General features: G+C 37.3%; 2 protein-coding genes across 5 annotated transcripts; one reads left to right on the top strand and one right to left on the bottom strand.

Moving 5' to 3' along the window:
* The first annotated feature begins 39,705 nt into the window (after positions 1-39,705).
* On the top strand, positions 39,706-47,643 carry LOC120079380 (JmjC domain protein JMJ24). Of its 4 annotated transcripts, none has more exons than XM_039033544.2 (14): positions 39,769-40,328; positions 40,404-40,508; positions 40,862-41,004; positions 41,112-41,211; positions 41,339-41,471; positions 41,570-41,624; positions 41,832-42,510; positions 42,648-42,977; positions 44,552-44,971; positions 45,057-45,129; positions 45,482-45,567; positions 46,731-46,850; positions 47,053-47,123; positions 47,323-47,643. In XM_039033544.2, the coding sequence occupies exons 1-14, from the start codon at positions 40,005-40,007 to the stop codon at positions 47,420-47,422; spliced, it is 2,739 nt and encodes a 912-aa protein (XP_038889472.1). In that variant the 5' UTR covers positions 39,769-40,004; the 3' UTR covers positions 47,423-47,643. The 4 variants fall into 4 exon arrangements, with proteins under 4 accessions (XP_038889471.1, XP_090170758.1, XP_038889472.1 ...); XM_090314631.1 differs by having other exon boundaries at positions 39,793-40,328; positions 44,390-44,971; XM_039033543.2 differs by having other exon boundaries at positions 39,706-40,508.
* Positions 47,586-51,778, bottom strand: LOC120079381 (Photosystem II reaction center PsbP family protein). Its single transcript, XM_039033545.2, has 3 exons — positions 51,246-51,778; positions 48,716-48,941; positions 47,586-48,014 (listed from the first exon to the last, which is right to left on the bottom strand). The coding sequence occupies exons 1-3, from the start codon at positions 51,556-51,558 to the stop codon at positions 47,708-47,710; spliced, it is 846 nt and encodes a 281-aa protein (XP_038889473.1). The 5' UTR covers positions 51,559-51,778; the 3' UTR covers positions 47,586-47,707.
* Between the last annotated feature and the right edge of the window lie 20,311 nt (positions 51,779-72,089).

The following is a 72,089-nucleotide window of genomic DNA, read 5'->3' as shown; positions in this document are numbered from 1 at the left end:
TCACTGGTAGGGGTAATTTGAAAATTGCGTCGATTTTTGCTTGATCAACTTCCAATCCTGCCTTGGAGATTTTATGACCCAGAACTATTCCTTCCTCCACCATGAAGTGGCATTTTTCCCAATTCAGTACAAGATTTGTTTTCTACGCATCTTTTCAAGACTTTTTTAAGGTTGGTCAAACAGGAGTTATAGTTACTTCCGAAAACTGAGAAATCATCCATGAAAACTTTGACTGACTCCTCAAAGTAATCCGAAAATATTGCCATCATGCATCGTTGAAAAGTGCCTGGTACATTACAGAGTCCAAATGGCATGCGTTGGAATGTGAACGTACCAAATGGGCATGTGAAGGTTGTCTTGTCCTGATCCTTCGGTGCAATTACTATTTGGTTATACCCTGAATAGCCATCAAGAAAGCAGAAAAATTTGTTCCCCGCAAGTCTGTCCAACATTTGGTCAATGAATGGGAGTGGAAAGTGGTCCTTTTTAGTGGCCAAATTTAGCTTGCGATAGTCCATGCATATTCTCCACCCTGTAGTTGTCCTTGTGGGAACTAATTCATTCTTGTCATTGGTGATGACTGTCATCCCCCCTTCTCTGGAACACAATGCACTGGGCTTACCCAGCTGCTATCGGATATTGGGTAGATGACACTGGCGTCCAGCCACTTCACTATTTCTTTCTTTACAACCTCCTTCATGGCAGGGTTTAAGCGACACTGCCTTTCTACTGATCCATTCTTTCCTTCCTTCAGACGAATCTTATGAATGCGATACGAGGGGTTGATTCCTCTAATATCTGCCAAGGACCATCCTAAGGCTTTTGCGTTGTTTCTCAGGATCCGTATGAGAGCATTTTCTTTCTCCTTACTTAGTGATGCAGAGATGATAACAGGTAACGTGTCGTTACTTCCTAAGTAAGCATACTTTAAATGTATTGGCAACGGCTTTAACTTTAACACAGAAGGCTCTTCTAATGATGGCTTAATACACTGCGAAGTCCGTTCAGATAACTTGAATGGTTTGAAATTAGATTTAGCATGAATTATGGCGCAATCTTCCTCCACTAATGTGCCGTCTTCAAAATCTTCCTCCTCTATTTCTTTAAGGGTTTCGTTTAGTTGTTCTCCCTGGAGTTCCTCGATGTATTGGTAGTTTTCTATAGCTCTTGGATATTTCAACGCATTGAGTACGTTGAACTTTACCTCTTGATCATCAACCCGGATGGTCAATTCTCCCTTCTGTACATCAATCAATGCTTACCCTGTGGCGAGAAATGGGCGTCCCAGAATGATAGGGATTTTTCTATCTGCTTCATAGTCCAATATAAAGAAATCTGCTGGGAAGATAAACTTGTCTACCTGCACGAGAACATCTTCTATCTTGCCCTCTGGAAGCTTTATTGATCTATCGGCTAACTGTAAAGTAATCGTGGTTGGTTTGGCTTCGCAGATGTCTAGCTTCTTAAAGATTGACAAGGGCATCAAATTTATGCTCGTCTCCAAATCACACAATGCGTTCCCGACCATCTTCCCTCCTATGGTGCAAGGTAATGTAAAAGTCTCAGGATCCTTCATTTTAGCGGGGAGATTATTTTGAAACAAAGTGCTACACTCGTATGTTTGTGCAACTATTTCATTTTCTCCGATCTTTCTCTTGTTGGCTAGAATGTCATTGAGGAATTTTGCATAACTCGGCATCTGTTCTAATGCTTCTATTAAGGGAATATTAATATGTAGCTATCGAAGAACGTCCAGGAACCTCTGAAATTGCTTACTATCTTCTTTCTTTTTAAGCCTAGACAGGAAAGGTGGAGGATCCCGGTGTGTTTCCTGCTCACTTTGCTGCTTAGTGAGGTCCTGTGCTTGTTGTGCGTTGTTGGTTAGAGGTTGCGTTGATTGAGAATTTAAGTCTTGAGAAGCTTCATCTTTTGTAAATAATCTTGCTTCTGAATTGGGTTGCTTTCGTTATTTTGTACTTGGTCATCATCAATAGTTAACTTAGCAGGTACTGATACCGCATCTGGTACCTTTGGCGCAATTGGGGCTGTTGTTCTGCCGCTCCGTAATGTCACGACATGACATTGTTCTTTACCTTTTGACCCCAATATTCCTGAACTTCCTTGTGATGTACCAGGCGTTTTCTTCTTTAATTCTCTTGTAAGCTGATCTATTTGGTCTTCTAATTCTTTGAGAGATCCAGCTTGCGACTGTCTCATTGCCTCGCTCTGTTCAATGTAATGCTTCAGTGATGTTTCCAGAGACAAGGTACTGCAAGAGATATTATATGCAAACAGTTGGTCGCATGGCTGTGTACCCTGAAAATCACTTGGACTACAGTCCGGGGTAGTAAAGACTGGAGGGTTGCCTCGATCCTCTTAATAACTAAATTGATAGAAACTATGGTCTTCGTGATAGAGATTCTCATCCAAACCAAAGGGTGATTCCCCCAATCATGGTTATGGTTGTTGCCCCATGATTTATCATAAATAGCATATACGGGTTGTTGATCCCATGGGCAAACGTCTGCTGGATGTACTTCTCCCCATTGAGTGTAATCTATAACAGTCATATGAGTCACCGCATTAACTTGCGCTACTCCCTGGGAGAGAGTTTTCCACTGATTAGCCACCGTCTGGAGGAGCGATGTCATCGTGGTCATTTGCTCGATCAATGCGCTCATTGTGTCTGTTGGCACATTGGCCCTCTCTACTCTTTCTGGTTCTAGACATCTTACCTCAAGCCCATTATCAATCCATTCATCAGAATGTCGCGATATATAATCCAATATGCCCTTTGCTTCTGTATATGACTTATTCATTCATCCTCCCTCTGCAGAGGAGTCGACAGCTGCACTTGTTGATGGGTCTAGGCCATTGTAAAAGGTTTCCATCAAGATATTATCAGGAATCCCAATATGCAGACAGTTCTTTACTAACTTCCAGAATCGCATCCAAGCGGTGCTCAGGGTTTCATAACTCTTTTGCTCAAAATTCAACACCTCTCTTCGCCTCCTTATGTTGACAGATGGAGGGAAGAATATATTCATGAACCTATCAACCAACTGTCCCCATTCATGAATTTCGCCTGGCTCTAATGCTTGAGCCCACATCTTTGCTTTATCCCTCAATGTGTACAGGAATAGATACAGTTTAAGATTTTCTTGAGTTACACCAAGCAGAGAGAATGCGCTACATATGTCTGCGAAGTTTTTTAAATGAGCGTGTGGGTCTTCTCCCTGTAATCCTCCAAATTGTCCCGTATTCTGAATCATTTGCAGCATGATCGGTTTTATCTCGAAGCTTGCATTCCCCCTCAACTACTGGTTTTGAAATTCCTAGTGAAAAATTGTATAGATTTGGTGCTGTATATTTCCTCACAGGGATGTTCTGATCAGCGACAAGAAAAACAGGATCTTGCACTGGAAAATCTCCCCTCATGTTTCCAGCAGGAGCCATATTCTCTTCAGCCATACTTCTTTACCAGTTAATTCAACCCTGATGAACTCTATACGAAGAATATACTTGATCTCTGGGTCCAAAAAGTTACCAGACCACCCCTAGTACTCCTAAATCGTCAGACTGCTCTCCACGTTGAACAATCAGTACAAAAAGATATGTTCTGCAAAATACCAAAAACCACTCAAACAATAAGCCGTTGACCAAGTTCCCCGGCAACGGCGCCATAAACTTATAACGCGATTTGTATGTATGATATTCAATGCTCATGATGATGCAATACTACTACTATTTATGTGTTAATTAGAGATGTTCAAGTAGTATACCCTGCGTGTCACAAGTTTCCTTACGATGGAACCAAGTGTAATTCCACCTCAAGTTTCTCGATGTGATCCGAGGTCGAACACAGGGAAGTAGTGCCGGTTATTGCAGTATATTCATGGTATATGCAACAGGGTTTTTCAATTCTTTATAAAAGTGTGTATAATATGTAAATTACAGTAAAATAAAGGAAAGCAGTAAGATGCGATAAAACATGAAAATATAATAAACCTAAACTAGATGTTACAAGATACAGGGATTATATGCAAGATACTAGGATTAAGACTGTTGTGAAGGTTGTGCAGAGACGTGGAATGCGACGACAAGTCTTGTGAACAGATTAGAAAGAGAAAGATAAGTATTACAAACAACGAAGTTCTTAATCGAATCGAAGGTACAAATACTGTTCTGCTCTTCTCTTGGCGTACATCTCTCAGTGATCGACCGCGTTTCCCACTTGTCTGTGGTGAAACAGAGTCTAACGTAATTAATGTAAGGTTGCTTTCATGTCTGGAAGCACTACTTGCTTTAGTTAACGCACTCTTATGACCTTCTCTCGATAGATCAGAATGACATCTTCACTTCTGCTCTCACAGGTAAAGATGTCGTCTAGCATGCTTTAGCTAAACGTATTTTATAACTTTAATACATATTAAGTTCTTGGTGATTCATATTACTCATCAAGAGATTAAGAAAACATCATGAATAAAGTGACTAATGGGTGAATGGAAATAGACAGAAAATGTTAAACGAAATCTATCGAAACATTTAATATTTCTACTAAGTGTTTGATACATGATGTGTGAATGAAGAGATAAAGAAAATATGGAATACAATGAAAGATATAGAACAGATACAATCCGGTGCCAATGTCTTGGCACAGATTCGATGGAGATCTGCTTGCCGGATCAGATGGTTTCAATGGCAGGAAGAGCTTCCCTCTCAGGCTTGCTCCACCAATAGCAGGGGTCTCTGCACAGAGCTTCGATCGGGTATACAGCTGGTCGAATCTGAGACTTACCTCTCGGCCTTATCTCTTTCTCTTCCCGGATTTCTTTTTTTCAGCACTCATCTCAGCCTTTTTCTCTCTAAAATCTTATAGCACTTAGCCCAATATCAAATAGCATATTTTTCTCTGAATTCGCTGAGGTATTTATAGGAGCAGATCCTTTGACTTCGGCCATGTGGTCCCCATTTGATGGTTATGGTAATTCCGTAGATGGAGGGATATTATTCCTTCTGTTATAAAATTAGACCATCGATTCTGCACAACCGTTAGTTGTACATGTGTCTCAATCCTCCACCTTCGTGTTGCTCAGTTGCGTCTTTCGATCATAGGTTCGCATGTGGTGTTTATTTTTATTACTGCATGTGATCGAAGCATAGCTCTGGACCGATTATCGTATTGCACCATTACTTCGGAAATTGTCTCTTCAAGGTTGATCGACGGGCGCAATGTGATAGAGATGCGTTGATTAGTTTCTCATGAGCCTTGAGCGCAAGCGGTGACTCGGTCTCCTGCAAAACAGAGTAAAGTTTGGTTTGTCCTCCATCTTTTTGGCGTTAGTAGGTGTAATTGCAAACATTTATAATTATTGTCATATTAAGTTAATTTTCATACAATTGACGCATAATTACTAAATTTTGGCCGCAATATCTACATAAGATGGCATAAATAACTTGTATTTCTACAAGTTATCACTCCCCCATTTTAAGAACATAGAAACCAGCAGGAAAAATTAATTCATTTACCTGAACTAGGACATCATTTATGACTCCTAATGGGTGTATGAAAGACCTATAAGCTAATTGAATGACAACTCTAGTTTCAGTTAGGTCCTTTAATTTTAATTCTTGATAAATTGAATAAGGCATGACATTTACTGATACACCCAAATCTAGCATGACCCTATCAATTTTCTTTATACCTATAATGCAAGGGAGAGAAAAAATACCTGGATCCTTTTGTTTTTCTGGCAAATTTTTCTGAAGGATCGTAGACACAGATTGACTTACTACTATCCTCTCCCTTTCCTTGGTCTGTCTCTTCCTCATGCAAAGCTCATTCAGGAATTTGGCATATTTAGGAATTTGCTTGACTGCATCGAGGAGAGGAATATTTATCTCCACCCTTCTAAACATCTCCAAAAGCTCCTTGCACTTGTCTACAGCTGGTTCCTTTGGCCTTGTAATCCTGGAAGGAAAAGGTGTTTTAGGCACATACGCATCCAAAGAAGGATAAAGGTGAGAAGATACTCTTTGTTTGTTTTATGGTGGCAAGACGGTTGGATCTGAGGAAGAAATTCTTGGATTCTCCAATTCTGTCTCTTTCACTGACTCAATAGGTGGTTCCAACTCCTTGCCACTCCTCAATGTGATTACACTAACATTTTCTCTAAGAATTGACTCGGGCTAGGATGGGAGTTTGTAAGACTGTCTTTCCAACCTGCTCATAGAGGTAGCTAGCTATGAGACTTGGGTCCCCAAAGCCTCAATGGCTTTCTTCGTATCCCGTTGAAAATTCTGTGTGTCCTGTTGAAATTAAAAAGAGTTGTTAGCAAAACTTTTAACAATTTCTTCTAAGGACATACTTGAACCAGACAAAGCTCCATGATGAGGTTGAGCCTACTTATTTTGCCCTCCTCATTTGAAGTTTGGGTGGTCTCTCCATCGAGGATTGTAAGTCTGAATTAATGGATCTCATCTCCTATTTTTCCCATTGTAATTGTAGCCTCCAATGGCATTTACCTTAGGAATTGCTTCTTGCGGAGAACTCGGGTAAACATCAGCTGAATGGCCAGTCCCATGACATACTTGACAAACAGAAGCGAGCTATCCAATCTCCACTTTGGCCAACTACTTAACAAAAGAAACGAAGTCAGATATTTCTTTCTTATTCACTTACTACCTCATTGGTAGATTTAACACTAACTGTAGCTCTAGTTCCAAATTATTGAGAATTTGCAGGCATGGTGGCTATTAGGTTCATGGTCTCAGTTGGGGTTTTTTCTCCTGCAGCTGCATCTATACTTCTTTTATCGGTTTGTATCAGTCCTTTGTAAAAGTATTGAATCAAGAGTTGGTCTGAGATCTAATGATGGGAGAATTTGGCACATGTCTTTTTTAATCGTTCCCAATACTCATGAAAGGTCTCCCCATCGAACTGCATGATGCTATAAATTTCCTTTCTAACACTAGCAGCTCAGGATACTAGGAAAAACCTCTCCAAGAACTGCCTCTACATTTCTCCCAGGACATGATGCTTCCTGGTGGAAGAATGTAGAGCCATTCATTGGCATCTCCCTTCAATGAAAAGGGGAATGCTCTTATGTTAATTTGCTCCTTGGTCACCCAATTAGGTCTCATCCCTTGCACACCACATAGAATTCCTTCAAGTGTTTGTGCGAATCCTTGCCCTGTAGGCCAGAAAATGCAGGAAGTAAGTGAATTAAGCCAGATTTAAGCTCAAAGCTACCTGTCATCTCAGGATAGACAATGCACAAGGGCTGCTGAGTGAAGTAAGATGTTACAAGCTCCTTGAGGGTCTTTTCTTGTTCAACCATCACTGGAAAATCTTCAAGAATTCATTTCTCTCCTGACGTGTCTTCAACACGAATATCTCTGTCAAGCGTAGCTTGCTGTCTTCTTTCTCTTATGATTCTCCACTCCTCCCTGGAAATCTCTACAAAATACAATTGTCTAGCACCTTTGGGAGTGTGGGTCATGCACCAAAAAGGAAAATTGATTAGCAAGGATAAACACTATAAGTTTAAAAAAATCAAGGATTCCGTTGGCTTCCCGGCAATCATGCCAATTTGGCCGTCAACAAATTCACCATCGTTCGTAAACCTGCGCCGAACGCAAATAAAAAATTGTATGCATGAAACTAACCTCTTATACTAATTAGTAGTACAAGTAGTAAGTTCGAGATCGAACCACAGAGAGCCGAGTATGGATTCCTCAAGGATTGAAACTTGTAGGAAGTAACAAAAAAAATGGGGGGTTTGTGAGAATTTCTAAAATAAAATTGCTAGAGAACAAAAGTGCGCAAATAAATGAATGTGATCATTTATCAATCGAAAAAATACTTAGCTTGGGTAGTTATAGTTTAGTTCATTTTTCGTCAATTCTATCACATACTATTCAAAAGATGCATAAGAATATTCGAATTGAAACTTAGCCTACTCAATTAGAATCCTAACTGGTAGTCCATAAAATCAAGTTAATTAACGGAAAAGCGAGAATCCTCAACCAATTAATCAATATACTGAAGGAACTCTTAAACAAAAGTATCCATGAGTGCGTTCTGTTCTTTCCTATTTCAATGTGACCGAATTACCACACACACATTCTAACAAACAGATATGCATTTTAACACCAATTATAGGCATGCTTTGACAAATAAAATACAACAGATTGAGTAAATGTACCAGTTGAAGACAATCTTCACTCGCACTCAACCCAGCGGAAGCGACTCCTCTACGGTCCAAATCACCCAGCCATCAGTCGGCTACCAGCACCATGTTCTTCTACACGAACAGCAGCACGCGAACAAGCAGCAACCGGGGATGACACCACCACTCGAAGCCTTTGGTTTTCTTGGAGTGGGAATCCAAATAGTGGACTTTGATGGAATTGGTAGAGGGAGAAGGAAAGGGCGATCGTGTAGAACGACAAACAAGTGGGAGATAGTAGGTGACTAATGTATAGTCGGGTGCTCATCACTTAGAGAAAGGTACACGATCGTGTAGGTTTTACTAAGCGGTCGTTTAGTAAAGAGAAAGTGATCGTTTAGAAAACTTGCCGTGCTAAGCGATCATTTAGTGAAGGTGAGCAATCATTTAGAGAACGCGTGTGATTGTTGAGTATGCTGGTGTGCGATCGTTTAGGCAATAGGCGCTATCATATAGGCTCTCAACTAAGCGATCCTGACGTTTCCACACCTTGAGCGATTTTTTTGAACTCTTTGCAAAATGAAACCAATTTTCGTCTTATTCTTCAGTTACAATAACCGAAATTGATCTTCCCACTATCGCACGATTTAGAATAAATTTCCGGTCAATTATCACATAACCCACCAATTAATTAATAAATGATTATATTCTTAACCTATAGTTTGATATCATATATCTACTATAGTAATTTCTCCTCTATTTGATATAAATCATATTTATATCTAATTTCCTCCAACATAATGTATCTCATATATTTAGTCAATTATATCATATACACCAGTTCAATTACATCATATATAATCGAACTCCCTCTTGTCAACTTGAACATTTGAAACTGACCCAAAAACTGATTCTCGACTTTATCCAAGCTACCTAAGGGACCTTATAGATCTGTGGCTCGAAGCTCCAACGGTACATGAATAACTGACTAAACTCTTTAGCCACGAGATCCACCATCCATTAACTGCCAGACATTCCACTAAAGACCAACAGCTGAGCTCTTCTTACCATAGATATATTTAAGTGTCCATTGGATATAACCAATCATGAGTACGATGACCCTTCACAAATGTTCGTAAGTACAGCTAGGCCAATTTACTGTTTTGCCTCTGTAGTTACATCTCACTCCTTAAGTACCACTAATTCCTCTAACGAACAATACAACATAGTCCAACTATGTGTGAACACCTCTAGATCCAAGAGAAGGTGTGTGGTGCCACATCGTTCAAGCCCTGGAATCAGCCTTTAAGGGAGCTATCTATCTACTTACCCTTGCTTTGGGGAAGGAGTGAATTCTATCTTGTGTAGCTGAGTTCCCAGCTCCCAAATCATAAGAATCCCTAAAATGGTAGGTTTGAGTCGGCGACCTTGCCACTCGCACCCATACAAATCAAAGGATCACCCTCAATGGCATGAGTTCTCAACTCACTCAAGATTGAGGTCATGTTACCTATGGTCATCCTAGTGAAGTGAAGTCTCTGTCATGAACGATATTATATAATGAGACGTTAACAATTCGTGGTCTTGTTTAGAGAACGTGTGTGATCGTTTAGTACACTGGTGTGCAATCTTTTAGGCGACGAGCGCTATTGTATAGGCTCTCAACTAAAGGATCGTGACGTTTCCACACCTTAGTGACGTTTTCGAACTCTTTGCAAAATTAAACCAAATTTCATTTTATTTTTCAGCTACAATAACCGAATTTGTTCTTTCCACTATCGCACAATTTAGGAGAAATTTTCGGTCAATAATCACATAACCGACCAATTAATTAATAAATGAATATAATCATATTATATTCTTAACCTATAGGTTGATATCATATATCTACTATAGTAATTTCTCCTCTACTTGATATAATTCTTATTTATATCTAATTTTTTCCAACATAATGTATCTCATACATTTAGTCAATTATATCATATATAATTAACCAGTTCAATTATATCATATAATTGAATGATATAATTGAACTGACCCAAAAACTGATTCTCGCCTTTATCCAAGCTACCTAGGGAACTTATGGACCTGTGGCTTGAAGCTCCAACGGTACGTGAATAGCTGACTAAACTCTTTAGCCATGAGATCCACCATCCGTTAACTGCCAGACATTCCACTAAAGACCAATAGTTGAACTTTTCTTACCACTGATATATTTCTGTGTCCATTGGATATAACTAATCATGAGTATGATGACCCTTCACAGATGCTTGTAGATACAGCTGGGCCAATTTACCATTTTGCCTCTGTAGTTATATCTCATACCTTAAGTACCACTGATTCCTTTAAGGAACAATACAACGTAGTCCAACTATGTGTGAACACCTCTCGGGCCAAGAGTGGTGCCACATCATTCAAGTCTTGGAATCAGTCCTTAAGAGAGCTATCTATCTACTAGCCCTTGCTTCGGGGAATAAATGAATTTCATCTTGTGTAGCTGAGTTTCCAGCTCTCAAATCAGACAAATCCCCAAAATGGTAGGTTTGAGTCGGCGACCTGGCCACTCGCACCCATACAAATAAAAGGACCGCCCTCAATGGTAGGATTTCCTAACTCACTCAGGATTAAGGTCATGTTACCTATAGTCATCCTAGTGAAGTAAAGTCTCTAGCATGAACGGTGTTATATAACGAGACGTTAACACTTCGTGGTCAGGTCTTATACAAACTCTTTGTATAGGACGCCCCCGCTCGCATGTCCCCTACACGAATGATTAGGATCAAACCATCTGTGACCAGTCACAACACTTGTGACCATTCCTCAAGGCGGGCCACATCCATAGCGTTACCAGGATAAGGTTTCCCTCCTATATCCATATACTACAAACCATTTTGTTTATCACTTAAGACATGATTCACTTGTATGTCACCACATACATGCTTAAGTTACATACAGATAACCAAGGATTTTAGGTTTATTGGTTTGTGGTAAAGCAAATAAAACAAACAACTGAGCAAAATCAAGAAGTGAAGTAAAATATCATATATTATACATCACAAGCGTTCGTACAAACTATTTACAAACTACAGGACACAAAACTTTAGGGCATCAACCCCAACATATACAGGCATTAAGATTAAGGGCAAAGCTAAGGCAATTAATTGATTTCCATCATCTAACTAATTACTTGAGCGAGATTTATCTAAGAAAGTAAATGCTTGCTAATTGGAATCCCAAATTAACACAACAAACTAACTTAACCTATGCTTCTAGGTGACGACTACCTAACGATTACAAATTAGGGCCAATAAAAGCAATCAATTAAACATGTACAACTAATTTGACAGATTATCCCGTACACGAAAATTCAAGAATAAACTCCAGATAAATTCACATAAATTCATAATAAAAACTCACAGAATTACAATACGAGTCTCAAGAATTGAATTGGAACCAAACTAAACTAACAAACCCAAGCTAAGTTCTTACCCTTTAGCCTCTGATCATGCTCAAATTCATTACAATTGGCAAAGGGGAAAACTATTTACAGAATTTTGGTGAAAAGAAAGCTAAAACTATGCTGGACAGAGCGACGACATTTAAGAATTGGTGTACTATGGGATGATGTAATCGGTTGACCTAAATTATTCTTTTATAAAATTGCCATAGTGTCGCAACGCTAGGAAGAGCATTGCAACGCTGCGGCACATAATGGCCGAGCGTCAAGCACGTGTTGCAGCACTAGCTCGACACTGTGCTCGCGCGCACTGGGGCTATACGTCCATCAAACCACGTAGCGTTGCAACGCTGCCTATTCTGTCTTAGAGCGTTGGAGGGAAACATTGGGGAGCGGTGCGACGGTGGCATTGAGGCTTCTCTGGAGCATTGCAACACTGCCCTGCATTCGAGCATTTTTCCTTCCAGCGTTGAACTTAAGCTTATTGGGAGCGTTGCAATACTTGACAGGGCAGCATTCTTCACTCCTTCGCCATCTGATAAATTTAGCTCATAACTTCTTCATTTTAGCACTCTTTTGTCACGAACTCTTAATCTGACTACTTGTACACTCGAATCTTACAAAATGATTAATTTAACCAAATTAAGTAGCTAAACAACCCGAAGTTAAATGGAAGAAGATAGCACATTTCAAGTGCTATCAGTTGGCTTTTTTACCCTTACTCTAAAATTTAATTAATTTTAATTATTTAACTAATTAATGTTTTGATGATAATGAACTTGCTTTTAATTATTAACAATTTGATTGTTTTAAAGTGTCCATTGTGTAAAACTTGGAACAACAATTTCAATGGAATTTGAACCACTCAAATAAGAGTTTAAACGAAGAAGATATGCCCAAAACAGGAATAATGAAAAAATTACAAGCTTGTGGCATGGTAGATTTTTTCTTCTAAGTGGACCAATTAAAAGGTACCACTTGAAGCAATGGAGGAGTGACACATGGTAGACTTTTGGTTTTTGTTGGGTTTTTAAAGAATATGTTTTTTAAAAATATATATTATTATATTATTTTATGTTTGTGTCTAACGACTAGTTGGACAGATGGTGGGCTTTTGACTTTTGTTGGGTTTTAAAAGAAATAATTTTAAAAATATATATATTATTATTTTACTTTTTCTTTGTCAAATGGCTAGTTGATTCAAAAGAAGAAAATCTCTATCATTGATTTCTTTTTTTCAATATTTAATGGTCCAAATTAAATGTGATTTTCACCAATTCCTCCTCTTTTTATACTCTTTATATTCTCCAAATTTTTACAACAATTGCACAATCCTCCATAATTCATCAAGCCTCTATTGTTTGCTCTCTTCAAGCTTCACTTTTATTCTTTTCATCTTATTTTTTTAGAAAGATTTATGTATTGTGAGAATAGATTTATTGTGAGCTTAACATTTGTAAAGCCACTCTATTCAAAGAGTTGTAAGAGTGTTCTTTAATTTTTTCAAACTTTTGTGAGGATTGCTCTTGATCTAAAAAAAAAGTTGTTATAAAGGTTTGATCCTCAACCGAAGGGTCAGGTTTGTTCTTACATATGAAAAAATAACGTTATAGCGGTTTGACTCTAAGTCGTGAAAAGAGTCAAAGACTTCTAGTGAAGTACGCAAGATGAGCTTGGGAAGTGGATGTAGGCTAGTTGTGCCAAACCACTATAAAATTACGGGTGTCAATTTCTTTGTTTCTCTCCTATTTAACTTTGCAATTAATTTGTTAATATATTTCATTGCATAAAATTATTTACTACAATTTGTTCTTGAATTTGTTTATGTCAATTTATGGATCTTTTTTAAGTGAATATATTTGTATGGAATTCTTTTTTAAATTACTTATTAGCTAAAAGTGTATTAATTTCTTCATTGGGCATGCATTTGAAAAATGTTTTCATTACTTGAATAAGACCCCATTCATCCCCCTCCAAGGTTGTCATACCAATCTTACAGGGATCGGGTCAGGGTGGACCCTCCCATTCCCTGATTGGAGACCTGAAAAAATCTTCGGTTTGACCTCTATCCCTGGTCAAACCAAGGATTTCTCGACCCGATTGGATAGGGGTCCCCTAGGGACCCATCTCAGCGATTTTTTTTGTCAACCTTAAGTGTGAGGAGAGAGGATAAATATTTATATAACATGACAACGAATGTATGTAAGTTAAATATTAATTTGTTTTTATTTTAAGTGATTATATATATAATGTAAACATGTAGATTTTGTCACACCCCGCCCCCAGACCACCTTCTCAGCCTGGAAGAGGGATGCGACTGCAGTAGTTATCAACCTTTGAGCGGACACTTACTACCTAATGATTCTTGCGGAATAACTCTGATACCATACTATAACTTATACACAGTAAAATGATTAAGTCAAGGAGATAAACTATAACAAATTAAGTAGGCCCATCTTTTATTATGACAGTGATATACAACTTAAAGACTTAACAACAAAGTTTACAACGACAACCGTAAAGACCCTCCACAAGTGTAATTGGGGCACGTGGCAGACCTTGACCTTAGCAGCACTCTGGAACTCCTCATCTTCCACTACCTGGGGGGGAGGGATTAAGAAAATATTTTGAAGAGTGTAAGCTACTAAGCCTAGTGAGTGGTTCTTTTAAGATGAAATTCACTTTGAAAATCATCATTTTTGGGAAATCAATCACATGCCAACACTCGTAAATACAGTTGGGCCAAATTACCATTTTTGTGTCCATTGGATATAAGCAATCAACAGTACGATGACCCTTCACAAATTGTTCGTAAATACAGTGGGCCAAATTACCATTTTTCCCTTGTAGTTACATCTAACTCCTTAAGTACCACTAGTTCCTCTAATGAACAATAGATCATAGTTCTATTATGACTAAAACCCTCTTGGACTAGGAGAGGGTGTGGCGCCACATTGTTCAAGACCCAAAATCACCTTTTAAGTGAGCAACCTATCTACTTACCCTTGCCTCAGGGAAGGAGTGAATTCCATCTTTTGTAGTTGTGTTACCAGCTCCCCAATCAGACGAATCTCCAAAATGGTAAGCTTGTTGAGTTGGCGATCTGGCCACTCTCACCCATACAAATCAAAGAACCGCCCTCATAGGCTCGTTCACAACTCATTCAAGATTCAGGTCACGTTATCTATGGTCTTCTTGATGAAATGTAAGTCTCTGTTATGAACGGTGTTATATAATGAGATTAATCATTTCGTGGTTCGATCTTATACAAAGTCCTTCATATAGAATATCCCCACTCGCATGTCTAATATATGAATGATCAAGATAAGATCATTTGTAGCACTTTACAACAATTGTAACACCTACAAAGCGGGTGATGACATGCAGAAATGTATATCATCTTAGGCCTTTTATTTAGAATTATGAGGGCTGTTAAGCAGAATATGCAGCAATTATGTTAGGAATTCATGAGAAAATGAGCTTGCATCGTCCAACATGATGAATCTCGGCTAACCCATTATTATGCGTTATTATGCGGTCAATGTTCTATTCTTGTAGCTAAAGCAGGAAGTGGACGTAAACGTGGAAGCCAGACTACTGCATAGACGACCGCATGTGGAGAAACTCTCCATCGCAAAGGCGAAAGCGTTCGATCAATGCATGGGTGTTACGATAATCACCCGCATGCGTCTATCACATGGGAGTTATACTCGTCAAGCGATTGCGGTCATCGTCTCGAAGTTGCGGTATTAAGCGAATGTGATCACTGAACGATTGCGGCTACGCGATAACGCATAATAGAGGGATCAACACAAGGTTGGTGGAATGAACACATCAACGTACATCTCGAGAAAATCAAAAGCTGATGTTGACATTTCACCTACCACAATGTTAGCCGCAGAGATTCCGAAAGGACTAACACGCTGCGAATGTCAAAATCAGAGCAGTCCATTAATCCTGTCGGCGATCCAAGCTCTATATAAAGAAGCCGATGAGCAGAATTTCAACTTATCCAAGGTTTTCGCCTGAGGTTCGCCTAGGGCGGATCCTTGTGAACTAAACAAATGCATGAGAAGAAGCTTGAGAGTTATTCACCTCCTTCATCCATTCCGAGTGACGACCGGAGCTAGATCTCGAGAGAGTCAGCTCCACCGCCCTTCCATGGCACCACTGGCAGCCTTGACGCACATCCGCTGGAAGCAAGTCATTGCTTCCAACTGGTTTTTTCATTCTCTTCTTTTCTTATATTGTATTGTATTACATTTTGTGATTAAGGAATTAATACATTATGTGTTCAATGCATTTCAGTGTTTCCTTCGATTCCATCTCCATCTTTCTTTTCTTAGCATCATTAACTTTCATTGCATCACTTAGTGAGATTGCTAGAGTATTGCATACTTAGTCATGTGGATTAGGGATATGAAGCATGTAGCAAACCACCGAGAGGTGTGCATTGCGTGAGTGTGTGAGTAAACCTTATTTGCTTAGTGTGAAGCTAACGCATCACTTGTTTATGAGTAAAGTTAGCAACAACTAATTGTCTGGGAGGGTAAGTGGTTGGTCGCATTAAGCAATGTAAGCTATTGTTCACTAGAGATAGGAATAATCTTATGTCAGCAAAGTTCATGCAGTTACCTTGTCTTATGAGTGCATCATTCATCATTTAGGCATACTTGAGAGAGTAGTCTAAAATCCAAATCTAAGACTCGAGAGATCGGATTGGAATGCAGAAGCAAGAATGAGGAACTTGAAGATAAGCTTCGTTTTCTTTTACACAGCATATGCACCCTACGGATAGGATATTGCATGCGTCCAGGAAGTAGGATACGGTGGTATGCAGCTATCACGCTCATGTAGCGAGAGCACGTGAGCGGGTTTAGAGGTTTAGGCAAGCATAGGCTTCCCGGCACTATCGCATATACATCGCATACGTCCTAAAGTTAGGCTCAAGTGTGTGTAGCACGATTGCATGGCTTGCGTTGACTAAGGTTGCCCCTGCGGTCACTCTCAAGGGTTGCCATGAAGAATCTCTGCGTTTTATCTATTTTTCCATCCATTTACTTCCTGTCAATAGTTGTTGTGTCTCTACCTCTCTCATCCACACTCTCATTGCATTGTCTGTTACTTAGGAGTAGGCGTAGTGTTAATATAGAAACCTCCCATCCATTCTTTTATTCAACCGCCGCATGCACATTACTGCATTCATCTAGCTAAAAGTCCCTGAGTTTGACCTCAGATCACCCGAGAAACTTGTGTTCGTGTTATACTTGGCGTGAGCGCAAGAAAACTTGTTACAGGGCGCATGGTCATCGCATACATTTGTTAACACAAAGTCATTCCAACGCATGACCACAACACATGATAATCAATGCATACATTAAGAACATGCATCGCATATTGCGTCCACGAAATTTTAGTTGTTGAGTAATTGACATCTAATTTCCCGTCATCAAGTTTTTGCCATACTCGTAGTGTCACCAAGATAAGAAACCTAGCCTTATCCATCTACTACAAACCATTTAGGTTATCATTTAAATATGATCCACCCGTATGTCTCCGTATACATGTTTAAGTTACAAAGATAACCATGGATGTTAATTTATTGGTTTTTGGTTAATGCAACTAAAATATCACATAATTTATAGACAATGAATAAAATATCATATATTTTATTAAGTACAAAATGAGTTTGTTCATACAAACTATAGGACCCTACGAGATTTCGGGCACCAACTCCAACAACTCGAACCTGATAAACTCTTATGTCTCCACATAAAGTTCAAGTACTCATGTAATAGCCATGGATCTTGTTGATTGGATTTATTTTTTAAAAAAATGACTCATTCGTATGTTTAATACTACTTTGTTGAATCAAACTTCAATTGTTAGGTTTTATGTCATAAAACTCGTGGATTGTAAACGATAAATTTATTCTGAAATTCAGTAAAGTTGTTGAATATATGAATTGCTTATTTCGTTTTAGAAATAAATCCAATAAACTAAAAGATCCATGACTATTACATGAGTACTTGACTTTATGTGGAAATATAAAAGTGGATCAAGTTCGAGTAAATAGTCAAAATGGTCTATAGTATATGAATAAGGTTGGGTGCCTTATTTTGGTAACACTATCAGATGCGACCCTCTGTAGTTGTTACAGGAGTTGTAAAGTGCTACAGACGAAGTGATCCTAATGAGGAGTAATATAACATGCAACAGAAGACTTCATAATCAATAAGCACTTAAACTACATTTAATTTGAGTAATAAACATGTTATTCATATAACATTCATAAGAGGGTTTGAAACACATATTACCTTTGAAGATTTTTTCCACAAATTCAGCAGAATTTCACCAAGATTGAGCTTGAATCTTCAAGATGACTACCACCAAGATCTCCTCCACTATGCTCAAGAAGGAATGTGTGGTGGAAACACTTAAATCAAGCTGAATTGAGGATGAACTAGTGAGGGTTGAGTAGGGTTTTCAGATTTTTCACTTCAGCAAGTAAACTCAGATGAATCAATAATCTTTCTGCATGGAGCTTCTATATATAGATAGAAATCATGCAAACCAATAGGGTTGCATGGATGACACCACCTACTTGGTGATTATTACATAATTCAATTGGATTTTGGTGAATATCCATTAAAATGAAGTTAGTGGATTTTTCCCAAAATTTGAAAAAAATCCACTAACATGATTTCAAATAAATCATTTCATTTTATTTTAAAATTAGTTTTATATAATTAATTCAAAAATAATTAATTAAATAAAACTATTTTTAATTTTTAATTTATTAATTAAAAGAAAATTAATTTAATATCCCAATATTAAATTAATAAAACACCAATTTCACCAATATAAATAACTTTCATATTTAAATCATAATTTAAATATTAATTGATTTTCTAATTTCGTTTAATTTCAATTAAATTAAACGTTTTTAATTGTATCATATACAATCAATTGAAAACCCTAAAATTGAATTTGAACATTTCAAATTCATAACCTTAATTTCATACATCTATTGGGGTTGATGCTCTAAAGTCTTGTCCTGTAGTTTATAAATAGTTTGTACGAACGCTTGTGATGTATAATATATGATATTTTACTTCACTTCTTGATTTTGCTCAGTTGTTTGTTTTATTTGCTTTACCACAAACCAATAAATCTAAAATTCTTGGTTATCTGTATGTAACTTAAGCATGTATATGGTGACATAAAAGTGGATTGTGTCTTAAGTGATAAACAAAATGGTCTGTAGTATATGGATATAGGAGGGATACCTTATCCTGGTAACACTATAGATGTGGCCTACCTTGTGGAATGGTCACGTGTTGTGACTTGTTACAGATGGTCTGATCCTGATCATTCGTGTAGGGGACATGCAAGCTGGGGCGTCCTATACAAAGAGTTTGTATAAGACCTAACCACGAAGTGTTAATGTCTCGTTATATAACACCGTTCATACCAGAGACTTCACTTCACTAAGATGACTATAGGTAACATGACCCCAATCCTGAGTGAGTTGGGAACTCTTGCCATTGAGGGCGGTTCTTTGATTTGGATGGGTGCGATGGCCAAGTCGCCGACTCAAACCTACCATTTTGGGGGATTCGTCTAATTTAGGAGCTGGGAACTCAGCTACACAAGATGGAATTCACTTCTTCCTCGAAGCAGGGGCTAGTAGATAAATAGCTCCCTTAAGAGCTGATTTCAAGGCTTGAACAATGTGGCACCACACACCTTCTCTTGGCCCGAGAGGTGTTCACACATAGTTGGATTATGTTGTATTGTTCCTTAGAAGAATTAGTGGTACTTAAGGAGTGAGATGTAACTACAGGGGCAAAACGGTAAATTGACCCGAGATACATTATTTTGGAGGAAATTAGATATAAATATGTTTTATATCAAGTAGAGGAGAAATTACTATAGTAGATATATGATATCAAACTATAGGTTAAGAATATAATATGATTATATTCATTTATTAATTAATTGGTTGGTTATGTGATAATTGACCGGAAATTTCTCCTAAATCGTGCATTAGTGGGAAAATTAATTTTAGTTATTGTAACTAAAGAATAAAATGAAAATTGGTTTCATTTTGCAAAGAGTTCAAAAAAACGCTCAAGGTGTGAAAACATCACGATTCCTTAGTTGAGAGCCTATACAATAGCACCTTATCGCCTAAACGATCGCACACCAGCGTACTAAACGATCACACGCATTTTCTAAATGATCGCTCAGTTTCTATAAACGATCGCTTAGCGCGTCGAGTTTTCTAAACGATATTTTACTAAATACTAGACGATCGGTTAGTAAAACCTACACGATCGTGTACCTTTCTCTCAGTGACAAGCACCCGCTATATGATAGCTCTCTCCCACTTTCTTGTCATTCTACACGATCGTCCCTTTCCTCCTTCCTTTACCAATTCCATCAAAGTCCACTATTTGGATTCTCACTCCGAGAATACCAAGGGCTTCAAGTGGTGGTTTCGTCCCCGGTTGCTGCTTGTTCGTGTGCTACCGTTCATGTAGATGATCGTGTTGCTGATAGTCGTCTGATTGCTGGGCGATTTGACCGTAGATGAGTAGCTTTTGCTTGATTGAGTTTGTGTGAATACAGTCTTCAACTAGTACGTTTACTCAATCTATTGTATTTTACTTGTTAAAGCATGCCTATAATTAGTGTTAAAATCCGTACCTGTATGTTAGAATGTGCGTGTGGTAATTCGATCACAATGAAATAGGAAAGATCTGAATGCGCTCATGGATACTATTGTTTGATAGTTCCTTCAACACCAATACTCAATTTATTATTCCAATTTAAGAGCTAGTAGAGAGACCTAATGGACCTACAGATCATGAGCTCCAACGATTTTTAATTAATTCGTTAAACTCTTTAATCGAATTAATTACTATTCGTTAACTATTAAGACACACCACTATAGCTCTATAGTTGCACTATTCTCACTGTAGATATATTTCTGTCCATATAAACCATAATCAATAAGTCGATCCTTCACAGGTCGTTCGTAATTACAGCTGGGTCAAAATTACCGTTTTACCCCTGTAAATACATCTTGTTCCTTAAGTTCTCAATGACCCTCTAATGAATAATTGATTCATAGTACTATTTATAAATCATGTCCCTCTCTATTATGAGAAGGCAGGGTCCCGATTGTTCAAAACCTGGAATCAGCACTTAAGAGAACAACCTATCTACTAACCCTAAAATGGGTAGGAGTGAATTCCATCTTGCAGGGCTATGACCCCAGCTATCTGTCAGGTCTTACCCCCAAAATGGAAGGCTTATTGAGCAGTGTTGTTGGACTACTCTCACCGATGCAGATCAAATGATAATCCCGAAAAAACAAGAGTTCATAGCGAGCTCAGATTAAGATCGAGTTATCGTAGGTTACTTTAGTATGAAATAGTCAATTTTAACAGTAAACGGTTGTTATAAAGAAAGTGAGTATTTTGTGGTCCAATCTATATGCAAACTCATTGCATAGGATGCCTCCACTCACATGTCTCTACATGAATGATTTATGGATCACACATTTGTATTACCTATACAAAATGGGCCATATCCAATAGTCTTATCAGGATGAGATACCCAATTTCATCCATATACTTATAGACTATTTAGGCTATATACTATTAACTTTATCCTGTTTATGTCACCAAATAAAGATAAAGTTAAAGTATTCATACTATAGCCATGGATATGTTTATTGGATTTTCATAATAGAATGCAAAATCAACAACTTTATTGAATAAAATACTCAATAATATTTTATTGATAAATAGAATGTTTAACACACAATTTATGAACTGCGAGTTCTATTCCCAACAATCTCCCACTTGGACTAAAATTCCAGTGAGAATAAATATATATAATACAATGTTGAGAAATATAGAGGGAAAATACAATAAACTAGGGCATCTCCAATACCATAGGTATTCTCCCACTTGCCCTGGATTACATTGCCTGGAGTCCTAGTCCAACCAGATGGCCCTCGAATACTTTAGCCGGGAGGGCCTTCGTAAATGATCAGCAAGGTTGTCTTCAGAGGCTATCTTCGTAACGATCACGTCTCCTCGGTGTACTAGCTCTCTGATGAGATGGTACTTTCTCTCAATATGTTTTCCATATTTGTGACTCCTTGGTTCTTTTGAGTTGGCAACAACACCACTATTATCACAATACAGTGTGATGGGTAGGTTTATAACTGGAAGTACTTCTAAGTCAGCCAAGAATTTGTGTAGCCATACTGCTTCTTTAGTGGCTTCACATGTGGCTACGTATTCTGCTTCCATCGTGGAGTTTGCGATACAACTTTGCTTAATGCTTCTCCAAACTATAGCTCCTCTATTGAGAGTGAAAACTGATCCTGAAGTAGATTTCCTTGAATCTACTTCAGTCTAGAAAACAGAAACAATGTATCCAGTAAGGATCAAATCCTTAGGTTCATACATAAGTATATAGTCCCTCCTTCTCCTTAGATACTTGAGGATGTTTTTGACAGCAGTCCAATGGTTGTGTCCTGGATTGGATTGGAACCTACTAACGATTCCAACTACAAAGCATATGTCAGGATGGGTATATAACATTGCGTACATTAAACTCCCAACTGCAGATGCATATGGGATTCTTGTCATTTTCTCGACATCTTAAGGTGTCTTAGGACACTGTTCCTTTGACAAATAAATTTCATGTCTAAAAGGTAACATACATTTTTTAGAATTTTGTATATTATATCTTGACAACATCTTGTCGATATAAAATGCTTGAGATAGAGCTAAAGTTCTATTCTTTCAATTTCGAAAAATCTGTATCCCTAGAACGTATTGAGCATCACCCAAATATTTCATTTGGAGTTGTGTTGCTAACCATCTCTTTACGTCAGCAAGGAAGCTTGCCTCATTCCCATTGAGCAAGATATCATCAACATAAAGTACTAAGAATGCTACAATCTTATTGATTATTTTCTTGTATACACAAGGTTCATCAACATTCTGTTCAAAACCATAAGATTTGATTGCAGTATCAAATCTTATATTCCTGGATCTTGAAGCTTGCTTTAACCCATACATGGATCGTTTAAGCTTACAGACTTTCTATTCCTGTCCTTGTTCAATGAACCCTTCTGGTTAAGACATAAAAAATACTTTCATCAAGATGGTCGTTCAGAAAAGCTGTCTTGACTTCCATTTTTCATATTTCATAGTCATAATATGTGGAAATGGATAGAAGTATTCTTATAGACTTTATCATAGCAACAGGAGAAAAAGTTTCTTCATAATCAACCCCTTCTCTTTAGGTAAAACCTTTTGCCACGAGTCTAGCTTTGTAGGTTTGCACCTTGCCAGTTTGGTCTCGTTTTCTTTTGTAGATCCATTTGCAACCTATACATTTAACCCATGTACTTGATCTACAAGTTCCCAAATAGAGTTGAAGTACATAGACTCCATTTCAACGTCCATGGTTTTTATCCGCTGTTCCCTATCAACATCTTCCATTGTCTTTTTAAAGGTCAATGGTTCTCTAATCCATCATCATGTATGATGTTTTGAGTTTCAGTTAAACCCATATAGCATTCAGGTTGCTGAATAACCCTCCCACTACGTCGAGGCATACTCAACTCTTAAGAAGGACGTGACGGGACAACAACAATTGTTGATGGACCAACTTGGTCAATAACCCTTGTTGATTTTTCTGTAGTATCTTTGGTCATTTCTTGTAATATTAGTTTACTGGGAGGTAGATGATTTTTAACATGATATTCTTCCAAGAATGTAGCATTTATCGATACAAACACTTTGTCTTCTTGGGGATCATAAAATAGTCCTCTTTTTATTTCTTTAGGGTAACCTACAAAGAGGCATAACTTCGAATGTGTTTCTAGTTTCTTAGGATTTTGTACCAACACATGTGTTGGACAACCCTAGATACAGAAATGACGTAAACTAATCTTGCGTCCTTTCCATAATTCATACAGTGTTTCTGAAACACTTTTTGAAGGAACAATGTTTATAATATATACTGCAGTCTGCACTACATACCCCCAAAAGGATTGAGGTAACTAACCATAACTCATCATTGATCGGACCATGTCTAACAAGGTTCGATTTCTCCTTTCTGCACCACCTTTTTGTTGTGGCGTTCCAGGTGCTGTGAATTGAGATTGAATTCCATGATCTGCTAGATAGTTCTGGAATTGTAAATCCATATACTCACCCCTCGATCAGATCGAAGTGTTTTAATTCTTTTACTTAATGAATTTTCTGTCTCGGTCTTAAATTCTTTGAACTTTTCAAGAGTTTCAGACTTGTGACTTATTAAGTAAATCTATCCATATCTCGAGTAATCATCAACAAAACTGACAAAATACCGATAGCCTCCTCGTGCTTTTACACTCATTGGACCACATAGGTCTGAATGTATAAGTTTGAGAGGCTATTTGGCACGAAGACCATTTTCAGAAAAAGATGTTTTTGTTATTTTTTCCTCAAGACATGATTCACATGGAGGTAAATAACTATCTTCTAACTGACTTAGATGATTGTTTCGACAAATCTCTCAACCCTGTTGGGATTAATGTGGCCAAGTCTAAGATGCCAAAGATAGACGTTAGGAGAAATTTTTCGTCTTTTATTTTGAGTCTCAGCCGTTTTAAACATCTCTATATTTAGAATGGTCTTTGTTTCAGTTGGTTTTAATATGTACAAGTTATTTTCGAGTCTTGTAGAACAAATATGAACACCTCTTGAAAAAACAAACACTTCATTAGATTCAACAAAATATTATGTACATATTTTCTAGCAGATAGGAAATGGAGATTAAGTTTCTTTTCATCTTAGGTACATAATATACATTTCTAAGTAAGATGAAAGATTCTCCAAAAAAAAATAGTTTGACATCTTCCACTGCATAGCCAAAATGACTTCACCCGTTCCCACTTTGAAAGTCATTTCTTGTTCAGAAAGTTGTCTCCAAGAACTAGTTTCTTGTAGAAAAGTGCAAACATGATTAGCGACAGCTAAATCTAATATCCAGGTTAGGTAAGTATTCTCCATTAGACATGTTTCAACGATTAGTAAATCTGATTTACCTTGTTTCACCTTTTCCGCTTTCTTTTCTGCCAAATACTTTGGGCAGTTACGCTTCTAATGCCCATCTTCTCCACAATGGAAACACTTTCCTTTGGAAGTCTTGTTTTTGTTTTTCTTAGTCGTGGTTTTCTTATTCCCTTTACTCTTCTTCTTCATTTGTACAAACTTGTCTTTTGAAGAAGATGGAACAAACTTCTTTTTACCAGCGGGTTTTGTTCCAGACGTCGACCCCTTTACAAACTTTTTAGATCATGAAATAACGTTTACTTCACTTTCTTCAAGTTTCATCATAGACTGATATGTCTATTGTTCGTTCAACAGCGTAGTCAAATTATAAGTAATTTTGTTCATAACAGCATTGGTTCTGAAAGGTAGATAACTCTCCGAGAGAGATTCCATTATCATACTCACTTGACTTATTTCATCTATCATCGTCCCATGAGCCTCAGCAATATTAAAATGGATCATCATATTGAGAACATGTTCTCTAACATTGGTACCATCTTTCATGCGAGTACTGTAAATATACCTAATGGCTTCATGTCGAACAGAGGATGACGGTTGCCCAAACATCTCCTGGAGCGACGCCATTATCTCACGGGTGATGGGTACTACCTCATGTTTCTTATTAAGTACATTGGATATAAAGGAACTCTTATAAAAAAGCACCTCTGAGCGGAAGCAAGATCGTTCCAAACTCATTGTGACAGAATTACCGCATTCACAATCAAACATACTAGTTATGCATTATCAACAAATTACAAACATGCTTTGAACTTTAAATAACAAAGAGAACAAGATACATACCAGTTGAAGAACCCTTCTTCACTGAAATCTCGCTCTCATCAAACGGACTACACTTCTCGCTCTCGCTGAGATTATCCAAGCTATCGTTCACCAAATCGTTTTGTCTGCCCACAAACGAACTCCTCACGAACTCGATAGCAAAGAAGGCACTACCACTCGAAATCCTTAGTATTCTCGGAGTGAGAATCCAGAAGTTATAGGCTCTGTTGGATTTGGTAGAAGAAAGAAGGAAGAGACGATTATTTACCATGACCAAGCAAGTGGGAGATATCGAGTGTCTATCGTATAGAAGATGCTTGATTGTTTAGGTAAAGGTAGACGATCGTGTAGTAAAAGGGGCGAGATCGTATAGACGATTGTTTAATAAACGCTCGGGCATACTATCGCATAAGAAAAAGCTAGACGATTGTTTAGTAAAACCTATGCGATCATTTAGTAAACCGCGTGCGTGTATACGATCGTTTAGAAACTCTGAGCTATCATGTATGCTCTCAGTTTGCTATGCGATAGGCAGTATACACAATTCGGTGAGGAATGTTCGATCCTTTGCAAAATGAAAACAATTTTCATTTTATCCTTTAGTTACGAAAACTGAATGCAACCTCCCACTAACTCATACGGTTACAGAGAAAAAGCCGCCACAATTATCCCATAATTGTTAAATTGAAAAAATAAATATAATCTTATTATATTTATAACTTATGGTTTAATATTACATCATATGCAATATATGAACCATAGTATTTTTCTCCTCCACTAGATATAAATCATATTTATATCATTTTCCTCCAATTAATGTATCTCATACATTATGTCAACTATATCATATATAATTGACCAGTTCAATCATATCATATATAATCAAACTCCCTTTTGTCAATTTGAACATTTCAAACTGACCCAAAAACGGATTCTCAACTTGAATCCATTGAGCTACCAAGGGGACCTTGTGGACCTATGGCTCGGTACGTGAATAGTTGACTAAACTCTTTAGCCACGATATCTACCATCCGTTAATTGTTAAGCATTCCATAAAGACTGACAGCTGAACTCTTCTCACCATTGATATATTTCTGTGTCCATCGGATATAACCAATCAACAGTACGATAACTCTTCACATATGCTCGTAAGTACAGTTGGGCCAATTTACCATTTTGCTCCTATAGTTAAATCTAACTCCTTAAGTACCACTGATCCCTCTAATGAACAATACAACATAGTCGTACTATGTGTGGACACCTCTCGAGCCATGAGAAGGTGTATGGTGCCACATCGTTCAAGCCCCAGAATTAGCCTTTAAGGGAGCAGTCTATCTACTTACCCCTACTTGGGGGAAGGAGTGAATTCTATCTTGTGTAGTTGAGTTCCCAGCTTCCAAATTAGACGAATCCCCAAAGTGGTAGGTTTGAGTCGGCGATCTGGCCACTCGCACCCGTGTAAATCAAAGGACTGCCCTTAAAGGAGTTCTCAACTCACTTAAGATTGAGGTCATGTTACCTATGGTCATTCTAGTGAAGTGAAGTCTCTGTCATGAACGACGTTATATAACGAGACTATAACACTTCGTGGCCCGGTCTTATACAAACTCCTTTGTATAGGACGCCCCCACTCACATGTCTCCATATGAAGGATCAGGATCAAATCATCTGTAGCAAGTCACAACACTTGTAACTATTCTACAAAGCGAGCCGCATCCGTAGCGTTACCAGGATAAGGTTTCCCTCCTATATCCATATACTATAGACCATGTTAATTATCACTTAAGACATGATCCACCTGTATGTCTCCACATACATGCTTAAGTTACCAACGACAACCAGGGAACTTAGTTTATTGGTTTGTGGTAAAGCAAATAAAACATCCAATGTTCCATAGACAAAAGTGAAGAAAATATCACATATTATACATCATAAGCATTTGTACAAAACTGTGTTTACAAACTACAAGACCCAACGAGAGTTTAGGGCATCATCCCCAACAGGATATACTTACTAAGATATAAGCCCAGGCTTTTTCGTTAGCCCTAACCCATCAATTATAGATGTCCCGAACATTTCGGTTCACTGTTATACTGGGAATCGGAGGACATTCCTCCATCAACACAAACCTCAAATCATCCACAACTAATATTATATTGTTGGATTTCCAGTTTGAATATCCTTCTCCGTTAAACTTATCGGAAGCAAGCAGTTGTATAATTGAATTCGACATTGCTGAAAAGTTTAAATAAATTCTATTAAACTTATGCATCTAAATCCAATTTTAGCAAAAATAATAAGGTACCCAAAAATCTTTATTTATTTGCAATGGTACTTTAGTGATTTAGAAAAGTTGCTACCATAGGGAAATCAACAATTCCTTCACTAAAGCAAGACAATTCTTGACCAAATATTATATCAGAATAACTCTTTATCCCGATAGTTCTTTTGGTTATCATTTTCAATCAAGATCTTTACTAACGATTAGTAATTCTTGTAAGTATAACTCGCCATTTTCAAATTTTATAGAATGGTATGAATATGCCCCCGAGATGGAAGACAATATCTAAGATGGAACTATAAGACCCTATTCATTACTGGAGCCTGGGTTGTTCCGAATCCCATGTTACAACCCTCCATGGGGATCGTTGTGGTTAACGACTAGCTAGTGCCACCTAAAAATGACAATAGGCGCAACATAGAAATCTCACAATTCAAACTAATGGAGGAGACCGTAGGATAATGTTGACACATTTCTTTCACTCACTTACTATGAACTACTTCTCCCATTCACCTTATTATTGACCCATGCAAACACTTTCCGAATGGATTTTAAATGAGCATGTTGTGTATCTTTGTTATGGATTTTAAAGTCTAATTTCATTTTATAACAACTTATAAAAAATTTTAGACATGCTAAACATCCACAATATACATCAAGACATTTAATATTTAATATAACATTTATATTAAATAAAATAAACCCTAAACATACATACTATGTATTATAACAATTTATAACATACTTTTAATGCATGTAACATACTTCCTACGGTGGGATTTTAAATCTACATGGCATACTGAATGCACATATAAGATTTATTTAATTATAACATACATCACATGCATAAATAATTAAACACATACTGATATGATTTTAGTTGTGGCATTTTTAAGCAAACAAAAGCCTAAGTATTACAAAAATAGCAAGAAATAGCTCAAAACTGCTTCCGGGATGCTCGAACAGCTCCAAATTGGACCCAAATGGCTTGAACCGGATGTGAACCACCTGAATCGGACCAATCAAAACACTTTTGAAAGTGAATCGGGTCAAGTTTGAAGAAAACCGGTCAAACCGATCAATCCTCGACAAACCGATTCAAGAATCTCGCTTGGATAAACCGGACCTCGCTACTGGACCAAGATCTCGCTCGGTTTGAACAAAATCTCGCTCCATGTTGAAATCTCACTCAAACTCGATCTCTTGCTGCTCATTGAAATCTTGCTCAAACTCGATCTCTCGTTGGCTCGTTGAAATCTTGCTCAATCCATCAGAATCTTGCTTCTCGCTTGAAATCTCACTCGAACTTGATTCAAAATCTTGCTCGAACTTGAAATCTCACTCAAAATTCCATCAGAATCTCGCTTAAACTCGGTTCAAAATATCGCTTAAACTCAAAATATCGCTCGAAATTCTATTAGAATCTTGCTCGAACTAGAAATCTCGCTCCCGCTTGATTCAAAATCTCGCTCGAAATTCCATCAGAATCTCGTTCAAACTAGAAATCTCGCTCAAACTTGATTTAAAATCTCGCTTGAACTCGAAATCTCGCTCGAACTTAGTCCAATCTCGCTTAAAATTTAAACAAAAGTTGATGAACTGGAAATCTGCAGCTCAGCCTTCTTCACTTCTTTCTTCAATTACACCCTAATTTCAACTTCTAATGACTTCATATGAATTACAAACTCTTAAACACACATTAAGGCCCATAAAAAAAGAGCCAATTACAAGAGAAACAACAAAATCGAAAGGATTCAAATGCCAAAACACTGAAAAACCATACTAGTACACTATTTTCATACAGTTCATGAAGAACACCCACCAAACTCAAATTAACAATAGTTAAGCGCTTAAATTATGCTCTGATACCAATTGAAGGAGTAATATAACATGCAATGGAAGACTTCATAATCAATAAGCACTTAAACTACATTTAATTTGAGTTTTAAACATGTTATTCATATGACATTCATAAGAGGGTTTGAAACACATATTACCTTTGAAGATCTTTTCCACAAATTCATCAAAATTTCACCAAGATTGAGCTCGAATCTTCAAGATGACCACCACCAAGATCTCCTTCACTATGCTTAAGAATGAATGTGTGGTGGAAACACTTAAATCAAGCTGAATTGAGGATGAACTAGTGAGGGTTGAGTAGGGTTTTCAGATTTTTCACTTCAGCAGGTAAACTTAGATGAATCAATAATCTTTCTGCACGGAGCTTCTATATATAGATAGAAATCATGCAAACCAATAGGGTTGCATGAATGACACCACCTACTTGGTGATTATTACATAATTCAATTGAATTTTGGTGAATATCCATTAAAATGAAGTTAGTGGATTTTTCTCAAAATTTGGAAAAATCCACTAACATGATTTCAAATAAATCATTTCATTTTATTTTAAAATTAGTTTTATGTAATTAATTTAAATAAAACTATTTTTAATTTTTAATTTTTTAATTAAACTTTTTAATTAAAAGAATATTAATTTAATGTCTTAATATTAAATTAATAAAACACAATTTCACCAATATAAATAAATTTCATATTTAAATCATAATTTAAATATTAATTAATTTTTCAATTTCGTTTAATTTCAATTAAATTAAATGTTTTTAGTTGTATCATATACAATCATTTGAAAACGTTCAAATTCATAATCCCAATTTCATACATCAATACTCAATTTGTTATTCCAATTTAAGAGCTAGTAGAGAGACCTAATAGACCAACAGATCATGAGTTCGAACGATTTGTAATTAATTCGTTAAACTCTTTAATCGAATTAATTACCATTCGTTAACTATCAAGACACACCACTATAGCTCGATAGCTGCACTCTTCTCACTGTAAATATATTTTTGTCCATGTAAACCATAATCAATAAGTCGATCCATCATAGGTCGTTCGTAATTACAGTTGGGTTAAAATTACCATTTTACCCCTGTAAATACATCTTGTTCCTTAAGTTCTCAATGACCTTCTAATGAACAATTGATTCATAATACTATTTATGAGTCATGTCCCTCTCTATTATGAGAAGGTAGGGCCCTGATTGTTCAAGACCTGGAATTAGCACTTAAGAGAACAACCTATTTACTAACCCTAAAATGGGTAGGAGAGAATTCCATCTTGCAGGGCTATGTCCCTAACTATCTATCTGGTCTTATCCCCAAAATGGAAGGCTTATTAAGCAGTGTTGTTGGACTACTCTCACCCATGCAGATCAAAAGATAATCCCGAATAAACAGGAGTTCATAGCTAGCTCAGGATTAAGATCGAGTTATCCTAGGTTACTTTAGTATGAAATAGTCAGTTATAACAGTAAACGGTGGTTTTAAAGAAAAGTGACTATTTCGTGGTCCGTCTATATGCAAACTCATTGCATAGGATGCCTCAACTCACATGTCTCTATATGAATGATCCGTGGATCACATCATTTGTATTACCTATACAAAATGGGCCGCATCCAATAGTGTTACCAGGATGAGATACCTAATTTCATCCATATACTTATAGACTATTTAGGCTATATACTGTTAAGTTGATCCTGTTTATGTCACCATATAAAGTTAAAGTATTCATATATAACCATGAATATGTTTATTGGATTTTCATTATAAAATGCAATATCAACAACTTTATTGAATAAAATACTCAATAATATTTTATTGATAAATAGAATGTTTAACACACAATTTACGAACTACGAGTTCTAGGACATTCCCAACATTTAATTCATACATGTGATGATATGAGGAGTGGGGGCGTCCTATGCAATGAGTTTGCGCAAGATCGGCCCACGAAATAAATCATTCTTATTTTATAACGTTGTTTACTGCTTAAAACTGACTATTTTGGATTATCCTTAGATTTGCATAGGTGAGAGTTGACTCAACAACGCCAACTCCATAAGCCTCCCATTTCAGAGGTATGACTGGGTAGATAGCTAGGGACATAGGGTGTAAGAAGGAATTCACTCCTACCCGTTTCTATGGATAGTAGAGAGGTTGTTCCCTTAAGTGCTGACCCTGAGTCTTAAACAAGGGGCTCCACCCTCTCATTGGCTCGAGAGAGACTCAGTTTGATGATTGGATTACAAACCAATTGTTCAATAGAGGATCAGTGGGACTTAAGGAACAAGAGGTAATCTCGGGGGTAAATGTGAAACCTGAATTTCAATTTTCCTTACTTAAGCTAATAATTAAGAGAATTTAACTAAGAATGAGATCCTATGTTGAAAAAGGAACCATGCGTTGGGTGTTAGGAAACATTAATGCATAAGATGAGACTGAGTTAGTAGAGGTTTAAAAGAGTTTAAGTCAAAGAAACCATGCACTTATAAGGTTGGACGCATGATTGGCCAAGGCGTTGGCAAGAGACATTGCCCAAGTTGCTCATGCATTGAGTTTGCGTAAGTGAGAGAAGCTTGAGCGCAAGGTGCTAGGAAGATGATCGTATAGTGTTGGGGTGGCGTTGAGGGATGCGTTAGGCGATCGTATACCTACGCACGGCGTTAAGCGATGTGAAGATATGTGCTACACGATCGAACTATACAATAGGCATTAAGCACTACACGATCAGTGCGGGTGCTAGACGATAAGTGTAAAAGCTAAACGATAGCGCTATTCGATAGCACTACACGATAACGTCAAGCATTGAGCAGGCGCTAGACAATGCGTGGGCACTAAGCGATAGACCACACGATGGCGATACACAATAAGCGTGAGTGCTACACGATAGGACAAGCACTAGACAATGGGCGTGCATAATAAACGCAGACACTGGGCGATGACATTGACGATAAGTAGATACGTTAGACAATAGGCAAATGCGTTTGGCGATAAGGCATTGACGCTACATGATGGAGCTAAACGATGGGTGCGACAACTAAGCGATAGGCTATGCGCGAGATCGTTGAGAGCGAAAGGTTACTAAACGATTGAGCTACACGATGGGGCATAAAACTAGACGATGGTCGGGCATGAAACGATGTACTACACGATAAGGATCTGAGAGTTGTGGGCTGGAAAAAGTTAACCGGACATATGGCATTCGAAGGAAATGGCTAACGACCATGCAGATTAAGCTGGTCAAAGGAGAAAACATGCAAATCAGCTAAGTTAAGCTGGAAAAAGATGAGGAAAACACTTCAAACAGGAGATTGGGAGAATAACGGCTACACATGCTCAAAGGAGGAGGTGCCAAGTTGAGGTAAAGGGTGAGACACCTATAAATAGGGCAGAATGCTTCACTTCGACTCACAAAACATTTCAATTCATAAAGATCACTTAAAAAGGAGTAAGTGAGAGTAAATAAGAGAAATCCGTGCATTGAATGGGGAGAAGCAGCGCTGATTGGATGGTGGTCAAAACAGTGGCGTTGGAAAAAGCATAATGTATAGATAGACGCTTGGGCTAAGTTCAAACGAGGAGTTATTTCAAACTACTCGTGCAAATCATGTGATTTTTTTACCAAAAAATTTTAAATTGAATGTAGTTTTAGTATGAGGGCTGCTATGAAGAAACCCTAAGGCTGTCAAATTCAAGAAAAACCGAGAGGTGTTCACCAGTGGGGAGATAGTCGGGCCAGGTAGAGTGAACTTGAGACTTTGAACTTTCGAAAGGGAATCTCAAAGCGAAAATCTAAGGTAAGCTAGTTAAGACATTTTCACACATTTTTGTAGAAGAAAATGTCTTGAGATAAGGTCCGGAAGAGTGAGTAATCTAAGCTTGAATTTGAATATGAAATAGGGTCCAATAGGAGATTAAGGGAAACCGGGTGAACTGGGAAGGAAAAGCAATCTCAACGGATCACTGTGAGTGGTTTCTTCTTTTAGTATTTTAAGCATATTCTGAATTAATATGCTATGGTTTATAAATGAATGCTTATACTATGAGATGAGCATGAGATTGAGATAGTCAGGGGTTCTATGAACCTAGCACCTGAGCCCAAGATGAAATCTCACAGGATAATCAAGGGACCGAGAAGTCTAGTTCCTGAGTCTGTGGGAGGGGAAACCTTGAGTGGGATGGTTAGAGGGTCGATGGGCCTAACATCTGAGCCCATGAAGGGAGAACTATGTGCACATAGGTTAATGAATGCTTATGGATGTGAATTGTTAACTATCTACCGTGTGTGTAGGTAGGGTTGTGAAAAGTTTCATTCAAGATGGAGGTCTGCGTAGTAACCTCATGATATGATGTTTATAAATTGAAAGAGACTTATAATTATGATTCCACTCACTGGGATTCAAAAACTCATGTTTTATTTTCATGTTTTCCTCGCAGGTAGTAGAAGAGTCAAGTTGTAAGGATTGGTCAAGGTTTGCCACAAGTTAGAAGCAGTACTAAAAGAGTGTTGTAGTCGGGATAGGGCTACGTTTGTAAATATAATTTAGAAACTTGTAAACTGGTTTCCTAAACAAAATATGTGATTTCATTTATTCCATTAAGTTTTCCGCTGCAGTATTAAATGTTTTAAAAAGAAACTAGTAAAGAGTGGTAAATTGTTTTCATGAAAGAGCGACATTTGTTGTCATCACACCTCCTCTTAGACGATAGATGAAATCTGGGAGGGGGTGTGATAGTAAAAACAGCCTTTTGACCCAATCGTTATTACAAACAACCTATGAAAGGTTAACTTACTAATGATGGTTATATCGAGTGGACAAAATATATCTACAGTGAGTGGAGTGCAACTTTGAGCTTTAGTGGAGTGACCTAGTAGTTAACGAATAGAGGTTAATTTGGTATAAAGAGTTTAGCTAATTAATCTCGGATCGTTGGAGACCATGATCTGTAGGTCCCTTTACTAGCTCACAAACAGATTAGTCTTAGGGTAGCGTGATAAGTTGATTTGAAACGTTCACATTAGAATTAAGGGAATTAGTAATTATATGTGATATAATTATTGGGGTTGATGCCCTAAAGTCTCGTGTCCTGTAGTTTGTAAACTTTTTGTACGAACGCTTGTGTTGTATAATATATGATATTTACTTCACATTTTGATTTTGCTCAGTTATATGTTTTATTTGTTTTACCACAAACCAATAAACATAAATTCCTTGGTTATTTGTATGTAACTTAAGTATGTATGTGGTGACATATAAGTGGATCATGTCTTGAGTGATAACCAAAATGGTATGTAGTAAATGGATATAAGAGGGAAACCTTATCCTGGTAACACTACGGATGCGGTCCTCTTTGTGGAATGGTCAAAAGTGTTGTGACTTGTCATAGATGGTCTGATCCTAATCATTCGTATAGAGGACATGCAAGCGGGGGTGTCCTATACAAAGAGTTTGTATAAGACCTGACCAGAAAGTGTTAACGCCTTGTTATATAACATCGTTCATGACAGAGACTTCACTTCACTAGGATGACCATAGGTAATATGACCTCGATCCTAAGTGAGTTGGGAACTCTTGCCATTGAGGGCGGTCTTTTGATTTGTATGGGTGTGAGTGGCCAGGTCGCCGATTCAAACCTACCATTTTGAGGATTCTTCTTATTTGGGAGCTGGGAACTCGACTATACAAGATGGAATTTACTCATTCCATGAAGCAGCGACAAGTAGATAGATAGCTCCCTTAAGGGCTGATTCCAGGGCTTGAACAATGTGGCGCCACACACCTTCTCTTAGCCCGAGAGTTGTTCACACATAGTTGGACTATGTTGTATTGTTCATTAGAGGAATCAGTGGTACTTAAGGAGTGAGATGTAACTACAGGGGCAAAACGGTAAATTGGCCCAGCTGTACTTACGAGCATCTATGAAGGGTCATCGTACTCGTGATTGGTTATATCTGATGGACACAGAAATATATCTGTGGTAAGAAGAGTTCAACTGTTGGTCTTTAGTAGAATGCCTGACAGTTAACGGATGGTGGATCTCATGGCTAAAAAGTTTAATTAGCTATTGACATACCGTTGGAGCTTCGAGTCACAGGTCCATTAGGTCCCCTGGGTAGCTTGGATAAAGTTGAGAATCAGTGTCTGGGTCAGTTTGAAATGTTCAAATTGACAAGAGGGAGTTCTATTATATATGATATAATTGGACTAGTTAATTATATATGATATAATTGACTAAATGTATGAGATACATTATTTTAGAGGAAATTAGATATAAATATGATTTATATCAAGTGGAGGATAAATTACTATAGTAGATATGTGATATCAAACCATAGAGTAAGAATATAATATGATTATATTCATTAATTATTAAATTGATTAATTATATGATAATTGGCCGAAAACTTCTCTCGGTCGTGCGTTAGTGGGAGAATCTGAAGTCGGTTATTGTAAACGAAGAATAAAATGAAAATTTGTTTCATTTTGCAAAAGGTTCAAAAAATTCGCAATCGGTGTGAAAACGTAAACGATCGCCTAGCTTTAGAGCCTATACGATAGTTACACATTGTCTAAACGATCGCACACCAGCACCTAAACGATCGCATGCCTGTCCCTAAACGATCGCTTAGCTTTCCTAAACGATCACATAACATGCCGCGTTTTCTAAACGACCGTCTACCTTTTATTAAACGACCACTTAGTAAAACCTACACGATCGTGTAGCTTCTTCTAAACGATAAACACTCTTGCTATACGATAGCTCTTTCTCTCCTACTTGCTTATCGTCTACACGATTTGTCTTTTCTCCGACCTTTACCAAATTCACTAAAGACCACACTTTGGATTCTCACTCCGAGAATACCAAGGGCTTCAATTGGTGGTGTCGTCCCCACTATTTACTTGTTCATGCTTGATCGAGTTGCTGCCGTTCGTGTAGACGATGTGCTGTTGCTGCCAACTGGTTTGTCGGGTGATAGAGTTCACGTAGAGGTGCTTCCGCTGCTTCTGAGTTCGACGTTTGAAGAGAATCTTCAACTAATATGAGAACTATTTTCCTTGTATTTTTATTGTTCGAAGTATGCCGTTAATTAGTGTTAATTTGCATAACTATCTGTTGGAATGTATATGTTGTATTTCGGTCACAATGAAATCGGAAAGATCTGAATGCACTCATGGATGCTCTTCATTAAGAGTCCCTTCAATAATTACACGTTTAATTTTGGAATTAAACTAAATTGGAGAATCAATTAATATTTAAATATGATTTAAAGATTAAATTCATGAATAAAGATTCATGGTGGTGGAATTTGTGTTAAATTAATTTAATATTTTATATTAAATCAGTTGAATTAATTAATTTGTTTAATTAAAAATTAATTATTAATTTTGAAAAAAAATAATTTTGAATTAATTTTTGTAAAATTAATAAAATTTCAGTTTTGTTTTTTGAATTAAAAAACCGAAATTAAGTTTTAGTTTGAAAATAAATTTCAAATTAAAAAGAAAAAAGAAGAAAATTAGAAATGGAAAAAGTGGGGTTTTCCTACTTTAGGTGTTAGTACCTTAGTCACTAAACCACCAAGCTTTCCAGCTCAAATTCACAAGCATGAGTTATGATTCATGCAAGGCTGTTAGTTGCATGAAAGTCATGCAATATAAAGCTGAAATTTTGAGTGGAATGGGCATGCATTAGAGGTGTTTCAGCTGAAAGTTTCAAGAGTTGAAAACTGGGTTTTGAGCTGAAAAACCAGAACCTCCTCTCCTTTATTCCTTAATTCAAGCTTATTTTAAGTCTCACAACTCAATCTAAGGCACCAAGAGGATACTGGGGAAGACCTTGTGGTGGTTCACATCCATAGGAAGATAGAATTGTAGCGGGAATTTGTGATTCAAGGGAATCTTCAAAGGTTAGTATTGAAACCCTCTTTTTAGTTTATAAGCATACTGTTTTTTGAGTCAAAATTAATGAATTAGAATGCTTATGATCCTGTTTTGCTTCCGCTGCTTGCTTCCTTAACCCAACAATTGGTATTAGAGTATCATTTAAGCATTCAATTCTATTTAATATTGGCATGGTGGGTGGTTTTCATAAGTTGTATGACAATGATAAACTAATATAGTTTTTATGAGTTTTGGCATTGTTTTCTCTCCAGTTATGTTGTAATTCTTGTATTGGCTCTTTTTTTATGGGCTTTAATGTGTGTTTAAGTGTTTGTAATTCGTTTGGAGTCATTAGAGTCTCAATTAGGATGTAATTGAAGAAAGAAGTGAAGAAGGTCAAACAGTAGGAACTGGATTTTCAGTCACTGCCCAATACTTGATGCTCGATGCTCCAAAACTTGATGCACGATGCCATACTCGATGAGCAACTCGATGGTATTTTTTGAAATACTCGATGCATGATACCATACTCGATAGTACTCGATGGCATACTCGATGATATTTAGTGAAATACTCGATGCACGATGGTGCTTGAGGGCATACTCGATGCTTGATGGTACTCGATGATTTTTGCCCAGTTCAACACAATCTTGAGCATTGGATGTCCGGTTCGAGAGGTCCGGGTCCGGTTCAAGGCAGTTCGAGCAATCTATAAATGTTTTGAAGCTAGTTTTTTGTTGTTTTTGTAATAATTAGGCCTTTGCTTGCTTGAAAATGTCAAAATTACAACCATATCAGTTTGTGTTTAATTATTTATGCATGTGATGTATATTATAATTAAATAAATCTTGTATGTGCATAAAGTATGCCATATAGATTTAAAATCCCACCATAGGAAGCATGTTAGGTGCATTAAAAGTATGTTATAAAGTGATAATATATAGTATGCATGTATAGGGTTTCAAATGTTTTAATATAAAGGTTATATTAAATGTTGAATGCCTTTGATGCATGCTATGGATGCTTAGCATGTCTAAAATTTTGTAAATTGTTATATAACTGGGTTAGACATTTAAAATCCATAACAAAAATAAGTTGCATGCTCATGTAGGTTAATCATCTGTTTTAATAGTTAAAGTAGGTCGACATCTTGTAAAATATGGTTACAAACTAAATCGATATATAACCCTGTCTAAGGCTGGGGGTATTTAAGTTGACGGTCTACGGAACACCTCCTACTTGGGGATTATGGCCGAATAATTGAGCGTTGTTAATCGATTTTATAAGCAATACGTGAACAGTGAGAGATTTTAAAATTGGTTTATCACATAGACATTGTAGATTAATCCAAATATAAACGTTATACTTAGATAAAAACCTAGACTTAGGTTGTTTAATTAACCGAAACAAACTTGAGTAAAGATGTTAAACAAATATTAGGACACTTTAGTGAGAGTTTAATAGCATATATGATATAATCCCCAAAGTTTAGGGATATAAATTGCTATTTGCCCTTATTTTTCTAAACAAGTTTAATACAAAGTTTAATATTTAATTTTTTAAAAATGATATAAAGTTTAATATTTAATTGATCTATGATAGGGGTTTTCAGAAATATAAAATAAGAAAAAATATTTACACAAATAACAAAATTTAATTATAGTTGTGATACACATTATTATAAATGTTTATCACATATAGCTCTGATAGAAGTCTATTATTGTCTATCAATGACATAAACTGATAAGTCTATTCTTGATAGAGGCTGACGTCTATCAATGTGATGAAACTAATAGAAGTCTACTAATATCATTGATCTATCAGTGATAGAAATTGATACAAGTTTATCATTGATAAAGATTGATAAAAGTCCATCAATATTTTTTTTTTGCTATTTTTTTAAATGGTTTGACATTTTTTTTCTATGTAAAAAATTATTTCTATGCTATAAATTTATTTTTTAAAAATGATATGAAATTTAATTTTTTTAAAATATGATCTCAGTAAATATATAGATGCCAAGTTGAGCTGACTTCTTGTTGCACATAAAATTTAAAATTTATATCTATTAGCTTGACTAAATCTATAATGGTGCTGTTCTTTTCGTATGTATTCCTTTTCTGGGTAATTGCGCTAGATAGAATTTTTAGGAATAATAAGAAAGTATATATCAACATAAATTTTTATCTCATTCTTTCCATTTGGGTTCTTTTCTTTTCTTTTTTTTTTTTTTTTTTTTTTTTTTTCTTTTTTCGCGGAAAAAACAAACGAAGGAAGTAAATTCTGGTGACTTTGTTCTGGCAGTGGCGGGTCTTGAACAGCTCGCTGCCTCAACGCTTCACAACAAACACAAAATCCCGAAATTCAAAACCCTAGTTTCATCTCCACTTTCCTCCGATTCAACCTGCGCCTCGAATTCCACGAGGCCAGTTCCTTCAATGGATCTTCCACGATCAACTTCTGCAAACGGCGAGGACGTTGGAATTCCAGACGATTTACGGTGCAAGAGGTCCGACGGTAAACAATGGCGGTGTACCGCCATGTCTATGCCGGACAAAACAGTGTGCGAGAAGCACTATATTCAAGCGAAGAAAAGGGCGGCGAATTCTGCAATGAGAGCGCACTTGAAGAAAGCGAAGAGGAAATCGTTGGAGGAAAGTGATTTCTACTTGGAAGATAAGAGTGATGATTTCGATGCACCTCTCTCGAGTGGTAGGATTGCTGAACAATCTCATCCCGGGAAGAAGTCGTCGAAGAGTCAGGTTCGGTACTCGCCTGATACTCCACCTACTAGGAGTTTGCCTTTGCGTATTTCCTCAAAGCATGATGATTCGCAGAGAGATTTGTCGCCGTATGAAGAGAGTTGGAGGCCTTATAAGACAACTGCTGCGGACTCTTCGAGGAATTTGTCGCAAAAAAGCTTTGATGCTAATGCCACGACGGTGAGCTTTGCTGCATTATTTACTCTTTAACTTCTTTAAACAATTGAACTGTTAGTGCGGATGAGGGGATTATCGAGTAACTCGTATCTGTAGGACTAATTCGTTCCTTATTTTCCGGACTAGAGCACATAAAATTTCTAAATTGTTTCTATTTTCTTGCTATCAATTTGACCCCTGTGAACTTTGAGGTTTAACTAAGGATAAAACATGAAGACGAGTGAAATCGTTCTGGACGGGCAAGACCGATTGTTGTCTAGTAGCAATTCCCTTGTGTGTGTGTGTTTTTTCTTCAACTGCTTACTTTGGGTGGGGGAGCTGGATCAGCATGTGATGTTTGTTCCAACAATCTACAGGAGTACTCTGATGCAAGCACCAATTCCTCTGAGGAGATTGGTGGGCAGACGTGTCATCAATGTCGAAGGAATGAAAGAGATGGAGTAATCTGGTGTCTCAGGTGTGATAGGAGAGGATATTGCAGTAATTGCATCTCTAAATGGTTGGTATATTTCTCTAATTGTTATTTTTCAACTGGCCCCCCTCTTTCTGGAGGATGTGTTTTCTACCCTCATCATCACTTTGAGGTCCTTTGTTGATATTTTGTAGGTACTTGGATATACCATTGGAGGAAATTCAAAAAATTTGCCCTGCATGTAGAGGTATTTGTAACTGCAGAGTGTGTCTGCGTGGTGGTAATTTGATTAAGGTATACTTGAATTGGAGGGATTTTAAGCTGTTGAGTTATTGAGAATCATTACCTTTTGGAAGATTGATATAGTTCCGCAGAGCTAGGTCTCATTTTTTTTAATATATTTTTCTTTTATCTGATATAGGTAAGAATAAGGGAAATACCGGTTTTAGACAGGTTGCAATATCTCTGTTGTCTATTGTCATCTGTACTACCTGTTATCAAACAGATCCACATTCAACAATGCTTTGAATTGGAACTTGAAAAACGGATCCTAGGTATGATTTTTGATAATATATCATTATCATGTTGAATTTGATGCTATTGAAGGTTCTTCACTGCTATTCCACCCTTACACTATTTGAGCATATTCCAGGAGATGAGATGCTTCTTCTTAGAGCAAAGTTGAATGCAGATGAGCAGATGTGCTGGTAATTTTTATTCACGTGTTCAATGTTTTTAAACAGTCAATTCTAGCATATCTGCATATCATTTCTTTCCTGCTAATTTGTTGAAGAAAATATTTTGATTAGTCAGTTATTTTTAATTATTTCTAGTAAAATCATCTGTTGGATTTTTCAGATATTTATAAATTTATTTATTTTAAAGATTAAACTAAAGCTTCATCTGTCTTTCAGCAATTTTTGCAGGATACCTATTATTGATTATCATCGGCATTGTCCAAACTGCTACTATGATCTATGCCTCAGTTGCTGTCAAGATCTACGTGAAGCATCCACCTCGGGAAATGGTGGAGGCTTGGGAGATAATGGGAATGGTATGATGGGCCAGAAACCTTTGTTTGAACGACAATACAGACAGAGATTGAAATTCTCAGATAAAATCCTCTACTGGAAAGCTGATTGTGATGGCAATATACCTTGTCCTCCAAGGGAATATGGGGGCTGTGGTTATTTTCAGTTAAACCTGAATCGGATTTTTAAAATGAACTGGGTTGCAAAACTGGTTAAAAATGTTGAGGAAATGGTTGGTGGCTGTAGGGTTCATGATTTCGGAACTTTACCAGAAGCAGAGTCGGATGATCCCAACTTTTTGCATTGTGCTCATCGAGATAACAGCAGCGATAATTTTTTATATTGCCCAACATCATCAGACATTAAATTTAACGGAATCAGGGATTTCAGAAAACATTGGGCCAGCGGAAAACCCATTATTGTCAGGCAGGTTTTTGATAGTTCGTCCATTGCAAGCTGGGATCCAGAGGTTATCTGGAGAGGAATTCGGGGTAAGACTGATGAGGGAATGAAATACGAGAATCAATTAGTGAAGGCCATCAATTGCTCAGACCAGTCTGAGGTAGGTTATTATAACTAGAGGTCATAACTCATAGCCCATTGATCATCATGCTCGATGATCATATTAGCTCCTCTCTGATGCTGTAGATGAAATGTAGTCACTGATGTTGTATGATGAAATACCTTTTGTTATGGCAGGTCAAAATTGAGCTTCATCAGTTCATCGAAGGATACTTTGATGGTCGTATCTCGGAAAGTGGCAGGCCAGAAATATTGAAGTTGAAAGACTGGCCTTCCCCCAGTGAATCTGAAGACTTTATTTTGTACCAGAGGCCTGAATTCATTGTTAAATTACCTTTACTTGAGTATATTCATTCCAAATGGGGACTTCTTAATGTTGCAGCAAAATTGCCACATTACTCTTTACAAAATGATGTGGGGCCTAAGATTTTTATAAGTTATGGAGCCTCTAAGGAGCCTAGTGCAGGTGATTCTGCGACTAATCTTAGTATCAACATGCGTGACATGGTTAGTTTTCTTAAATTTCCCTACATGTCTTTGTTTGCAATGCATAGTAATGTGTTTAGAGCCAATATTGAAAACGTCACATAAACATAACTTCGTTGGGTGTTGCTATATGCTTTTGTGGATTGGAGGAGACTGTTTCTTTGAGTTTGCATTTGCCTTTATAATAATTGTAGATAGCAAGTTCGTAATTATGAAATTTAATGTTTACTTTGAGTTTTGACCTAATCAAGGAGATGTTACCAAAAATTTTCTTTATATTATAGAGTTTTGATTTGTTTCCTTCCATATTGTAATCTATCTCAATAAGAATTATAATACATACAGCCTGTAGGTTGCAAAGCTAGAAGCACCGTTCATTTATGAGGAATGTTGTAGAATTTCTGCTGGTAAAAGCTATTTTTGAGATGTCTCATTCAATTTCTATTTTATGGTTATCTGGTTAAGAAGATTTTAGTAGTAACTTGAGGTGGTCTAGGCTTTTTCGGGGAAGACCAGTTGGGTTAGACTTGTTAACTTCAGAACTCAATTTGTTATCATGAAGAAATTGAATTTTATGAATGACATTTGGACTTATTTTTGTTTCCCTTTAGTAACGTTCTATGTGAAATTAAGGAGTACAGCAACATGTTTTGTGTGTGTTTCAAAGAAACCGGGCTTTCATTGAGAAGAAATGAAAGAATACAAAATCAGCAAACAAAAACACCACCCAACAGAATTATCATGAGTTGGCCTAGTGGTAAATAAGGGAGCATTCCCTTGATAAAGGGCTAAGAGGTCATGCGTTCAATCCATGGTGATGACCTACCTAGGATTTAATATCCTATGAGTTTCCTTGACATTCAATGTTATAGGGTTAGACGGCTTGTCCCGTGAGATTAGTCGTGGTGCGTGTGAGCGGGTCCGAACACTCACGAATATAAAAAAAGAAACAAAAAAACCACCCAAAAGAACAGAGCCAAATACTTTATAAAATAGCCAAAAAAAAAAAAAAAGGAAAAAAGAAAAACTGACAGAATATGACCCTGATCTTGAAAGGACAAATGTAATAAGAGCTCGTCCATTATAAGACAACAAACGCTGTTTCAAGCCATGCATGCACCAAACACTATTTTTTTTAGGCTTTTGGCTGGTCATTAACATTCCCTAATAACATTTTCAATATTCTCGCTTTTGTTTTGGTGGACCATCCTTTTGGTGGTACTAAACAAGTTTTATGGTTGACTATCAATTGTGCTTTTTTCTGCCTGCTTTGTCTTTTGGTGTAAAACAACACACCCACTTTTGTTCGTCGTAACATGTCTTATTTAATTTCCAATTGGAGATCTTTGTTTTAAACAAATCACTAATAGGTGTTTGGAGCCTTACTCCTTTATATCATCAATCATTGAAATTGTATCTTCATTAAAAAAAAGAGATATTCAGGTTGTCCTCATCTTAGTCTTCTTATAAGAATGATGGAAATTGAAGAACAATTGTTAGTGCTTCTACTCGCGTGCGTGTGTGTCTTCAAGGAGTGCATGAATCACCATGATGGATCAAAATGGATTCACATTGCTGAGCTGTGCTGTGGTCAGGTATATTTATTGGTTCATACTCATTCAGTGAAGCCTAAAGATGCTCAAGGGATTGATATTGAGTGCACTGAAAATGCCAACGTGAAATCTGTGGTGAATGAGTTGCATAGTGACGAAGAATTGTGTTCTGGTGACGGGAGATCAGCAGACCTATTAGTCCATGGTCTTGGGTTGCAGGATGAGGATGAGGCTAGGGTTGAAGGAGAGACAGAATTTGCAATGTTGAGTCAGAAGATGGAATCTAATAGTGTTGATGAACAATCTGCGAACTCCAAAATGTCAGATATAGATATCTCTGAAAAAAGTTGTTCAGCAGTTGTTTGGGATGTCTTTCGGCGGAAGGATGTTCCCAAATTGACTGAGTATTTAAGACTACATTGGAAGGAATTTAGGAAGCCTGTCAACATAAACAATGATCTTGTAAGTTGTTCCTCCCTTCCCCCTCATTTTTAAATATTGCAGAAAAAGTTTGTAAATGATTTCACTTGCAATTTCCTTGTGTCAGATTATGCGGCCTCTTTATGACGGAGCATTGTACCTCGATGGACATCATAAAGGGAAATTGAAAGCTGAATTCGGTAAACTTCGTCTGATTTTCTTAAGCTTTCCTTGTGCATCTGAGAGAGAAAATGCTTTTTGTACAGTCATTGTTTAAATTTGCATCAATTATGTTTACAATAAGGAGCCAGTGGGTTTAATTTTAAGGGGAGTGAAGATAAATTATAGATGTTGGCCATTTCTAAACCACAAGATAGATTCTCTTCAAGAGCGTATTTTCTGAACTTGAGATAACCACCCTTGTATTATCTTTTTCCCCTCTTCTTCTTCTCTCTCTCTTTGCTTTGCACAGAAATGAAATTGAACAAATGTTTCACCAATGCATCTTAGTTCCTCTCCCATATAATCTTTGTACATGCATGTCTCTTTCAGGGGTAGAGCCTTGGACATTTGTGCAGCGTTTAGGTGAAGCCGTTTTTGTCCCTTCAGGATGCCCTTTTCAAGTCATGAATCTTCAGGTTGTTTATCTGTTTCTTTACCATTTGATTTAGGACAGTTATTCTGGTCAAAACATTTATCAACTGCCTCTCCACAAATGAGGCCAAACTACTCATCAAATAAGAAGCAAATGTGCAATGATGCCTAGCTTGATCCTTGTGAAATTTTGAATACTAAACTTTTATTTCCCTATTGGTAAATGAAGGATCTACATTCTTGAACTTCAATAAATTTGAGGACTTGTAGAATAAGGGCGAGTTTGAATTGCCTCTTGAAAAATTTGCTCTTAAGTGAAACACTTGTTTTCTAAGTAATGGAAGAAAATTAATTAAATGTTTAATCTAAGAGCACTTAAATGCTTTTTATCTGTTTTTAGAATTTCAGAAACTACTTTTAATTGTAGAAAAATTGGATGAGTGATTTTAAAGGGTTAAAAGCATTATCTAAAACTTCAAATACTACTAGCTTGGTCTCATTCTCTTAGATTGGGATCCTCTTGTAATTCGGGCAGGGGCTCCCTTTTGGTGAGCTTGTTTTGTATGTGCCTTTGTATCTTCTTCCATATTTTTCAATGAAAGTCTTCTTTCTTTCTTTCTCTTTCTCTTTCTTTTCTTTCAATTTAAAGAAAAGGCAAATACTACCTATCTGAAAATTCACGTTAAGCCTCCCTCCTCGAACACTTAAAAAAATGTACAACACACAGCAATTCAGTAACTACATCTTGATTCTTGAGCTCACAGTTCGACTTAACTATTTTAACTAGGGAAAAGACATTTTTTTTGGGATATGGGAATGGGTGTAACTTATTTGTTTCCAAGGAAGTTTTATTCTTTTTAGTTCTTTTGAAGCGTACAGGTCCATTTCTATTAACTGAATCAATATTCCTATATTGTGAACACTGAATATTGAAGTCCTGAAGTTTGTATTTCTTAGAATTTGATGGTAAGCCTCGTTGGTTTCCAAATTGCCTCCCAGGCCATCTTGACAGGCAATTTTGAATTACTAGGTGATATTTACTTGTGATAACTCATGGTAATTTGATCACTAGTCACAGGAGTAGAGTTATCAAAATATGATTGTTTACTCTTTAGATGTGTAAAGTAAAAATCTAATTTTAGCCTGTTTTATCGTCATATTTCTGGGCAATATGACTCTTATGATTTGTTTACTGTATACTTTGCAGTCCAATGTCCAATTGGGTCTTGACTTCTTATCTCCTGAAAGTGTTGGTGAGGCTGCAAGAATGGCTGCAGATATCAGGTGTCTTCCTAATGATCATGAAGCAAAACTGCAAGTGCTGGAGGTCAGAGACGAGGAAAAATTTGAATTTAATTTGGTCCATTTTCTTTATATTTTCATGAGTGTTCGAGGCAACTTACGTGCATAAGCACCTTGATTAATCTCATGGACCAATTGACGGTCTTATAACTCCTTTTGGTCTTCTTTTTTAATATTATTCGTATCTCATTTTTTGTTTTCCTATGTTGGTCTGGGGTCTGGTGTAGGTTGGAAAAATCTCACTTTATGCAGCAAGCTCAGTTATCAAAGAAGTACAGAAATTGGTGCTCGATCCAAAGTGAGATGCTCTGTCCTTGAAACTTTAGTTCTTGTTGTATAATCTTTTATCAGTATGAGAAAATAAACTGTTGAATTATACTGATTTTGGGAATAAACCTAAATGCTAAATTTTCTCATGAACATGAAGTAAACTCTATATATTTTCCTTATTATTCTCCACATCTACTTGAAGTCCTTCTGTTTGTCAATTCTTCTAGATTAAGTGAAGAACTCGGAGTTGGGGACCCTAATTTGACTGCTGCTGTTTCTGAGAACTTGGAGAAGATGACAAAGCAAAGGCAGATAAGTTGTGCTTAGTTTGTTTATATTTATTGTATTATAGATTTGAAAGAGTATATTTACCGAAACTCACTACTTGACCCGAAAACCTCTACATACCAATGCGTGCAGTAGTGAGATCTTGTGCACATACCAACTAACAAAATATGTTTTAGGCATTTAGCCTGATGTAGAAACATTGTAACATCTCCAATATAGTTTTATAAATGGCAAGATAATGAGTTTTACATTGTTCTAAATTTTGCAGTACCCTCTCCAAAAAATTCCGAAATCCCACCCCACAGTAATACCACATAACAACCTTCAAGCTGAGAGGCAAAAAGAATTGGCAATTGTCTTCATCTCTGATTTTAGACCTAGCCATTCTGATTCAGGTGCCTGGGCATTCAGTGTATATAATTTGCCCCGACGAGCACAACAAACTGCAATGTTGTGCCTCCGAAACGAGGAGCTTTCCACTTTAAATTCCAGTTCATAGTATTTGCCTAGCAAATCCTCTCTCAGAGTTGTTTGTATCAAGGTTCCTTTAAGATCAGAGCGTTTGCTGGCCCTTGTAATAGTCCTGATCACAGCTTCCCCTACTTCATTTGGACCTCCAAATGCTTCAATTCTGTGTAGTAATCCAAAGAACAGAAAAAAAAAACCCCTATATAGAATCAAATTTCATTTGAATTCGGTAAGCCCTACTAGAACTAACTATTGAGGCAATCGATTAAGAGCTGCTATCATTGTAGGTTCATTTCGTTTTGAACTATCTCGTTTTAAATGTGTAGTGTATAGAAATCCAGAACCTAAGACGAGATCTGACGATTGGAACATTACAACACTGAATCTTGAATGAACATTCTATTTAGCTTTACCTTGTTTTGGTCTCTCTCAGGAACAAGAAGTGTTTGGTTAACATGTTAGTCATGTGTAACTGAAGTTGAAGAAGTCGAGTTTATGTTTAGTTAGCGAGTTTGCTAGCGAATTGAAGTCTATGATGCCCACTTATACACACACACTACCTTATAATTTTATGAATCATGAACTCACGAATCAAACATAGGCTCTATGCACCTTGGTTTTTATAACCCAACTCCTTTACGATCAAATAGATTATACAAATCCAGATTAATCATCCTCGGAATTCATTAACTAGAATTAAACATCTTTTAAGGGTTTTGAAATGTCTTAAATCTAGGACGTTTTGATCAATTCCTACCTTGTATTTTAGAATCTGGAAAGGGTTGAAGGAGTTTGAATTCCCATTTGCTTGGTAGGACTTAAGTCATAGGTTTGAAGTAATCATAGATAAGTTAGATAGCTTACGAAAAATCAAGAGGTACCGGAGACACAATGACGCTAACATTGAGCTCTCCACTCGATCCCGGAGGACCAAATGCAACCACTGGCTCATTGACATTCTGACGACGACGACGATCCATGGTGGAACCAGTCAAGGGTGGAGGGTCCAGTGATCGTTCATATTCCGATTTTTCAGCTGCTCGATACAGCAACCTCTGGTCGCCTACCCAACTCGCCGGGTATATGAACTCTGGATGTTCCTTAAACATAAACTTTTAGGCAGTGCGCAGTGATAATGAAAAAAACCATAAGATGCAATCCGTTAGGACTTTAGGAGTATTCTTTACATATATAGCACAATATAAAAAGTACCACCTGACTCGTGTTTGTTTAAGTATTTTTTTACAGATCTACCAAAAAAATAGTGCCAATGATTAAAAACAGCGTTTTTTCCCCAAGTTAAAAGTTCAAAGCCTGAGATAATATTTAGACAGAATTATTGCCTTTGTGATGATACATAATAAATGGTTGTTAAAAGTTCAATATAAGAAATGATTGTTATTTACACACATTAATTACCACATTAAAATATATGGATCTATTGAAAATGAACGGAAGTCCATTTATTGTTTAGTTAAATTATAAATTTTAATTCTTGCACTGAAGTTTGTGTTTAGACTTTAGACACAAAAAATGGAAGTTAAGATTTCATTAGGCATAAAATTTATATTTACTCTTAAACAGATTAAATAATTTTTAAAAAATCATTTTTTTAGGAATTTATTAGTTATAATTTAAGGTTTAAAAATTTATTAGATACAAAATCGAAATTTGACACCTCTAATAGTTGAGGGACACGAAACTTTATTATTATTGTTATTTTTATGTAACTTAACCTTAAATTTATGTGCTAATCTAAGCATTATCAACCTATATGAGGATGATATCAATTTTAGTTTGGCTAAATCATAAAGAATGTTTTTAAATTTTGTATTTTGTGTTAAAAATCCTCTTGAACTTTTACAAATCTAAAGAATATACTTAAATGATCAAAAATAGTTAAAAAGATACTCTTATCATTAGTTTCAGAAAGAAGGAAGCCATTAAAGTTTTGTTTAAAAAATAACCTCAAACTTTCAAATTTTTTTAAAATACCATTAAACTTACAAGAAAAGTTTAAAAATACCTTCACTATTAGTATATGAAAAAAAATTGTTAATATCTTATTGAAAAATTAAGTTAATTTTTTTAAAAATAAAAGTTTAAAAAATGTTCCTATTGTTAGTAGGATGACAATTTATTTGTAGTTTTATTGAGTTTGAAAATAACCAATTTTAAAACAAATTATATAGACATCATCATTTTTTTCCATATAAATACCATCATTATTCTCATATTTTCCCCATTCTTACAATCAAAATAAACAATAAAGTTGTAAGTTAAAAGCATAAAATCTCACAAAATTTCAAAATCTAAATTATCTCTTAAAATATACTAAAACGATAAATAGTCAAATAAAAAAATTTGTTTAACTATTACCACATACTCAATTACTAATGTAATAAAATCTTTTTATGTTTTCATCATTCTCTTCTTATTATAGGTCATTTATCTTACATGAAGTATGCATTTTTACTCATTTATTTATTATCTCTTAGATAAATAAATGTCAAGCAGGTTTATGTTCATGTATCTGTAAGGGTATTTTTTTTTTTGTTCATATATCTTTATTTTTAATTTTTAAGTTTGAGGGTATTTTTGGAACTTCGAAAAATTAAGTAGTATTTTTTACACAAAACACTAACAGTTTCCCTCTATACTAATGATAAATGTATATTTGAACTCATTTTGTAAGTTTAAGGATACTTTTGACATAAAGTGATATTTTGTGTAGTTTAGGCTAAATGTATATTTGAACTCATTTTGTAAGTTTAAGGATACTTTTGACATAAAGTGATATTTTGTGTAGTTTAGACTAAATGTATATTTGAACTCATTTTGTAAGTTTACGAATACTTTTGACATAAAGTGATATTTTGTGTAGTTTAGGCTTTTAGTTTTTTTTTGTACTTTCAAATAGTAAACTTCAGCATTCGTACTTAATCTTAAATTTACTTCATCCTTGACATAGTGTTCATATTATCAACCTCGTGGTTTGAGGTTTGATTCCCCACCCCACACTTTAATTATAACATCTTTAAAAAAAAAAATTACTCCATCCTTCACGTTTATTTTTATTTATTTATTTATTTTTTATTTATTAGCCTTTTTCACTCTAAATCTTAGAAACATATTGTGTTTTTCGTATATAGAATTATTATTATTATTTAATCAATTACATAACAAATAAACTTAGGGACTAAAATTAAAATTTTAAAAATACATGAGTTTAATTTGAACAAATTTTAAACTACAGTAATTTAATTAAGATTAGTTTATGTATATTTTTATTTATGACCTCACTCAACGTAAAGAGAGAAATTTCAAGAGAGAAAAAAAGTTAAATTATCCAAAGAGAAACTTTGTATGTTGGAGAAGCGAAGAAGGAACTGACCAAATCCTTCATTGGCATCCAAGCACCGACTGTAGCCTCCAATTGGATAAACAACATCAAGTCTCAATCGCCGACTGTTTTCCGGCGACAGACCGAGCAGAAAGCTCGTCACGCCGGCGAAATTTGCGCCAACGGCCACCAGAGAAGCCGATCCGATCCCAACAATCAGCCTCCGCCGAAACGTGACTGCCAGCGGCGTGAATTCCTCCGCCGCAGATTTTCCGGCTGGGTCGTCGGATGGCCACTGCGCCGATATTGTGCTCCGCGGGAAATTCATCATTCGGCTGCCGGAAAAGCAGCGACTCAACGCCATTCCTTATGAGTTAAATTTCCCACTTCGACAGTTCTTTCTGGAGAGGGAAAATAGAAAACCTATTTGATTATATTTATCGGTTTTGTCCCCCTCTATCCATAAGTCTCTCTCCCAGGATAGTTTTAGTAAAATTGTCATAAATAAATTCTACAAGTTTTCATCTATCAAAATTAGTACATATTTTTAGAACTATTTGTTGTAATTTTTCTCCATCCATCTCATTTGATCGATCATCGAAATTTGCATAAATATTTAATTTTTTCATTGTTTTAGACTTTTTCGATAAAATCTTAACACTGATAATCTATCAATTTTTCTAAATATTATATAATCTTTCTAAATTTTATATTAAATCTAAAAATTAAGATTTGGGATATCTTGATGTATCTCGACAAAATTTAACCGAGATTATATATATTTAGGGTGAAAATCTCGGACAAATTAATGCCAAGATTATTTTGTATTTTCCTAAATCTTAATTTTATTTGCAAATTTTGATTTTTTGCAAAATTTAAAAATCACAATGCAGTTGATATCCGTCAAATCATAATTGGTAAATTTATTTGAAACTTTGAAAATTTATATAATTGTGGAAAACAAAAATTAGGGTAAAGATTTGAAAATTTATATAAAAATTTGATATAAGATTTGGTAAAAATAGTTAAAGTTGGAGAAAATTTGAAAAGATATGAGTGAAATCTTGGTATAAATTTAGAAAAAATAACTTTTTAACTAAATCTCGATGATCGATCTCGCTCGAGATGGATCGAGAAAGACTAGTTTAACGAATTAAAAAAAAAGTGCTAGTTTTGAAAAGTGAAACGAAGAGTGTTATTTTTGACAATTGTCCATAGTTTTATTAGGGAAAATTTTATTTATTTATTTATCTTTTTCACCCCTAAGTTTTGAATTTAGTTTCTTTTTAACTCTAAGTGACTATTTGGGGTGCTAAGTTGAGCTATGATGTCTTAAGTTTTTCTTTTTGTCGTTGCTCTGTATTTTTCTTTTTTAATTGAATCTCCTCCACTATTTTAGTAGCCAATGAAATGCCACCACATTTATTCAACAATTTCACTCTCAGTTCTCCGAATTTGGAGGATCAGAAGAGAATCAAAAGAGAATAAATCTCCATTTCTCACTTATTCTTGCTAGAAAATGTTCATGAAAAAAAAACTTTATTTTATTTTATTTTTTTTAATTTGTTACATACTTTTCAATTACACAAATACTTTTCCAAATATTCTTAACACTCATGAGTGAATTCAATTTAATAAAAATATATTTTACAATTTTCTACATTTAAGCATTGCATTTAACTTAGACAAAATGCTATTATTTATATAATCATCAACCTTACAACATACTTTAATAGGCATTGGTCTTATAATAGTCGGAAGTGGTTGTCGAAATTGATTATCGAAGATGATTTTCACCGGAGTTTGTAGTTAGAGGTGATTGTCGGAGCCCGAAGTTGGTCGCATGAAGGTGGTATTGGAGTTGGTTGTCGGAGGTGGTTGTCAAAGCCGAGAGTTGGTCATTGGAGTTAGTGACGCGAAAGTGGTCATCGAAGATGATTTTCGTTGGAGTTTGTAGTCGGAACCTAAAGTTGGTAGCATGGAAGTGCTATTGGAGTTGGTCGTCAGAGTTTGTTGTCAAAGCCCAGAGTTGGTAGCGTGAAAGTGGTTGTCGAAGTTGATCATCAAAGATGATTTTTGTCGGAATTTGCAGTTGGAGGTGGTTGTTGGAGCCTGAAGTTGGTTGCATGAAGGTGGTATTGGAGTTGATTGCCAGTTTTCTTCGTCGAAGGTGGTTGTTAGATCCTAAAGTTGGTCATTGCAGTTGGTCGCACGAAAGTGGTCGTTGAGTTAATCATCAGAGATGATTTTCGTTGGAGTTTGTAGTCGGAGGTGGTTGTCGGAGCCTAGATTTGGTCGCATAAAGGTGGTTGTCGGAGTTGATCATTGGGGTTGGTCGCATGAAGGTGGTTGTTGGAGTTGGTCGTGGGAGTTATCGTCGGAGAAGGTTGCCGAAACCAAGAGTTAATCTTGAAGTGTGGCAACACTAGTCGCTGATAGTGGTCGATGGGTGGAGCCACTGAAAACATTAGAAGAAAGGAGAACTTAGGTAGTTGGGGTGACACTACAACAAATAGGGCTTATGAAAGCTTCTGGACATAGCCTTTTTAATAATAGGCTATGGAATCCTTAAAAAAGACGAAAATTTTTAAAAACTAAATTTGGGGGTGCGCTTTAAAATTTTTGAATTATCCACCTGACACGTAAAATCCTTTCTTTCTTTTTCTCTATTTCTTGTCCTTTCCTTTCTTCGTCTCTATACAAAAAACCTAGATCTTCCTTCTCTCAAATCTCAACCCTTATTTCTCCTAAATCTCAACTTTTCTTTCTTCTCATAGAACCCAATCTTCACCATCAATGAGAACGTTAAAGTTACCTTGTTGAATCTGGACTCTTGCTTCATGTTACCCCTTTTTAGGGCCAGGCCTCAAATCCATCCCCACCGATCTTGGTGATGGTACGATTGTCCACTGTTAGGCGCCAAAATTCAGAAGATAGACGAAACCTTGTTTCTTTTTCCTCTTAATAGCATCTGTAAGTTTTTATTTCCTCAACTCCAAAATCTAGGGCTCGCAAGTTAGATGAATAAGATTTTCTTTTGTAGGTAAGAACACACATTTTTCTTCTTCTTCTTCCTCTCTTATGTTTCAATTTCAACTCCTAGGTTTTATGGATTTCACTCTGGCTCTTTGTCTACCAACTCCCTCTATCTCTGTCTCTCTCTCAAAACTATTAGACACTTGAAGCTAATGATTCGAGGTTAGTGACTGGATCCTCCCACCCTTTTAGACCCGTTTTATGTTTGGATTTCAATCAACTCTTGAACATTCATGCTTTCAAATTTAATTCTTATGGGTATCATTTGAATGGGTAATTGCAAGTACTATCTCATGCTAAAAGTAAAAATTTTATGCTAGAACTCGATCCTCGATCCGGTCCAGAACTCGATCCTCGATCCGGTCCAGAACTCGATCCTCGATCCGGTTCAGAACTCGATCCTCGATCTGATCCAGAACTCCATCCTCAATCCCCACTGTGAAGAACTCGATTCGGTCTAGAACTCGATCCGATCCAGAACTCGATCCAAGTCTTGATTCGATCCTCGATCTACTCCAGAACTCCCCCATTGTGAAGAACTCGATGCTTGCCCAAATCTACCGCATAACAAAACCCACTCAATGCTCTCCCACTCGATGCTATTGTGTGTTCCTTTACCTCTTTCATTTTAATAAGTTCGTTTATTCAAAAAAACTATTATTGATTACTTTGTTATCTTGTGTTGTGGAATTTAGATTCTGATTTTAACATTATTTTCCTTCTTCTCCCTTCAGTTGAGTAGTTTTTTACAGGTCAAAATGGTGGCATACAAATGATTCTTAATTTTGAAAGAGTGAGGTACGTGATTTGCTTTTGACTTATTAATTAAATGAGTTTATATTTATTTAAAACAAGTTTGTGTAAGTTCTTAAATTTCACATATTCTGATTTTGATTTAAATTTGTGTGAGTAGGTGTTGTAATTAGTCACTTAGGACTTTTTTTTTTTTTTTTTTTTTAACACTGTAGCTGTTTGACCTTAATATACTATCTTTGGTTGATATTGTTACCAAAATATGTGGAAATTTGGTTGCATTATTAGTGAGTTATCACTAACGAGGTGAAGAGTAACTCACAAAAATGCATTTAACAGCCCTATGATCAAGATTGGACCGGAGTAGTACACCCAAAAACTTTGAGTCGTAATTCAGAATATATGCGAGATGTTAGAAATTATTTTTAAGACAGTCGATGAGAGTCTTAAAGTTCAAGATCTTACTAGGCATTCTATTCATTAGGTAGGTAGCTTTGAGAATTGCTTCCCCCCAAAGATATTTTGGAACCTGCATAGAAAACATTATAGCACGTGCCACTTTAAGTAAATGCTTATTTTTCTTTTCAGCAATCCCATTTTATTGGGTAGAATTCCAATATGTAGACTGATGAATAATATCTTTGTCTTTCAAAACTTCGCCAAAAAACTCATTAAAGTACTCAGATCCATTATCTGAGTGTAAAATGCAGATTTGATTTGAAATCGGGTTTCAATCATATTGTAAAAATGTCTTTCACTCTAGATTTTTTTTGCATCAAATAAACCCAAGATAAACGAATATGATCATCAATAAAAGTAACAAACCATCATTTTCCACTATGAGTCGTAATTTTAGGACCCCAAACATCGTTATGAATTAAATAAAAAGGTTTTGAAGCCTTATAAGATTTTGAAAAATATGTAGACCGATGTTTTTTTTTTTTTTTTTTTTTTTTTTTTTTGCAAAAATGCAACTTTCACAATAAAAAGATAAACAATCAATTCCCTTAAATAAGTTTGGAAATAAATATTTGAGATAAGAAAAACTGGGATGCCTTAGTCTATGATGCCACAGTATAATTTGTTCTTTAACAGAAAAAGAACTGATACTACTAAGACCTTGAGTTATTTTATTGCTAAAAGAACCTTCATCAAAATAGTAAAGACCATTAAGCATCCTAGCATTCTCAATCATCCTCCTCGAATCCTGATCCTGAAAAATGCAATGAGATTTAAAGAATGTAACACGACAATTAGAATTTTTGGAAAGTGTAGAAACGAATAAAAGATTACAGGCTAATTTTGGAACATGTAAGACAGACTGAAGATAAATATTTTCAATCAATTTAATAGTTCATTTTCTAGGAAGAGAAGAAAAACTAGCATCGAAAATTCTAATTTTCTCAATGCAATATAATGGAGAGTACGGACTAAAAGAAGAAGAAAAATTAGTCATATGATCCGAAGCTTCGTAATCAATAATCCACGGACGGAGATGAATTACTATATGAGAATGTCTTGGGACCTGTGTGAGTCAAAGAAACATATGAATTATTAGATGGAAATTGGTGATTGGTAGTGGTAGGATTTGATGAATTTGCTCTTGTAACACGGTAGAAGATTTAACAAATAGTAGAAATCCACTAAAAAAGAATGAGTTTTTAAACCAAATCCAATAGAAACAATCCAAACCATCTTTGAACCAAACCAAAATTAACTGAACCAACCAAATCGAGCCACTAACTGAATCAGGCCAAAAAACAAACAGATTTATCAGAATAAAACCAAATTGAACCGAACCAAACTGATTTGAATGGCCAAATCAAACGGAAGCACAAAGAAAACACCAGACAGATACGTGCTGGACAGATTGGAGTGCAAAGAACCACAAACAATGCGATTCACAAACGGCAGACACCCACGACAAATTCCACGGACCAAAACTCATGAGATGCACGAAGGAAAATCTGCACGACACTCGATCTGATCTGGATGGACGGACAACGACTGTGCAAATCTCGGCAGAGGACTGAATGGAGAGGGGAAGACCGACGGTGAACAGAGCTGTGTCAACCGACAACGAGCGTGTAGCGGGGCTAGTGGTGCACCATCCGACGACACCGTGTAACAGTTAAAGACGACGAAAATCTACAAGTGCTGGTCCACGAGTAGGCAATATGATTGATGATCTACAAGATGAAAAATTGCGGCAGAATCGAGTGAGCACTACCAATTAACTAATGATGGAATATGACTGTGGCGGAATTTTTTGGAAACAACCACGAAATCAACTCACGAGCGTAGACAACTGTGGCTATGAAAGTAGGGTGCTCGTTTGACATCGGCAGCTAGGGTTCCGGTGCGGCGATTAGGGTTTCGTGGTGGAGGTGGTAGCGACTAGGGTTTTTGTTTAACATCTAAGATTAACCTGAGTAGAAATTGGAGGAATAAAAATATTAATCTCTTTTTTTTTATTTAATATGTGCAGAATAGGTCTTCTTATATAGGAGAGAGATCTTTTACAAATATGGAATGAATAAAAACAATAAATAAATAAATAAATATTCATATATAAATATAAAAATTCCAACAATATTGAGATGGTTGACTACCCCTATTGGATTGACCTCTGATGTCTCAACCTCCTCGAGACGGTCATCCTGATTCCAAATCATCTTGACGGGTGTTAGGAGACATACCATCATTGTCGTCATGATCACCACTACCGAATCAGGATACTCGAAACTCTTGTGTGTTGACAAATTTACTCTACAATTAGTAAAACAACAATTTAGTAAACCCTAAATACTAGACCCTAAACATAGTTAATTGAAATGATAGCTTTGTAAACCCTAAACCATTGAAAGTAAACGATGAAAAAAAAAACGAAAGTTAATCAAAATAATACCTTTGTGAGGAGCTTGAGGTATCCCATTGGTGTTCCTGAAGGATCTCTTAACGAAGAGCATCCATGAGCACATTAGGATCTTTCCAATTTTACCGTGACTGAAATACACCATATACATTCGAACACACAGTTATGCAAACAAACAGTAATTGACGACATGCTTTGAACACTAAATTACAAAGGAAGAAAGTTCTCATACCCGTTGAAGACACTTTTCAAGCTTTGGAACTCAACGCAGCAGAAGACCTCTACCCGATCTACAAACGACCAACAAATGTGTCGGCTGCAATAACACGATCAACCACCAACAAATGAACGCAGCGGGGACGACACCACAAAATGGAGCCCTTGGTATTCTCGAAGTGAGAACCCAAAGTGTTGTCTTTGGTGAGTTTGGTAAAGATAGGAGGAAAAAAAATCGTGTAGACGATAAGCAAGTGAGAAAGAAAAGGAAGCTATTATATAGCTTAATGCTTATCATTTAGAAGACGCTACACGATCGTGTAGGTTTTACTGAACGATCATTTAGGAAAAGGTATATGATCGTTTAGCAAACACGACACACTATACGATCGTCTAGGAAAGCTATCCGATCATTTAGGGACTAACATGTGATCGTTTAGGTGCAAGGTATGCGATCGTTTAGGTGCTGAGCGACTATCGTATAGGCTCTCGACTATGCGATCGTTTACGTTTTCATACCGACGTCAAAATTTCCAAACTTTTTCGAACTCAGCAAACTGAAAAAAAAATTCATTTTATTCTTCGGTTACAATAATCGACATGGTTTTTCCACTAACGCACGTCTGAGAGAATTTTTAGGCCAATTATCATATAATTAACCAATTAAATAATTAATATATATAATCATATTATATTTTTACCCTATAGTTTGATATCACATATCTACTATAGTAATTTCTCCTCTACTTGATATAAATCATATTTATATCTAATTTCCTCCAAAATAATGTATCTCATACATTTAGCCAATTATATTATATATAATCGAACTTCCTCTTGTCAATTTGAACATTTCAAATTAACCCAAACATTGATTCTCAAATTTATCCAAGCTACCCAGGGGACCTAATGGACCCGTGGCTCAAAGCTCGTACGTGAATAGCTGACTAAACTTTTTAGCCACGAGATCCACCATCCATTAACTGTCAGGCATTCTACTAAAGACCAACAACTTAACTCTTTGATGCATTATTTTATGAAGTGAAATTATGGAATGAGATGTGGTACTGGAAATGTGTTGAGCAACAAGTTTTCTCAATGGAATCCAAGTACCCCACTGAGTTTCCTGGTAAGTCCAGGGTCGAACTCAGGGACTAGGGAAAACAGTATGCGGTGGTAATTTTATAGAAGACCTTGCGGTAACCAAGAAATCAAATAGTTGTTTTGGAATGTTGTTTGCGGTAATAAAATAAATAAATGTGGCGAATTTGAGAAAAGTTCGATTATGCGGTAGATGCACTGAGTATGTGGAGGAACGGGTTGAGAAAGTCTTTCACTAGCATTTCTCGGGAATGCGTCAAACTATGCGATCATGCTACACTCATGCGACAACAGAACATTTTCCAATGCAAATGTGGTGCTCCTAGTTCTAGGACGCATATGTTGAATGCAACAATGTCTATAGAGCTTACTTCTAAGTCTCTACTCTTTTCCTATGCGATGATGCAAGATGCACACAAAGACAAGGTGACTGCACACAATCATATCCTATCTCTAGGATGCATGCGATGCGTTAATAGCAAACAATGCTTATTCCTAAGCTCCTATCTTTTGATTATGCATTCTAATCTGACTCTCCCGAGCCTAGATTCTAACCTGACTTTTCCAAGCCTAAATCCTGTCCTTAGACTACCCTCTCGAGTATCCCCGATGGACAAATGAAGCATACATAATACAAGATAATCGCATAGAGTGAAGATTCCCCGTTATGCTAGCTAAGTGTTTCTCAACCCATTCAACAAATTTAGCTACTCATGCGTAATAAATAGAGAGTGAACAAATATAAAGAAGTAAATTCCATTTCTATAGATAAGTTTGAGTACAAAATGATAATGGAAGATAAGGATAGAGAGCCTGGTAGCAATCCCTTGCTTCCCAAGGCCTTTACACTGTCAACTCTATTCTGTTCAAAAGATATTCCTGCTTCTGCAGGAGCTGGCCCTCTCTCTGATCTTAGACTCTTCCGGCACTCTCCTAAGTTCACCGAAACGATCTATTGGCACAACCTCGCTTCTTTCGCTTCCACCTTAAAATAAAAGAAAATCTAAGAACAAGGCTAAACTATCTAAGGGAAAATTATCTCAGTGATCGAACTCGCTGAACCCCTTTTCTGAAGGTTGCCTTCGGTATTTATAGGGCTCCGAAGTGAAAGGCGGCTTCTCTCTTATGATTGCACAGACGGGATGGCTTTAATTCTCTGACTGATGCGCCGAATATTTGTCACCGAAAAGCTGAATGTAATTGTTATCGTTAGTGGCTTGTCAACTTAATTCGGATTCGACCGTCATCAGCTTTATGTCCCATCGTGATTAATTATGCTTTTCACCCAGATGCGCCCACCAAGTTGTGCCGATTCTATGCGGCAATCCTTCTTGAGCAGATGTTTACGAGCACAAATCACCGCAAAGCCTTGCGGTAATGCTGCGCTCGACCGTTGATTTCTTGTGATCGCACTTTCTACCTTGCGTCAATGCATATTCTGCATAAAAATACAAAAGTTAACTTTTTTTATGCGATGAACGCATGCAATCGCAATGTTATGAACTTAATGCTTTTTGGACGCAATCTGACATATTTTATCAATGCAAACCTTCATTGTTTAATAACTTAACACTGTAATAACGTGCATTTCTGTCCGTTATCACTCTTCTTACCATAGATATATTTCTGTGTCCATCGGATATAACCAATCATGAGTACGATGACCCTTCACAGATGCTCGTAAGTGCAGTTAGGCCAAATTATCATTTTGCCCCTATAGTTACATCTCACTCCTTAAGTACCACTGATTCCTCTAATGAACAATACAACATAGTCCAACTATGTGTGAACACCTCTTGGGCCAAGAGAATGTGTGTGTCGCCATATCGTTCAAGCCCCAGAATCAGCCCTTAAGGGAGCTATCTATTTATTTATCCCTACATTGGGGAAAGAGTAAATTCCATCTTGTGCAGCTGAGTTCCCAGCTCCCAAATCAGACGAATCCCCAAAATGGTATGTTTGAATCGATGCCCTGGCCAATTGCACCCATACAAATCAAAGGACCGTCCTTAATGGCAGGAGTTCCCAACTCACTCAGGATTAAGGTCATGTTACCTATGGTCATCCTAGTGAAGTGAAGTCTCTATCATGAACGGTGTTATATAACGAGATGTTAACATTTCATGGTCAGGTCTTATACAAAATCTTTGTATAGGAGGCCCCCGCTCGCATGTCCAACACGAATGATCAGGATCAGACCATCTGTGACAAGTCACAACACTTGTGACCATTCCACAAAGCGGGCCGCATCTGTAGCGTTACCAGGATAAGGTTTTCCTCCTATATCCATATACTACATACCATTTTGGTTATCTCTCATGACATGATCCACTTGTATTTCACCACATACATGCTTAAGTTACATACAGATAACCAGGGATTTTATGTTTATTGGTTTGTGGTAAAGCAAATAAAACATGCAATTGAAAAAAATACAAGATGTGAAGTAAAATATCATATATTATACAACACAAGCGTTCGTACAAATTGTTTACAAACTACAGGGCACGAGACTTTAGGGCATCAACCCCAACAATCTCCCACTTGTTCTAAAGCGAAGTGGGGTGTACATTAAACTAGTACAAAACAATAAACTAGGGCATAAAAGCCCAGTACAAGAAAATCTCCCACTTGCCCTAGTTCAGCCGCGAGTGATCCTGTAGACCCATGCTCCGAAGGTGACCCTCAAACACTGTAGCCGTGAGAGCCTTCATAAACAGGTCAGCAATATTGTGCTCCGAAGTGATCTTTGTGACGATCACGTCCCTTCGATGCACTATCTCCCGGATTAGATGATACTTCCGCTCTATATGTTTGCCGTACCTATGACTCCTCGGCCCTTGGAGTTCTCCACTGCCCCACTATTATCACAATATAGGGTAATGAGCCTAGACATATCTGGAATGACTTCTAGTTCTATCAAGAACTTCCTGAGCCAGGCGGCCTCCTTAGCAGCTTCAAAAGTTGCTATGTACTCCACCTCCATATTGGAGTCGGCGATGCACCCCTGTTTAGTGATTTTCCACACTACAGTTCCTTCGTTAAGAGTAAAGACTAACCCTGATGTGGACTTGTGAGAGTCCTTATCAGTCTAAAAGTTAGAATCCGTGTATTCAGTAATGATCAAATCCCTAGAACTATACACGAGCATGTAGTCCCTCGTTCTTCGAAGATACTCGAGGATGTTCTTCACTGCGGTCCAGTGACCTTGGCCTGGGTTAGATTGATACCTACTGACTATGCCCACAGCGTAGCAGATATCTGAACGAGTACAGAGCATCGCATACATCAAAATGCCAACGGCAGACACATATGGGACCTGTCTCATCTCCTCAACCTCTTGAGGCGTCTTAGGACACATGTCCTTAGACAAAGTGACTCCATGCCTGAACGGTAGTAGGCCTCTCTTGGAGTCCTGCATCGAGAATTTGAGCAACATCTTGTCAATGTACGATGCCTGAGACAGTGCTAGCACTTTGTTCTTAGAATCCTAAAAGATCTGTATATCTAGAACAAACTGAGCCTCTCCCAAATCTTTCATTTAGAATTGGGTCGCTAGCCAGTTCTTAACTGCAGTCAGTAGACCTACATCATTCCCAATGAGTAGTATATCATCTACGTACAACACTAATAAGACAACCAAAGCGTTGATGATCTTTTTGTAGACACAAGGTTCATCAACGTTTTGGTCAAAGCCATACGACCTGATCGCAGTATCAAACCGTATGTTCCAAGATCGAGACGCATGTTTCAGCCTATAAATGGACCGATTCAGTTTGCAACCTTTTGCTCTTGACCTTGGGCTATGAATCCCTCGGGTTGCACCATGTAAATGGTCTCCTCAAGATTGCCATTCAGAAAGGCCGTCTTGACGTCCATTTGCCAAATCTTATAATTATAATAAGCTGTAATGGATAGGAGGATTCAGATCGACTTTAACATGAAAACAGGCGAGAAAGTCTCCTCATAGTCGACTCTTTCTACCTGGGTATAACCCTTTTCCACAAGTCGAGCCTTGAAGGTCTGTACCTTCCTATCAGTACCCTGCTTGCGCTTGTAGATCTATTTACAACCTATAGGTCTTACCCCATCAGGTTGATCTACGAGATCCCATACTGAGTTGAAGTACATTGACTCCATCTCGAGATCCATGGCTTTGACCCATTCATCCCGGTCAACATCCTCCATTGCCTTCTGATAAGACAACGAATCCTCAACGTCGCCATCTGTTACCATATCTAGGATTTTCGTTAAACCCAGATAGCGAACGGGTGGGTTTGCAACCCTCCCACTACGTCGAGGTTCCTTCAACTCTTGAGGTGGAACCAACCTACTAGATGAACTCTCATCAACAACTCTTGCTGATGTAGCAGACTCTTCAACAACTCTTGTTGAAGTTTCAATAGTTTCATTGGAAAGCTCACGCAACACGACTTTTCTTCGTGGACTGTGCTCCCTTATATGATCCTTCTCCAGGAAACTAGCGTTTGTTGAAACAAACCCCCGATTTTCCATCAGATCATAAAAATAACCCCTTCATGTACCTTTGAGGTAGCCTATAAAGAGGCATAACCTCGATCGTGGTTCCAACTTCTTGGGATTAGCCTCAAACACATGAGCAGAGCAACCCCAAATGCGGAAGTGACGTAAACTAGCTTTACACCCATTCCACAACTCCAGAGGTGTTTTTTGCAATACTCTTGGAGGGAACATAGTTGAGTATGTATACTACAGTCTCCACTGCGAAATCCCAAAACGAGTTCGGTAAGGAAGCGTAACTCATCATCGAGCGAACCATGTCTAACAAGGTTCTATTTATCCTCTCCGCTACACCACTCTGCTGAGGTGTACCCGACGCTAAGAGTTGGAAAATGATTCCATGTTCTATCAAATAGTCCTAGAATGCCGAGTCCAAAAACTCTCCACCTCGATTCGATCGAAGTGTTTTAATCCGTCTATCCAATGCATTTTCAACTTCAGCCTTGAACTCTTTGAACTTTTCAAAGGATTCAGACTTCCGTTGCATAAGATAAACATACCCGTACCTGGAGTAATCATCAGTAAAACTGATAAAATACTCATAGCCACCTCGAGCTCGCACATTCATAGGACCACAAAGGTCAGAATGTACTAACTCAAGAGGCTCCTTGGCTCTATAACCTTTTCCAGTCAAATGTCGTTTAGTTATCTTACTCTTAAGGAAAGACTCGCACACTAGTAAAGAATTTTCTTCTAACTCACTTAGAAGTCCATTCTTCACCAATCCCTTAATCCTATTGAGATTGATGTGCCTTAAACGTAGATGCCAAAGTTGACATTTTGTTTTGGAGAAATTCATCGACGTTTTGATTGAGTTACGACAGTTCTAAACAATTCAGTATTATGGAGGGTAATGGCTAACGGCCTTAGCACATATAAATTCGATTCCAGATTTGCTGTGCAAATAAAAACTCCATCTTTATGAATAAACGCTTTATCCACATTAAAAGAGACAGTATATTTACATTGCAATAAACACTTTACAGAAATAAGGTTCCTTTTTAGTTTAGGAACAATATATACATCATTCAAAATAAGAAACCTATTCTGTAAAGCTAATTGGAGCCCTCTTATTGCCACAGCCGAGAAAACGTGCCCGGTGCCTACTCGCATCATCATCTCACCAGCCTCCAGCTGTCACCAAGATCTAATCCCCTAAAAAGAAGAACAAACATGATTAGTGGCGCCCGAATCAATTATCCAGGCAGAATCATCATTCTCCACTAAAAAAGTTTCAAGAACTAGTAAATCATATTTACCTTTATCGGCCTTGGCTGCTTTCTTCTCTTTCAGAGACCGAGGACAATTCCTCTTCCAGTGTCCATCCTTGTTGCAGTGGAAACACTTTCCTTTTTCAACTGGTGAATGCCTCCTTGGGATGACAGGCGATGGGTTAGCAGGTGCCTTCCCTTTTCCCTTACCACCCTTCTTCTTCTTCCCCTTTGTAGAGTTAGAAGTAGAAGGCGCATACTTCGTTCTTGAGGTCGAACCTCTATGGAATGTCCTGGAGGATGAAGCAACATTTGCCTCACCCTTCTTCCTCTCCTTACTTTTCAGTAAAGATTGGTAGGTCTGCAACTCGTTGAGGAGAGTTGTTACGTTATATCTCACTTTGTTAAGAATCACATTGCTAACAAAGTGCAGGAAGCTCTCCGACAATGAATGCAGGATTATGCTAACCTGGCTGCCTTCATCGATGGTAGACCCATTCAACTTCGCCACATTAAAGTGGACCATCATGTTAAGCACATGTTCACGAACAGAGGTGTCTTCTTCCATTTTGGAGTTGAATATATATTTAAAAGCCTCATGCATAAACTGTTCATACGGTTGTCCAAACATCCGTCGCAGGGACTCCATGATCTCATGCTAAGACCATAGGCTCATATTTCTTGGTCAAGACTTCAGAAAGACTTGCCAAGATGTAGGATCGGGCCTTCTCATTCGCCCTCATCCATCACTCGTATGCCTCCGAACATTTCGAGCGACATTTGGAGCTGGAATAAAAGGACAAGCCTCCGTGAGAGCGAACATGAGATCCTCGATGATTAGGATCGTCGTGTTCATATGTTTCCATGTTGCGAAATTATCGCCAGTTAGTTTTTCGGTGCTCAACAAAGCCAACGTGGTTGTTGCCATTTTGAAAAAGAGTTGTTGAAAATACGAACAAAACTTTATTAGATTTTGCTAAACCACTTTTAAACCAATCAGTTTTGCAAAACAGTTTCAAGTACCCTAAGTTATAGACTTCTATTTTGCAATGATGCCCCAGTGAGGCAGGACAAATGTCACTGGTGGGGTGATCAGTCGCCCTTTCGCTGGGATGAGACATTCTCAACCATTAGGCAGAACCAACTCTTGGAACTGAACCTAACAACCACTATTTTTCGGTCCAGAACTGTTAACCTTTAACAATTTCGTGTAAGTGTGACCCCTCGCTTTCGGTGCCAGAGTCCCGCCCTAATGAGCCTACCGTAGGGAAGAAGCATATTAGAATAAGAGACTAAGATACCTTATCCTTTTATAGGAGATCAAATAAAGAACTGCACAAAACTACCATCCTTTAGGGGGACACTCCCAGGGTGCCTTGAGGCGATGCGCAGTAACTTTACTCAACCTAACGAGGGAGACCGAGGGATATGCTGTCGCACTTCTCGCTCCTACTTACTATGAACACTCTCTCCATCCACTTTGATATTGACCTACCCAAATGTAAAACCCGAACCCTAATTACTTTAAGTAAGCAAGTGTAAGCTATGTGATGTCTTCCAATGAGTTGTAATGAGATTATGTTTTGGTTAGGAGTGATGGAGAAAGAAATTAAACTAAAGAACAAGAGAACTCTCGGATGGCTATGTAGGAAAGAATGGTCAAATTTTGGCTAAGTATGGGAAACCAAGAGGAGACCATGCTATCCTATGAGATTTAATGCTGAATTGTGCTGTGATGGAGTGGAAAGAAAATGGCTTAATCAAATCTCAGCCATTAATCTTCATTAGTGGGCTAAGTGGCCCAAGGAGATTTCCTGCAGGATTTTGGGCGGTGGTAAGCAGAAAGGTCGACTTCATTTAATTGGTTTGAACAAATTACTTGGGCTATTAGTGTAATTTCAGTGGCATTCGAAAGCTCTGTGTGTCTATTTGCTGTGGCTGTGCTGCTGGAGGGAAAACTCGCCGGAATAAGGCCGAAGGAGCAAAATAAAGACGAAGGGTTTGTTTCTCGGGTGAATCTAGGCCATCAGTGAAGAATTGAAGCTCCAGAACGAATCAAGAAGATTTTCGAGTTAAACTTTTGAGGTAATATTGTTAACTCTTGTAGAATGAAACTTTTTAAGATGAGGCCTGAAAATCGAGTTATATATTTTTGAAATTTTAACTGGAAATTGTTGAACAAGCAGACAGCTGCTTGAATTGAGGCCAATGATGAAGTTTTGAATCTCCAGATAAAACGACGAGGAATTTCGAGCTGAAATTTTAAGGTAATGTTTCTATCTTGATTCTAAGAAAGTTTGTAGAAGGAATTTTCTTGAGATCAGTTCTGGAAATTTAGTTATGAATTGTTGGAATTGAGTCTGCAGTTTGATGCTCCAAAATTTTTCTAAGTTTGGGGAGTGTGGGCGATCAAAGGGTGCATTCTTTTGACACCCGATCCTTCCAAATTCGCTAAGTGTCTGACCCTCAAAGTGAATGGTAGGAGGCACAATGTGATGGTTTGGCATGTGAGTTTGATTTATTGAGTAGGCCTAAAAGGAAGGCTAATGTAAACACTAAGTAGTATGCTTATAAGTGTAGGTTCAACTCCCATTGGAAAAGCCTATCAAGCCTTAAGGAAGCAAACTTGAAGGACCTGTGAGTGATTATAAATGATTTATAAATGGTTTATAAATATTTTAATAATCCATGCTTTATTGACAGTTACTTTTATGTTGGTTATTTTACAAGAAGTTCCAAGCAACGCATTTCTCTAAAGTTTATAAACGCATGCTAGTTACACAGTTTATGAAATATGCTTTGGTACAATGGTTGAAAACCCCTAGTCGCATGTATCACAAGCATAACATAATAACCTCAAATAGTCCCTGTGTTCGACCTCGGATCATACTGAGAAACTTGCAGTGAAATTATACTTGGTTTCAATGCAAGGAAACTTGTGACAACGCACAGCATACTACAAGAACATTGTTAATTAACGCATATCTAGAAGTAGTATCACATGGATTTGTACCTTGCATGCATCATTGTATAGTTTTTGCGTTACAGTGACCATGAAAGGGGAAGTGGTGTCTTTCAGTGCAAAGGACATCAATGAATTATATCAGATGAAGGACATCCTGGATGTGTCGGGTAATAAAATCATTAATGATCCTACAACGAAGAACAAATGGAAGATGCGCTAAAGGTATTAACTCAACCGGGCACTCAGTGGTCGGTTTCCTTAAAAGGCATCAGAACCTTTGCGTCCAAGACATTGCTTCCGGAGGCGCGGCTTTGGGTATATTTGGTGAAATGGCGACTCATCCCTACTTCACATGACAAAACCATTTCGAGGGATAGAGTCATGGCCGCATACTGCATCGCATGCGACATTCTAATAGACGTGGGCCAGTTGATCGCAAGACAGATTCAAGGTTGACAAAGACCTATGATCAACTTAAATGCGCCGCAACAGCCGAAACCAAAGAAACAATGCAAGGTTGACAAAGGAAAGGAGAAAGTCCAAGAACCATCACCGCAAAATCCTGAACCCTTGGACCCTTTGCCTTTGATCATCCGCCTTCCAAGCCCTCCTGTAGAACCTCCTTCCCCACTTCCCGAACATTTACCAACCTTCTCCTTGCTCCTGATTCACCCAATGCATATCCGGTAGTTCCATCCTTCCCTTCATCTTCATCTCAATTTTCCCTTCCACTGCCGCATGTTGATGACCCATGCAATTTGGGTAAAGGAACTTCTGCCCAACCCCAAAACGTTGATGGCGAAACATCGCAGGCACAACCCACCATTGCCACTTTAGCTGCTGAACTTGCTGATATGCGTTCTCTTCTTTCTCATCAACATGATTATTTCTGCCAACGAATAAATGAGGTAAACGAGCGACTAGAAGATTTGCAACGCAATGCAGCTATGACAAGGCAGGTGATGATCAATAGTCAACGCAACATTTACACGATCCACCTAAATCAAAGGAAATTAGTAGAGCGCAACCATGAGTACTTCAACTTTTTAACAGCGTATCTACATAGTCCCATGGTGCCTCCGCATCTTCAGCACCATCTGCATTTTAAATAAGCTCCACGCGTACCTCATCAAAACCCTCCACCTGAACCTCCTCCTCAATAACTTTACATTTTTTTTATTGCGGTCATTCTTTTATTTTTATTGCATGCATTATTTTCTATGTATAGAAGCTGTTACTTGATTCTTTGTACATGCCCAAATTTTGTATTGTGTTATTTGTAATTCTTTGCATACTTGGTTAATTTTTAATACAACTGAGTAACAATTCTTTCCATATGCATTAGCCTATTCTTTATCATCCTTTATCAATTATTGCGATGTTCTTTATCTTTTATTTTGCGTTATTAATTGTGCTGCCATGATGAATTATATGCATACGTTAGAAACATTTCCCACACTTTGTATTTTCTGACTAACACTTAGATAATTCATAGCACTAGTACTGCTTTACCTTTTATCCTTCAAAATTCTGCTCAAACATTCTTTTCAAAATTCTGACTAAGTGTTTGTCTATTCTGTCCAAAACAACGCAATGATCCTGGTTGGAGGAATCACCCTAACTTCAGTTGGGGAGGAAATCATAACCAAGGTGGGCCAAGTAACCATTAGAACAGCAACTCCGGGAATCAAGGAAACCCTTCACCTTTTCACCAAAACCAGAATCAAGGTCATCAGAGACAACCGCAAAACCAACCATCCTCCTCAAACACCTCTGGAAATTCATTGGAGACCCTGCTTAAGCAATATATTGAGAAAAATGGTGCTATAATGCAATCGCAGACGTCTTTAATCAGAAACTTGGAGATCCAAGTTGGGCAACTGGCACCCGAACTACGCAATAGAACACCTGGAACGCTGCCATGTAATTCCGAAGCCCCAGGATCTCACGGGAAGGAGCAATGTCCTTGACGACATTGTGCAGGCAAGCTTGACCGCCTGCGGAGGTGTGGATTGCGTCCATCATGGAAAACTGTCTTCCGGTCCATATCTCTAAATTCTATGTTTACTTGCTTTCTTAATTACCTTCTTTATTGCTCTATGAATTTTGTTATTTATTGCTTCCTCAAACTTGTTTTTATTGCTTTATGAAATTACTCTCATTTAATTCACTTCCGTTTATTTCCGTGCTCTCTTTAATTTCCTTACTTTTCTGTATTAAATGCATTATTCTTAAATTTTGGTGAATGTTGTTTAGAAGAAATTGATTACCACAAAGTCCTAGCGAGTTACGTTGATGAAAAAAAAAACTTAAATTTTTTTTTTTATACATAATAAAACACATCCAGTATGCATTGCGATGATGGGTGCATCTTGTACTAATAAGAGACACTTTGCGTTCATCTTTCACAAATGCATTGCGCTGAGGGGTGTGTTGCACTCGTATGTATTTATTGCTTGTTCTTAGCAGAAACGAACTATGTTAAGGTAGTCTTGCACCAGTAGAAATACCGTGCACCCGTTCTCCAGAAATGTGTTGAGTTGAGGGGTGTGTTACGTTGATACATGCGTTGTTGCCCGTCCTCTGCAAAGATGCATTTGCATTGATGGAAGCATCGCGTTGATTCTTAACCTTGCGCCCATCCGAATAAAACACAAAAGACAAATTCTTTTTGCAAATAGAGTAGTCCAATCGTTTAGGTTCCCAAGGAAATGATGAATTCGCATACGAAAGGACGTACTTTTCTATTGATTCATAAATGTGAGAAGCGCGATGGTAGGCTTTTTGAGTACCTCGAGGCTTGCCACTGCAGAATTTGCGTTGAGCCCATCAAGGCCCAACCTATAAATTCCGTCTCCTCCGCCTTAGGTCGTTTATTTGAGTCTTTTTGCGGAAAAGAAACCCTAAGTAGCTCTACATACCCAAACTTTCGAGTTTTCTTCCTAAAACCCTAAGAACTTTCCTAACTTTTCCACTCAGTACAACCATGGCCGATCAGTCTTCCCATCCATCCTCTTCACCCTCATCACCCTCACAAGCCCAAATCACTGCAAGAGAGGCAGCATTCCTAGCAGCAAACCACCGTCTCGTCACCCAACCAAAACCCATCCCTCGAGTCGCCGAAAAACTTCGACGAAAGCCTTTAGCAGTTAGACCACTCCAGATTAGAGAGGGGCAGAGTTCGGAAAGTACCCCACTCCCAATCTTGTCTTCTGAAAGTGAAAGGAAGAGAAAGGATGATAGAGAGGTGTTTGGGAGCATACTCAATAACCTGGAGAAGGTAGGAGGACTACCCGAAGCTGGGGTTGTGAACCAGCCATTGCCTTCGGAGGAGGAGATGGAAGAAGCGTTAAGAAGAAGCGCTCTGACAATCTTGGATCCTAAGGAAACTGTCCAAACAGAATCCTATGAGGGACCTATCAGGGATGCTTTGGAGAAAGTGGTGGCGAAGAAATAGCCTGAAATGGCTGAGAAGAAGAAGAAGAAGAAGAAAATCAAAGAGAAGAGGGCTGAAGAAGATGAGGAAGCCCATCCAATCAAGAAAAAAGAAATAAGAACAAGTGAGAAGAGGGAATGCAGGCGGGAGGAGAAGCGCTTGAAGAAGGAGGAAGAGAAGAGAAAGAAGGCTGAGAGCCCAAAAATTGATGGAGAATCCACCTCCATAAGGGTGGATAAGGGGGAGTTAGTGTAACTGAGAAAATCAGCACAACCTGAGGAGGAAATAACGCAAGTAAAAACGGTTGTGACTAATGATGGTGAAAATTTAGACATTACCCCATTGATGCGGCGTCGTAAGGAGAATGCACTGCACGTGTCAACAATCGACCCGCCAATTTTGCAAGATGCAGTAGAGGAAAAGGAGAGAAGAAGAAAAGATGAGGAAGTAAAAGAAGAGAAAATGTTGCGGGCACAACAAATCATCGCAGAAGGTAGTCGAAGAAGAAAATTACAAGATGAGGAGGTATGCCATAACAACGCAATATCGACAGAAGAGGGAAGAATAAGGCTCGAGGAAGAATAACGCATTTTGTTAACCTTAGAGCAATTTGAAAGAGAATTTGAAAAAGAACTGAGAGAAGAAGAGGAGGAAGAAAAAAAGAAAAAGGAAGAGAAGGAGAAGAGGTGCCGAGCAAATGTTCAGCGCATTCGAGAAAAGAAAGGCAAAGAAATTACGGAGTGGGAGAAGGAAGAACAACGCA

Source organism: Benincasa hispida, chromosome 6 (assembly GCF_027475165.1).
Source record: "Benincasa hispida cultivar pf3 chromosome 6, pf3_genome.v1.1, whole genome shotgun sequence".
Classification (NCBI taxonomy): Eukaryota; Viridiplantae; Streptophyta; class Magnoliopsida; order Cucurbitales; family Cucurbitaceae; genus Benincasa; species Benincasa hispida.
The sequence above is the reverse complement of the archived record's forward strand: the minus strand, read 5'-3'. Positions and strand labels throughout refer to the sequence as shown.

What these genes read in the sequence shown, in the direction of transcription:
- LOC120079380 (XM_090314632.1), top strand. Translation starts at nt 40,005, where the DNA reads ATGGATCTTCCACGATCAACTTCTGCAAACGGCGAGGACGTTGGAATT. An exon ending in TTGATGCTAATGCCACGACG is followed by an intron (nt 40,509 to 40,861) that starts GTGAGCTTTGCT and finishes AACAATCTACAG; the next exon opens with GAGTACTCTGATGCAAGCAC. An exon ending in GAAATTGAAAGCTGAATTCG is followed by an intron (nt 45,130 to 45,481) that starts GTAAACTTCGTC and finishes TGTCTCTTTCAG; the next exon opens with GGGTAGAGCCTTGGACATTT.
- LOC120079381 (XM_039033545.2), bottom strand. Translation starts at nt 51,558, where the DNA reads ATGGCGTTGAGTCGCTGCTTTTCCGGCAGCCGAATGATGAATTTCCCG. An exon ending in GGATGCCAATGAAGGATTTG is followed by an intron (nt 48,942 to 51,245) that starts GTCAGTTCCTTC and finishes AGGAACATCCAG; the next exon opens with AGTTCATATACCCGGCGAGT. An exon ending in CCGGTACCTCTTGATTTTTC is followed by an intron (nt 48,015 to 48,715) that starts GTAAGCTATCTA and finishes ATTACTACACAG; the next exon opens with AATTGAAGCATTTGGAGGTC.